Source organism: Sorex fumeus, unplaced genomic scaffold, assembly GCF_029834395.1.
Source record: "Sorex fumeus unplaced genomic scaffold, SorFum_2.1 ptg000044l, whole genome shotgun sequence".
Lineage (NCBI taxonomy): Eukaryota > Metazoa > Chordata > Mammalia > Eulipotyphla > Soricidae > Sorex > Sorex fumeus.
Window position 1 is genome coordinate 53800723 of NW_026606101.1, and position 72089 is coordinate 53872811.

Below are 72089 nucleotides of genomic sequence, written 5' to 3' on the forward strand. Positions count from 1 at the left end.
GAAGTAGAGTTGAGAGGAGGAGGAAGGTGAAGAGAGGAAGAAGAAAGGAAGGGGAAAGAGAAGATGAGAACTAAAAGTAGTGTTGAGTATAATTGAGAGGCCCAGGATATTTCTTCATTAGAAAAAAAAATTAGTCAGAAGAAATGCAAGCTCTGTCTTCTTTTCCCCTTCCACAGTTGAAGGAAACTTGGATGATGCTGCAGAAAAAAATCTGACTCTCTGGAATGTGTCTTCAGAAGCAGTTTAGAAAGGTCACCAGCATGCAGCTCTCAGCATGACCCAAGCCCTAGTCTTTGGGCAGGGAGTGACCCCTGACCCTTGGAACAACAGCATAGTGATAACTGTCCATGGCTGTCAACCTGTATGTGTAACTGAGCATCTTCTGGAAAAGATTCCCCTACTCTTTTTTTTTAATTTTTATTAGTGAAACACCATGAGGTACAAGTTGTAGATTTACAAATTTTTGTGCTTGGGTTTCAATTATACAATGATCAAACACCCATCCCTCCACCAGTGCCCATTTTCCACCACCACAGGTCCCAGTATCCCTCCCACGCCCCACCCCCATCCCACCCTGCCTCTGTGGCAGGGCATTCCCTTTTGTTCTCTCTCTTCTTTTGGGCGTTGTGGTTTGCAACAGAGGCATTGAGTGGCAATCATGTTCGGTCCACAGTCCACTTTCAGCATGGATCTCCCATCCTGGGAGGATCCTCCCAACACCCTTTATTTCGTGCTCCTTTCTCTAACTGAGCTGCCTTTTCCACTAGAATGTGTGGCTGGTCTCCAAGCCATGGAGCTCAAAAGAAACAGTGACCAAAATACAAAGACAGTCTACAGAATGGGACAGGATATTTGCTGAATACACATCTGACAAGGGGTTGATATCAAGGATATACAAAATACTGGTTGAACTCCACAAAAAGAAAACATCGACTCTTTTTTTGAGAGCAACCAGAACAGCTACAAGCTTCTCAAGATTTCATCCTTGCTGGTAGTCAAGATTTCAAACTCTATGGACTGTGCTTCCAAAACACCTCAAAGTCAGCAGTAAGGTCTGTCACTTTTTAGGGCTTTATTATAGTAAGCAAAGATTTGGTGAGAAATCCAAAATACATAAAGTAAAAAGAGGTGGGTGGAAGTGAGAGCACTTTATGCAAAGCAAAAATGATCGTGGGGTTTGATGTTTCATAGTCTAGGAAGGAAATATTTTAAATGTTGTACTATAAAGAGATATTCAAACTCAGAGGGTCGGGGATAATTTCCACCTCAATTATGACATTATTATCATAGAGCGAAGAGCCAGCTGACCAGCAAAATATAAAAATTCTTAATTATGCCAAAGTTTGGTAAATATAAAAGTCAACATGAATTGTCATATACACTCAGCAGAAATTTATATAACTTTGGGAAAAAACTCTGTAATTTTTTTTAAAACAAAATATTCAAGATATAATAGCAAAAAAAAGAGCACCTCTGTCCAAATGCAACTTTTCCTAAAACTATTGTAAATTTCATGTTTTTGCCTTAATTTTCCCCTCACAAATCTATTTCTGGCATTATATCATATATGGGCTGGACCAATAGCACAGCAGGTAGGGGCGTTTGCCTTGCACGCGGCTCACCTGGCTGACCCAGGTTCGATTCCTCTGCCCCTTTCAGAGAGTCCGGCAAGCTACAGAGAGTATCTCGCCCACACGGTAAAGCCTGGCAAGCTACCCATGATGTATTTGATATGCCAAACACAGTAACAACAAGTGTCACAATGGAGACATTGCTGGGCCCACTGGAGCAAATCGATGATCAATGGGAGGACAGTGACAGTGATATTATATACATATTTTTATTTGCTTAAAGGCATCCTTTCTCTCCCTTCTCCCATGAATTGACTGGTGCTTAGCCATGCTATTCCCCTGATACAAGCCCTAGCCTCTGATCTGTCTATATTCTAGTAAATCTAGATTTCATTAGACATATGGCATGAACTTTCACTTTATCATTCAAATCAACTCCATAGAGAAATCTCTTGGTACTGCCAACTACTAGATTCAGTAGCAAGAGAAAATGAAGAAGTACTTTATGCTGTTTATATTAGAAAAAAATAAATGGACAAAATTTGAATATCCAATATCCAATGTTTTAATGAGTTTCTATTGTCAATAAGCTTTTCAGTTTTATTTTCCCCAAGAGAGGCTCATGTGAACAAGCCAGGAATACAGTCGTGTCCATAAATGGTGCAACGGTACATTCTAATTTGTCAAATAAACACAGACACCTACAGAATACAGCACTAAATTGTTTATAATCTCTGACCCAGTTTTTAAGAAGGTATATTAGAACAGGAAAATGTGTGTGTGTGTGTGTGTGTGTGTGTGTGTGTGTGTGTGTGTGTGTGTGTATAGTGCTGGGAAATGGATCCTGGTTGGCCATGTGCCAGGCCAACTGTACTAGTGTACTATCCACAGTACTATTCTTCAGTCCCAGAAAAGGAAAATCTTATTTATGCTGGATATGGATTTAGGAGAAAGAGTTCAAAAATGATTGATACGGGTGAGTGAATCTATGATGCTAAAGCAGACTTTGTAGGAGTAAGAGCCATAGTTATTTAATCTGTACTGCTCCCCTGGAGGCAATTAAGCAAAGACCAAGAGGTTAAGGAATTCTATGAATCAGTCTGGAATGGTTTCTGTGTCCAAGCAGGTCAATGGATATAAATTGGTAAGAGCATGCTACCAAAGTCATGGGTAGCTGCAGTTTCCACTAGGGAATTCAAGTTAATCTTCCCAGAGACTTTATGATGCAAGAAATAGCAGAAGCTGCAACTCAGCTTTTTGGGCTGCAGGATCTGGGAGAGGAAAACACAGATTATTTCTCATCTTCAGAGCTAGTTAAAAGCACAATTCTAATAAACATCAATCACAATAAAAACGAATAGTAATAAAGTGCTTGCCTTGCATCATGAGTTTTCTTAATATTTGTCATATTTGTACATTTATTCAAGTACCTAAGCACTCTGTGAGACTGATATTATCAATATAATTCCTAATTTAAACTATGAGAAGACAGGCACCTAGATCACCCTTGACCCCAAATCTTAAGGAAGATAAGTACAAAGAGGAAAATAAATCAAGGGGGAAATCAAAAAGAGGAGAAAATAAAGCAATGAAGGAACACAAGTCAGGGGTCTTGGGTATCCTGGTGATGTGGAGGGTGGGTTAGCTATATATTTGCAGCACAGACTCAGCCATACAAAAACATGACATCCAAACTATAACCACCAAACTTTGAAATGTGGCTGTCAAAAGGCAGGAGGTGAGGAGAAAAGGGCAGAAGGAAACAACATGGTCACACTGGCAGAGCAAAATTGACGCTGGTGGTCAGATTGGTCTTGGAATATAGCATGCCTAAGACTCAACTATCAATAACCTTGTAAATTAAAAAAAAAAATCCACAGGGGCATAGTACAGTGGGTAAGGTGCTTGCCTTGCACACAGCAGACGCAGATTGGAACCCAACATCTCATAATTGTTCCCTGAGTATCTCTAAAAGTCATCCCTGACCACAGAGGTAGGAAAAAGACCTAAGCACAGCCAGGTGTGGCCTCAAAACAAACAACAACAACGAAAAGCCACAGTAGTGGTTCAAAAGAAAATAAAAAGGTAAAGGCCCTCCCATTGATCATCGATTTGCTCGAGCAGGCCCAGTAATGTCTCCATTGGAGACTTTGTTGTTACTGTGTCTGGCATATCGAATACGTCACGGGTAGCTTGCCAGGCTCTGCCTGGCAGGCGAGATACTCTGGGTAGCTTGCCGGGCTCTCCGAGAGGGGCGGAGGAATCGAACTTGGGTTGGCCATGTTGGCTGCTTATAAGGCAAACGCCCTACCGCTGTGCTATCGCTCCAGCCCAGACGAGGTGGCCAAGTTTCAAGTATAAAGCATTAAATCAATCATTAATATTGTGCACTCAAAACCTATGTGATATTACAAATCAATGTTACTTCAATACAAGTTTCAATTAATTAAAATTTAAAAACATAAAACAGATACTGGAACATCGTGAGTGTTCAAGTAATGTTACTCAGTATTATTGTTTTGTCATAAATATTTTCAAGTTTTTCTGCATCTAACAAATAATTTTGAAGTTATGTAGCAGTAAATTCTATTTTTACAAGAGAAATGGTGCTTCAGCCAGCAATGATGCGAACTGTTCAGTAGAAAATTTGAGCCCCTTATGAACTCTTAAGTAAGTTCAACTTTTTGACAATAGGCATCCTTTTGTAAGACCTCTTTGGGGTTATAGAAATATCAGGAGGTATAAACAGAAAAGCTCCAAATGCTAGGTCTGTGAATTCTTGGTCCACTGGATATAGGAAGCCCAGGGAATCAACCAAGATAGAGGACTTGACCCCAGCAATAGTATTCTATGACTCCAATTACTCAGTGTATGATTTCTCTTACTGAGATCTTCCAGTTTCTTAGGCTAGAAAAGTCAATGTCATGATTTCAAGAAGGGGACCTGGAGATTCATAAGGGCAGTCTTTTCCTTTTTATTCCAAAGTTGAGGTCAGGGGAAGCTTCCTAGTCAATGCCAATCACCTTAAACTCTATTAGACTGTTATGCAGTGGCAAAAGTGACCTTGAATCAAAGCCAGAACGGTTTGTCATGGATCTTCCAGTGATAAGTTTCATGCTGGAAGGGTGATGGCCCCCACCTACAGCCTACCAGATTTTTTATTTTACAGTCAGGAGAACAATGCTTTAGCGAGCACCCACTAGATGCTATACATTGATGGAGAATGTCACGTCCCCAGGGCACACACGATCTATACCTAGTCTATGTTTGATGACAGGTCTATAATATTTAGTGCACTGTGATGACCAGGCAGTCAGATGGTGCTTCAGAACCCCGCCTGGTTGCTTGTTTCTCTATATTCAGAATGTGGGATATTGGCTCAAGTCCAGCTCTGGACTCCTAAACTCTCTGATTAAACTATGCTGTGCAGGGGCTGGAGTGATAGCACAGCGGGTAGGGCATTTGCTTTGCACGTGGTCAACCCAGGTTCGATTCACAGCATCCCATATGGTCCCCTGAGCATGGCCAGGAGTAATTCCTGAATGCAGAGCCAGGAGTAACCCCTGAGCATCGCCGGGTGTGACGGAAGAAGAAGGAGTGGGGGAGAACGAGGGGGAGGAGGAGGAGGAGGAGGAGGAGGAGGAGGAGGAGGAGGAGGAGGAGGAGGAGGAGAAGAAGAAGAAGAAGAAGAAGAAGAAGAAGAAGAAGAAGAAGAAGAAGAAGAAGAAGAAGAAGAAGAAGAAGAAGAAGAAGAAGAAGAAACTGTGCTGTGCAGTGGCAAAGGCAGAAGACTGCAGTGAAAAAAGACAGGAGCAGCTCTGATCTGTTCTCTAGGTTGACTATGTACCTCAGTGGCAGGCAGAAGGTGAACCCCAGACCTATCACTGATACACCTGTGTGTTTAGACTTTCCTCCATCCCTCAGTTTCCTCAGCTGTAGAAGGGTATTTTTGGTATCAATAACACTTAATAATGTCATATCATAACCCTGCCTCCCCCTAAGGCTCTATTAGAGATTGAATTCTTTTCCCTTAGAACTGAAATGTTGGGACTGAAACTCAGTGTAACTTTCAAAGTGGTCTTTACACACCCAAGAAGCTCTCTGAACTTGAGAGTTTGAGGTCAGAGAAAGCCATCAGTCAATTCCTAATGATTTCAATGAGATGGAAAGGATTATAAGATATAGGAGGCCCACCAGAAACATACAAACACAAAGTTCCTAGCTCTTAATATCTTCGTGCAAGAAAAAACAGGAGGGGGTGGAAAGTGGTGCCTGTAATCTTCACCGCTTGGTCTAACCTGCCACCTAGTGGATACTTGCTAGATTGCACAAAGAATGAGGCTGCCTCAGAAAATAGAAATCAGAGCTAAGATTAGCTGGATCTTTCTTCAGACTCCCTCTCATTCCTCTCACTCCCTCATTCAACAAACCTATACACACGTTTCTTTCTGGGTGAGGATGTATGAACTTGAAAGAGTTTCTGACGTGGGATAGAAAGGGTAAAGGGAGAGAAAGAACACGTTAAGCAGTAGGCATTGATGTGTACCAGACACCAAAACTTGATATGTTTGGGAAATTATGCACTTTTCCATGTGAATGAAATACAGGAAGCATAATAATAGAAATGTTGGAGGATAAGTTATAGTTAATATTTTAGTAAATAATATGTATGAAACCATAAGCTAGGCTGTGCTGGCAAAAATAAAAAATGTATATAGAAAAGAAAAAAGAAAAAAATCATCCTGTTATTCGTCGATTGCCTCGAGCAGGCCCCAGTAACGTCTCTTTCATCCAAGCCCTGAGATTATATTCAAGGCTCTTTAGGAGAATGAGACTCATCATTGTTACTGGTATTTGGCATATTTGGTACGCCACGGGGAGTTTGCCAGACTCTGCCCTGTGGGCAGGCTACATTCGATAAAAATGTATATAAGCCTCTGAAATGCAGTTTAATTCAGGGGTATAGAAACTTTGCAAACCTACACAAAATGACTTGTATGTATGTCTCTGTCTCTTGAAGGATGCATACAGTTGACATTTTTTCATTGTCCAAACCAGTTTCTATGCTCATTTGAAGAGATATGTGGACCTCCATGTTCATAACACTGTTTAAATGGTCAAGATTTGGAAGCAACCAGTGACTACTGGCAGATGAGTGGGCATAGAAAGCGTATTATAATAATACCAAAGGGAAAGAGAGAGTTTGTGCGAGTGAGAGAGTAAGAAAGAGAGAAATTGTTCCTGCCATGAAGTATGGTGGAAGGAAACTGGGAACATTGGTGGTGGGAAATGTACACTGGTGAAGGGACAGGTGTTGGAACATTGACACTGTATGACTGAAACCCAACTGTGAACAACTATGTAACTGTGTATATCACTGTCATCCAATTTTTAAAAAGTAAGTGTGATATATATACACAAAGCAATACACATTATATATTTTTAAAAGACAGAGGAGTGAGGGGATAGCACGGTAATCACGGGTGCTTGCCTTACATGTGCAGACCTGAATTTGATGCCTACACTGTATGGTTCCTAAACCACTAGCAGCTGTCGCTCTGCAAATACTGCAGGCCAGAGCTTCTCTGCCTACTCCACTGCACATGAGCACTGGACCATCCAGCCCAGTCAGCTAAGCATCATTGAAAGCAACTTCCAGATCCCAAACATTACTTTGAAGCATCCCTCCCCCAAGCAAAGATAAAATCTTGCCATTTGCAACATCACATTATGGACCTTGAGGGTAATATACTGAGTTAAATAGCCATAAAAAGAAAGATAAATTATGTTATTTCATTCATACGTGGAGCATAATAATAAAAGCAATGAACAGAGAGAATATCCGGTGAAATGAATACTGGCAAGCGAAGTTCCTCCAGTAAAGTACAACCAGAAATCAATGAGCTATGACCAAAAAATCCACATTCGTTCACACAATATTCATCTCTCTCCTTCTAGAGGTGTGGGATTGTGGCATCCAACGGAGAGGTCCAGTGAATAGATTGGTGAGGAGATCAAGCTTCAGGGTGCACGCTAGCCACCACTGCTGTGCGCAAGCCTGGCCAACAGGGGGAGGGCTAATATCGTAAAAATGACAGTCCGTCGTCCAGCCAGAGGTGAGAGATTGCACAGTTGACAGAAATCAGGCTCAGAACAAGAAGCCAATATCATACAAACAAAATACCCAAAACCCTACTCCCTGAGTCCAAGCATTCTATTTTATTTATTTACTTTTGATTACTTTTGATTACTCCATGAACTACAAATTTACAAAGATATTTATGATTGAGTTTCAGGCATACATTTTCCAACACCAATCCCTTTACCAGTGCAATGTCCATTACCCTCCACCAATGTCCCAGTTTCCCTTCCACCACCCCCAGACTGCCTCTGCATAGGGCACCTTTCTTATCACCCATTGTCCTAATGTTCCCTTCCCTAATTTATAATCCCCACTCCTGACACAGTGCCATGCTTCCTACTGAAAACCGCTTCTCCGGTTCTTGGTTTCTATTGCCATTAGATATTTGATATTCCCCTCAGAGGTCTCTTTATAGACTAACACCCAAGGACAGTAGAGACAAGGGTCAGGACGATGTTCCACTGTTGGAAGCCTGTTTCATGAACTGGGGGAGAAGGCATCTGTGATAGAGAAGGGATCACTAAGTCAGTGGTGGTTGGAGGGATCACTTGGGATAGGAGATGTGTGCTGAAAGTAGATAAAGGATCAAACATGATGGTCTCTCAGTATTGTATTGCAAACCATAATGCCCAAGAGTAGAAATAGAGTAAGAAGGGAATTTTCTGCCATAGAGGCAGTGAGTGGGGCGAGCTGGGGGTGGTAGGAGGGATACTGGGGACATTGGTGGTAGAAAATGTACACTGGTGAAGGGACGGGTGTTTGATCACTCTATGACTGAAACTCAATAATGAAAGCTTTTAAACTGTATCTCATGGTGATTGAATAAAAAAGGTGGGAAGGGAAATAAAATAAAATAAAGGTTTCTTTATATCCCACATATGAGAGAAATCTTTGAGTGTGTTTCTCTCTCTTTCTCTAACTGATTTCACTCAGCATGCTACTCTGCAGATTCATTCACTTTGTTGTGAATTGCATGACTTTATCTTTCCCTAAAGCAGAGTTATTAATCTATTGTATATATGTACCATAATTTTTTTCTAGTCATCTGTCCGCAAACATTTGGGTTGTTTTCATATTTGAGCTATTGTATACAGTGCTGCAATGAACACAGGATTGCATATGTCTTTTCTGATCTGTGTTCTTGGACATATTCCCAGGAGTGGAATTGCTGGGTCCTACGGAAGCTTAATTTCTAGTTTTTTTTGAGCAATGTTCATATTTGTCTTCCCCAAAAAGCTGAGTCCAGGTATTTTAGGCTATCCACAGTTAGACCTGTTGATTCTTATCCCCTCCATCAGGGAATAGCAGAACCATGGAGGAGTAGGCCAGAACAGAGACTGAAGCAAACAAAAACAGAGTTGGGAATCTGAGCTGTCACAGATGCTGAGGTTCAGTGGGAGTTCATAGCTTGACCCTGGGCTGCTTCTTGCCCACTCTTCATTGGAAACTCTGATCACATGACTGAGGTTGTTGGGTTTTTCGTCTGTTCATCACCATGACATTGTCATTATGATCATAGAAAGAAAGGAGAATTCCTACCCTGAAACTACTGCACAGCCTGCAGACAAACACCAAGAACCAACCCAGATCCATCAGCTGAAAAATTCAGTAGGCAGAAGCTGTAAAAATAAAATGAAATTTCTTAAAGGAAGTGATTCTCTAGAGGGCAAACATAAAGACATAGAATTGGATGAGGTAACAAAGAATGGAGAAGAGCTTTCATAACAAAAGTTAAATGAATTTAGAGAACCTCTGCTAAATAAAGATCAGCAAGCACAACTCTAGTTTGTTTTAGAGAGGGGACAGTGAGATTACACAGGAGTTTAGATGGTACAAGGCACTTACATTCAAACTCTTGTTTGAATCTTTGCACCAGCTCTGGGTCCCCAAACACGTCTGGGACTCACTGCTGAGCACAGAACCAGGAATAGGTTCTGAGTACTTCTGGGTGTGGTTCAATCTCCTCCCCAGTAGACTGTTTTTTAATTAATTTTTTAAAAGGAGCTATAAAAACACAAGAACTGGCTCACAAAAGAGATTAAAAATTTACAAATGGGGGCTGGAGCAATAGCATAAGCTGTAGGGCATTTGCCTTGCATGCGGCCAACCCGGGTTTGATTCCCATCATCCCAAATGGTCCCCTGAGCACAGCCAGGAGTAATTCTTGAGTGAAGAGCCAGGAGTAATCCCTGAGCATTGCCGGGTGTGACCCAAAAATCAAAAACAAATAAATAAATTTGAAAACTTAAAAGAAAATAAAAATTTACAAGGATTCTGGCTCTGCAGATCACTAAATGAGATTCAGTCCAATATGGAAAACATACCAGGTATGTTAATAATAATAATCTCATAGAGGAACGAATATCACAAATTGATGTTTAAATAATATCAATGACTGAAATGGCTGGAGCGATAGCACAGCAGGTAGGGCGTTTGCCTTGCACGCAGCCAACATGGCTGACCCGAGTTCAATTCCTCCACCCCTCTCAGAGAGCCCGGCAAGCTACCGAGAGTATTCGATATGCCAGACACAGTAACAACAAAGTCTCCAATGGAGACGTTACTGGGCCCGCTCGAGCAAATCGATGACCAACAGGAGGGCCAATGACTGAAATGATCAAGGAGTAAAAGACATTTGGGGAAAATATCAGAATCTATTAGAAGGATAAACATCAGAAGTCTGAGTAGAACAGAAGGTGAAAAATGAAAAGAAAATAGAGTCATCCCTGAGAATTTCCAAACCTTAGGAAGGAACTTACCATAATTATCCAGGGAGCTTAGAGAACATCCAAATTGTTTAGCCCAAAAAAGACCTATATCAATAAATTGTGAAATTACCAAAAGTCAGTGATAAAGAAAAAATATTAAAGGCTGCCAGGGAAAAGCGAAAAACAAAATATAAAGATAAGTCTATCAGACTGTCAGCAAACATCCCAGCAGAAACCCTACAGACTAGAAGAGAATGGAATCACCTAAGGACCAAAACTGCCATCCAAGAATACGTAACTTTGTAGATTCTCACTGTAATGTAATAGAGAATTAAAAGTTTTATCATTTCTTTCTAGTGGGGAGGTCTCCCAAACAGTGCTCAAGGGGCCAATGGGCCATTTCCAAAATACGTATCTTAGTGTTCTGTGGTAGAATCCTGCAGTGTTGAGGGGCCACCATGCCCCACTTGTTACACATAGAGGCCCAGGCGGTGCCCAGGATCAAACCTGGGGCTTCCACATGAGAAGATAATCTTCTAGCCCTTTGAATTGTCTTCCTTGCTCCAGAAGCAAAGGCTTTTTAAATGAAACAAAGCTAATACAATTTACCATGATCACCATCACCAGACCTGCTCTGCAAGAAATGATGAAACAGGACTAGAGAGATGGCTCGAGGGTCAGGGGCGTATGCTTTGCATGTGCAAGGACCAAGAATCACAGGGTGTGGCCCCTAGGTCCCTGAGCACTGCTTGGGAGGCCCAGAAGAAACAACAACAACAACAAAAGAAAAAAAACGAAGAATGTAAAAATGAGGTCTTCTACCTCATTACTTTTTTTTTCTACCAAAAAGAAAAAAAAGCAAAAGATCACAAAATATTGAGCAATAGGATAAATAATAATAGAGCAACAGAAACAAAGACAGCAGAGATATGAGACAACAATCAAAGAGATAAAAAGGGAAGAAGAAAAGGATGGTTAATTTATGATGAATTGATACCCGTAGAAAAAAGACTTTTTAGATAGAGAAAGTATAAGACAATCCCTACAGTAACCACAAAATGAAATTCTGGAGCAAAGATACTAGGAAGGGAAAAAAAAAAGTGAAGAAACACCAGGATAGATATTCCACATGAAAGACAATAAGAAACAAATGAGTGAAAACAACAGAAACATAAAACAACCATAAAACTAATAATTCAATGATAGTGAGTAAGCCTCATATATTCATAATCACCGTCAATGTTAGTAGTCTAAACTCAGTAATCAAAAACAGAGAGTGGCTGGATGGATGAAAATCAGGATCCATTTGTCTGGTACATATGACAATAACACATAAGAGATAAAGAATCCAGGTGATAGGATGGGCAAGTTGTTACAAACCAACAATGGAGAAGGAAGCATAGGAACTAATATTCCTATACATCATAAAATAGACTTCTACCTAAAAGGCAATATGAGAAAATATTGATATTTTATATTGTACTTATCAAACAATCAATCCCCAAAAAAAGATATAAGAGAATACACTATGGGAGCACCAAAATATATGAAACAATTATTAACAGACCTCAGGATGAACACTGACAGAAATGTCACATTGTAGGGATCTCGAAATACCCCTACTGCAAAATGCAGCTTATCTAGACAAAAATAAATAAATAAATAAAATGAACAAAAAAATAATGACATTATGTGACATAATCAGAAATGGATTTAAGAGAACCTTTCCTTATTCTCTCAAATTAATCTACATGGATCATTCTCAAAGACAGATCATATATTGGGACATAAAATAAGTCATAATAAATACATAAAGGCTAAAATTATATCAGGCACTGTTTCCGATCACAGTGGTATGAAACTAGAAATCCATAACAAAAAGAAAATAGGAAAAACCCCAAACATAGGAAAACTAAACAACATACTTCTGAAGAAAAGAAGTCAAATGATTTACCTGGATAGCATCAAAAACAGAGATAGGTTATCAGATAGGTTATAAAATGCAACAAAAGTAATATTTTGAAGAAAGGCCTACGACAATGAGAAGTCTCAAACAAATAATCTAATGTTATACTGAAGGAACTCAAAAGGGAAGAACAAAGAGAACTTAAATATCTGCACAAGGAAGAAAAAACTAAAAATTATACTTCAAACAAAATAGAAATCTAAAACACAATGAGAAACATCAGTGCAGCTATGTTTTGTTTTTTGTTTTGTTTTGTTTTGTTTTAGGGCCACACCCAACTGTGCTCAGGAATTACTCTGGCTATGTTCTCAGAGATCACTCAGGCCATATGTGGAGGTTTGAACCTGCGTTCACAGGGTACAAGCCTTACTCACTGTATTTTTTTTTCTACATAAAGAGCTAGTTCTTTGAGGCAATCAATAGAACTCATAAACCCCTTCTAGGTTCACCAAGAAAAATAAGACAGAAAATCCTGATTAAAAGAAGAGGAAATGAAAAGGTTAAATTACAGCTGACACAACAAAAGTCTAAAGTCTCCTAAGAGACCACAATGGATATCTATATGCAAAATAGATAATCTAGAAAAAATAGATATAGATATATGTTTAGAATCTTGTAACCTTCCAAGACAAAACAAGGAAGAAATAGAAAGTTTGAGTAGACCAATAACAATTTCAGAAATTGCAACAATAATCAAAAGTTTTCCTAAAAACCAGAGGAGTCCTTTTGTAATTATACAAATTACTTAATAAATTATGATTTAACAAGTAAAAATGAAATGAAACTCTGATATACATCCCACTCAAATTCTTCCAAAACACTGAAGAAAGGAAAATACTCCAAGAGCACTTTCAAGTGAAATAGTTATGACTCTTATTCCTAACCAGTGAAGGACAACACATAGAAATCTCAGATTAATATAGACACAAAATCCTCAACAAAATCTTGGCAATCCTAATCCAATATTAACCAAGAGTAATTTGTCATGACTAAGAGTGATTCATCTTAAGGATTTAGAGGTGGTTTAATATTCACATATACATTAATGTAATATACCACATTAATGAAAAAATATATAAATAATATTATCATATTAGAATTTCTGAAAATACCCTGAACAAGATTCAACATCTATTCATGATTTAAAAAAAAAACACCCATGGAAGGGGGGTGGTACGGGCTCGTCCTTCACGCCCTACCGAGGTCACCAGTTGCCCCCCACGAGCGGCTCTCTGGCACAGCCATGACTCCAAACACACAGAAACCAATCTTGTAATTATCTGTATCTTTGCAGAAATCCCTCCAGACTTACCTAGTAAAATATCTGAAATCCAAAATCGTGCGGGCACGATTGCAGCCGTGCGACATCTTATGCTTCTCATAACCAGCTATAGAAAACAAATTATTTCACAATGCCTTTTCAGCAATTCTAATTGTTGGGGGGAAATTCTAAACAATAATGGTGCATCTTTTGTCGAAATAATGAATGTAATCAAAGTAGAAAGAGAGTTAAGTAGAAATCATCTCCCTCACAGGCATTGGGAAGGGTGGGAGGTGGGTATATTGGGGTTCTTGTTGGTGAGAAATATGTACTGGTGAAGGGAAAGTTGTTTGATCATTATATGACCAAGACTTAATCTTGAAAGCTTTGCAACTTTTCCCACAGTGATTCAATAAATAAATATAAGGAAAACAAACAAAAAAAAGAAAAAAGAAAAAAAACACATTCATATTGGAAGTGGAAGGAGTATAACACAACATAAAAGAGACTTATTTGACAAATTCACAGTTAACATGGTAAGTAAACCTAGAAATATATATTCAAGACCTGTACACTGGAAAAAAATAAGAAATAATAATAATAATAGAAAAACAACAAATGGACTATTAATGAATTAGAAAGAAAAGCATAATTCAAATGGCAGCCATAACTAGAGCAGCCTGCAGATCTAAAACAGCCATCAAAACTACATTGGAATGTTCTTTAAAAAGCAACAATTCTGGGGCTAGAGCAATAGCACAGCGGGTAGGGCTTTTGCCTTGCACGCGGCTGGCCTGGGTTCAATTCCCAGCATCCCATATGGTCCCACAAGCACCGCCAGGAATAATTTCTGAATGCAGAGCCAGGAGTAACCCCTGTGAATTGCCGGGTGTGACCCCCCCCCCTCCAAAAAAGCAACAGTTCTTAAATTTGTATGGGAACACAAAGGATTCCAAGTAGTCAAAATAATTCTCAGCGTGAAGAAGAAAAATCTTCATTATGTTTCATCTTGGTTCATCATAATCCCTGACTTCAAACTGTATTACAAAACTACAGTGATAAAAGCACTGGCTATTGATTTCAAAACAGACTCACCACCCAATGACTAGAGAATCCAGAAATAGTTCAAACATATGTGAACATACAATCTATGTATGATAAAGGAATCAAGTCCATGCAACTGAGCAAACAAAGTCTCTTTAACAAACAGCGCTGTGAAACTGCACTGCTGTGTGCACAGTTAAAAAAATAAAAAAACAACAAACAACAAAAAAATAACAACTAATGACCAGTTAACACTATTCACAAAAATTAATTTAAGATGGATTACGTATTCAATCTAAAAGCATAAAACACATAAAAGAAAACAAAGATGATACTCTCAAGAACCTCAGCATCAGAGATGTGTTTCCGAGTCTCAACTCCAGTGATCAGAGAAATAAAAGCAAGAAAATGGGACTCTATTAAAAGCTTTTGCCAACTGAAAGAGCTACAACTGAAAAAGCTACCACAGAAAGCAAAAGCAACCTACCAAAGGGGAGAGGTATTTTCACAATGTATACCTGACCAGCAACATATCATATGTAAAGAACTCACATATTTTTCACAACAAAGAAAAGCAAGGAAGTGAAATAAAAAATGACATGACAATTGGGAAGGGGGGCGTTCCAGTCCGTCCTTCACACCCTACCGAGGTCACCAGTTGCCCCCCACGAGCGGCTCTCCAGCACGGCCACAGCCCCAGAAGCACAAGGGCTTAATGCAGAACCCAGCAGCTTGGAGCAGAAAAGTGAAAGGACTATGCGTTAATCCAGGCAATCATTTCTGCCCAGAGGGGAAAGGGTGTTGCTCCCTTCCGCCCTCCTCCCTCTGGAAAGAAAGATGGCGGCCACATGGGAGCCTTGTGGACAGCAGGTATGAGCCGGGGGTGTGGGGGCGACTAAAACCTCATGGGAAGGGGGGCATTCCGGTCCGTCCTTCACGCCCTACCGAGGTCACCAGTCACCCCCCACGAGCGGCTCTCCAGCACAGCCACGGCCCCAGAAGCACAAGGACTTAATGCAGAACCCAGCAGCTTGGAGCAGAAAAGTGAACGGACTATGCGTTGACCCAGGCCATCAAGTCTGCCGGAGGGGAAAGGGTGTTGCCCCATTCGCCCTCTCCTCTCTGGAAAGAAAGATGGCGGCCACATGGGAGCCTTGTGGACAGCAGGTATGAGCCGGGAGTGTGGGGGCGACTAAAACCTCATGGGAAGGGGGGCGTTCCAGTCCGTCCTTCACGCCCTACCGAGGTCACCAGTTGCCCCCCACGAGCGGCTCTCCAGCACGGCCACAGCCCCAGAAGCACAAGGACTTAATGCAGAACCCAGCAGCTTGGAGCAGAAAAGTGAAAGGACTATGCGTTAATCCAGGCAATCATTTCTGCCCAGAGGGGAAAGGGTGTTGCTCCCTTCCACCCTCCTCCCTCTGGAAAGAAAGATGGCGGCCACATGGGAGCCTTGTGGACAGCAGGTATGAGCCGAGGGTGTGGGGGCGACTAAAACCTCATGGGAAGGGGGGCATTCCGGTCCGTCCTTCACGCCCTACCGAGGTCACCAGTCACCCCCCACAAGCGGCTCTCCAGCACAGCCACGGCCCCAGAAGCACAAGGACTTAATGCAGAACCCAGCAGCTTGGAGCAGAAAAGTGAACGGACTATGCGTTGACCCAGGCCATCAAGTCTGCCGGAGGGGAAAGGGTGTTGCCCCATTCGCCCTCTCCTCTCTGGAAAGAAAGATGGCGGCCACATGGGAGCCTTGTGGACAGCAGGTATGAGCCGGGAGTGTGGGGGCGACTAAAACCTCATGGGAAGGGGGGCGTTCCGGTCCGTCCTTCACGCCCTACCGAGGTCACCAGTTGCCCCCCACGAGCGGCTCTCCAGCACGGCCACAGCCCCAGAAGCACAAGGACTTAATGCAGAACCCAGCAGCTTGGAGCAGAAAAGTGAAAGGACTATGCGTTAATCCAGGCAATCATTTCTGCCCAGAGGGAAAGGGTGTTGCTCCCTTCCGCCCTCCTCCCTCTGGAAAGAAAGATGGCGGCCACATGGGAGCCTTGTGGACAGCAGGTATGAGCCGGGAGTGTGGGGGCGACTAAAACCTCATAGGAAGGGGGGCGTTCCAGTCCGTCCTTCACGCCCTACCGAGGTCACCAGTCACCCCCCACGAGCGGCTCTCCAGCACAGCCACGGCCCCAGAAGCACAAGGACTTAATGCAGAACCCAGCAGCTTGGAGCAGAAAAGTGAACGGACTATGCGTTGACCCAGGCCATCAAGTCTGCCGGAGGGGAAAGGGTGTTGCCCCATTCGCCCTCTCCTCTCTGGAAAGAAAGATGGCGGCCACATGGGAGCCTTGTGGACAGCAGGTATGAGCCGGGAGTGTGGGGGCGACTAAAACCTCATGGGAAGGGGGGCGTTCCAGTCCGTCCTTCACGCCCTACCGAGGTCACCAGTTGCCCCCCACGAGCGGTTCTCCAGCACGGCCACAGCCCCAGAAGCACAAGGGCTTAATGCAGAACCCAGCAGCTTGGAGCAGAAAAGTGAAAGGACTATGCGTTAATCCAGGCAATCATTTCTGCCCAGAGGGGAAAGGGTGTTGCTCCCTTCCGCCCTCCTCCCTCTGGAAAGAAAGATGGCGGCCACATGGGAGCCTTGTGGACAGCAGGTATGAGCCGGGGGTGTGGGGGCGACTAAAACCTCATAGGAAGGGGGGCGTTCCAGTCCGTCCTTCACGCCCTACCGAGGTCACCAGTCACCCCCCACGAGCGGCTCTCCAGCACAGCCACGGCCCCAGAAGCACAAGGACTTAATGCAGAACCCAGCAGCTTGGAGCAGAAAAGTGAACGGACTATGCGTTGACCCAGGCCATCAAGTCTGCCGGAGGGGAAAGGGTGTTGCCCCATTCGCCCTCTCCTCTCTGGAAAGAAAGATGGCGGCCACATGGGAGCCTTGTGGACAGCAGGTATGAGCCGGGAGTGTGGGGGCGACTAAAACCTCATGGGAAGGGGGGTGTTCCAGTCCGTCCTTCACGCCCTACCGAGGTCACCAGTTGCCCCCCACGAGCGGCTCTCCAGCACGGCCACAGCCCCAGAAGCACAAGGGCTTAATGCAGAACCCAGCAGCTTGGAGCAGAAAAGTGAAAGGACTATGCGTTAATCCAGGCAATCATTTCTGCCCAGAGGGGAAAGGGTGTTGCTCCCTTCCGCCCTCCTCCCTCTGGAAAGAAAGATGGCGGCCACATGGGAGCCTTGTGGACAGCAGGTATGAGCCGGGGGTGTGGGGGCGACTAAAACCTCATGGGAAGGGGGGCATTCCGGTCCGTCCTTCACGCCCTACCGAGGTCACCAGTCACCCCCCACGAGCGGCTCTCCAGCACAGCCACGGCCCCAGAAGCACAAGGACTTAATGCAGAACCCAGCAGCTTGGAGCAGAAAAGTGAACGGACTATGCATTGATCCAGGCCATCAAGTCTGCCAGAGGGGAAAGGGTGTTGCCCCATTCGCCCTCTCCTCTCTGGAAAGAAAGATGGCGGCCACATGGGAGCCTTGTGGACAGCAGGTATGAGCCGGGAGTGTGGGGGCGACTAAAACCTCATGGGAAGGGGGGCGTTTCGCTCCGCCCTTCACGCCCTACCGAGGCCACCGGTTGCCCCCCGCGAGCGACTCTCCAGCACGGCCACGACTCCAGAACACAGAAACCAATTTCTTAACTATCTGACTTTCAGTAGAAATACTCCCAGGGTCAATAGGTAAAATAGCAGAAATCCAAAACCAACATTTAATTCTTGAACCCAGCTGTAGAAAGCAAATCACTTCACAATGCTTTTTCAGCATGTCTGATGGGGGGGGGGTAAACTCTAAATAATATTGGTGAATCTTTTATTGAAACAATCTAATCAAAGCAGATAGAGTGTTAACTAGAATTCATCTGCCTCACAGGGACGGGGAGGGGTGGGGGGTGGGGGTTTATTGGGGTTCTTCATGGTAAAAAATAAGTATTGGTAAAGGGAAATGTGTTTGATATTTGCATGACTGAGACATAAACCTGAAAGCTTTGTAACCTTTCCCACAGTGATTCAATAAATAAATAAAAAATAAAAAATAAATGACATGACATTAATAAGCACTTCAGCAAAGGAGAGGTATTGCAGATGGCTCACAGACAAATGGAAAACGTTCAGCATCATACATCAGGGAAAGGGAAATCAAAGGTTCAATGAGATAGTACTTAACACCTGAGGAAATATCCTTTATTAAAGAATCCTTTATTTACGGAAGACTATATCCTTTAGTATTAAAGAAAATGTCCTTTATCCAAAGTTTAGAAACAAGAACTGGTGAGAATGTGGGGGGGTTGAGGGGAACTCTGACACGTTATTGAAAGGAATATAAATTGGTGCGGCTGCTTTGGAAAAAGTATGGGACTTCCTTTTAAAAAATAAAAATGGAAATTTCCTATTAAACAGTAATAATACTTTGAGGTTCGTATTCAAAGGATGTAAAAACACTACTTTTTAATTGTATATTTTTACTCCTTTGTTCAGAGAAGCATTATTCACAATAGCCAAAACATGATATAAACCTAAATACTCATCAACTGATGACTTGATTAAAAAGATGATTTCTAAATGAAATACTAATATACCATTTGAAAAGATGAAGTTGTGCCTTTGGGGACAAAGTGAGTATAACCTTAGATGATTCTGCTGAGGAAAATTAATAAGGAAGTGAAAGAAATCTATGGATAGTTCATTTATTTGTGAGAACTCCTAACCCAAATCATTGCTAACATGGCAAGAAACAACAAAAATAACTGCTAGTCAGTGAAAACTAGTGGTTACCAGAGGAAAGGGTGGTGAGGGGGGGGGGGGGGGGGAAGAACATAGGGGTCTTTCTGGTGGTAGGCTGACACTGGAATTTGGTGCTTAGAGTGGCAACAATTGCACAATGTTACCAACTTCTATGGTAAAGCAACATCACTTCAATAAAAAGTTTTAAAGTTTTTGAGTGGGAAATGAGTTTAGCAATACCGAGCTTGAATAGAATCTTAGTATTTTAATTAATTAATTAATTAATTTTGCTTTTTGGGTCACACCCAACAAATGCTCAGGGGTTACTCCTGGCTCTGCACTCAGGAATTACTCCTAGTGTTGCTTGGGGGACCATATGAGATGTTAGGAATCAAACCCAGGTTGGCCACGTGTGAGGCAAAAGCCTTCCCCACTGTACTATCACTCTGCACCCAATCTTAGTCTTTTAGCCCAATCTTTTCTCCTAGTGATATTGCTGCCAGCTCATCAGGCACCTTTACTTAATCCATTCTTAGACTTTTATCTAGTAATTATTTATGCTATTCAACTGAGTTTCACCTTTTTATAATTTCTACCTATTAAACCTCTCTAGGGTCACAGCAGAGAAGTACTTAAATATATGAAGACAAGAGAGAGAGAGAGAGAGAGAGAGAGAGAGAGAGAGAGAGAGAATGAAAGTGCCTGCCATAGAGCCATAGAGGCAGGCTAGGGTAGAGGGTGGCAGGAGAGAAGCTGGTGGTGGGAAATGGACCCTGGTGGAGGGATCAGGATTTGAATTATTGCATGACTGAAACCTGATTATGAACAACTTTGCAACAACTATGTGTCTCATTTTGACGCAATTAAAAATATTAAACAAAAAACAATGAAATTTTAAAAAACTTAAAACATAAAAAAGAAAAGAGAAGAATCCCCTGTAGTGTCTGTTTATTAAGGAATTGCCTTCCCCAATCCCTTATAGCTGAGCTCTAGAGTCATGTGGCCCCTAACGTAGATGCCTCAGAGACCCAGGAGCCTGTGCACAACCTTATTCCCTGGAATCACAAAACTTTTTCATTTTTCTGGTTCTAGGAAACAAGGAACTCACAGACAAATCCAAGTAATGGTAGATAGTGGAATAGCGACCGGAACTTTGTAAATTTTGTCTTTTTTTTAATTTTTATTTTTCGTTTCCTTTAAATTTAGGTGCTGTAATTTATACAACCTTTAATAAGAGAGTTTTGAACATCCACTGTTCCCTCTCCAAACCCACAACTGCCATCAACATCTCTTCAACCAAGGTTACCTTTCTCTCCCCCTGATGCCTCCTTAGCAAACTAAAAAAATTTTTTTCTTTTTGGGTCACACCCAAAGAAACTGAGGAAAAAGCAGTTTCTTTGGAAAATTCTATGGGTAAATGCAGTTTGGTGTTAAATAGTCCTCACCATGCACAGGAGTTACTCCTGGTTCATGCACTCAGGAATCACTCCTGGCAGTGCTCGGGGGACCATATGGGATCCTGGGAATCGAACCTGGGTTGTCCACATGCAAGGCAAATGCCCTACCTGCTTTGCTTTTGCTCCAGTCCCAGCAAACTAAAAATTTTAAATTAAAGTTTGGGTCATCTGTTTATAATAGCGTTGAATCTTGTGGTTTTGGTATACATAGTTACCTCATCTCTAAACCACCAAAATGTCCAAAACCCTTGACCAATGCCCTCATGTTGTCACCAGTCCTCCACATCATTCCCATTCCACCCCCTCCCCCTGGATCCTTTTTTTTGGCATTTTAACAATTCAAAAACCCAGGGCCAAGACTTTGCTAATATTAGACAAGTGCCATTTCCTAAACAGGAACCCTTTTTATAAATTGAGCGTAAGAGGAATAAAATCTTCTAGATAGCTAGGAGCTACGTGAAACCTGACGTTGGATGATGATTCTAATTCCCAGCTTTCCCCAAGGATCTCATTCCAGTGCTGCAGCATGAACACTGTCCAGTTACTCTCTAGGCTTCTCTTCCCCATTCCATTTCTCTTAGTTTCCTCAGTTATCGTGATCCTGATAGACATAAGATACTTTCTAGAAGGCACATGAGCGAACATTTTTATTTTGAATGTTAAGCATTTGTTTTGATTTGTATCTGGGAAAATAGAGATCTAAAGACAGAGCCGATTTAAGGAGAGATACGCAGTCAAGGTATGATGCTATAGCAAACATGAGGGCAGATCTGTAAGACTGAAGTTTGAGAGAACTGGATGGGCTGGTTGTCTCCCTATTTCACTCCATGTTTCCACACCCAGACACAGACTATGAGAATTCCTTTTTTAGATAGCACTTTCACACGGCAGAGTCTGGCAAACTCCCCATGGCGTACCCAATATGCCAAATACCAGTAACAATGATGGGTCTCATTCTCCTAAAGAGCCTTGAATATAATCTCAGGGCTAGGATGAAGGAGACGTTACTGGGGCCTGCTCGAGGCAACCGACGACTAACAGGATGATTTGTGATTTGTGATAGCACTTTAACCTACCGTAATAGGCCATAGACCTGCTGATTGGTTGCCCTTGGATTCAGTGTCCTTCCTTTTTTGACCCATCAGTGATTATAAATATATGTCTCATGATGTAGTCATAGGGAACCCAAGTTTTGACCCTTCAGAAGAAACTGAGGAAAAAGCAGTTTCTTTGGAAAATTCTATGGGTAAATGCAGTTTGGTGTTAAATAGTCCTCAGTTTCAATTCCATTACTCAGAGAATTGCTGCTCCCTGGAGTTCCTGAGTTGGGATTTCCATCCCTCCGTAACCTCTACCCTATTCTTCTGAGAACTGAGTATGATTGTTGGTGCAAAACTGCTTTCAAAATCATAAGGACCTCATGGGGAAAAATGTTGTCACCATTGTTTAATAAAACTCTGAGTGACATAGAGTAATGGGAATTCATGTTCCATAGGAAATGGCTCATTGTCTCTAAGAAAAGAAAAATGATTGAAGTTCTATTAACAGTTATGTGAGCACAAAGACTACTTAGTCACTTCTTAATTATGACTTTGACCAAGTCCTTGCCTCCTTGTTAAAGCGAAAGTATTTGTATCTTCTTTTCCTACTCTCAGGTTGGGTTAAGGAACCTGCATGTTACTTCCTCTCTGCCCTACTCTAATTGGCAAGAGTAGGTAACAAATGAGAAGTTTCTTCATGTTTCCTTTGTCCCTTTTGGGGGCTGATAGCCGATTTGAACGTGCTGATCCTGACCATGGCCCCCTCCTTCCATCTGAACAGATGGCGTGATTTTTTTTTTAATTGAATCACTGTGGGAAAAGTTACAACGCTTTCAGGTTTAAGTCTCGGTAATGCAATGATCAAACACCTTTCCCTTCACCAGTACTTATTTTTCACCACCAAGAACCCCAATATACCCCCCTCCCACCCCTCCCAATGCCTATCTTAACTCTATCTACGTTGATTATATTCATTATTTCGACAAAAGATGCACCATTATTGTTTAGAGTTTACACCCAACATGATGGCGTGATTTTAACCAACCCTTCAGGTCTGCTTACAACCATCAACCTGGTCCTCAGAAGCCTTTCCTCTAAAGATCTCACTACATGGAAATGAATATCATAATGTTCCATTTTATGTGTTAAGTGTTTGCGAAAACTTGCTGTCATCTCATGCTTTTGTAATAATAATTCTATATTCCCTTTGCCCTCGCCTTTATCTGTTTTGAGATGTTTGCTTTTACTTATTATTGATCTTCAATTGGCCAGTTACTCTTTGATCTTCCCCGTGGGTTTGAACTTGAATGCCACCCACACTGTCTGCCCTCAGCCCCCATCTCTCCATTAAACAGTAATGATATGTAAACAAACTCCGGAGGCCCTTGGGGAAAGAAGGGGCCCAGGAGCCAACTTCCTGGGCCTGTGAATTGTCATTGCTGTAGCCGACTGTTTTGTAAGTTCTTCTGCCAAGTTTCTATGGGAGCGGAGAGATCACTTTCTCCCTTTTCAAAGAGCAGGGTGAGCCGGGGCCTTGAGCTGGCGAAGGGCTTTTAAAATCATTTTTCAAAGGAAACCTGAGCTAAGAGACCATGTGGTTGGCAGAGGGTGGTGTCATTTTCTGAGGCGCTCACGGAGGTTTGAGGGGTCAGTTCTTATAGGCTCCCCAGCACATGTTTAAAACCTGCTGTAGAGGTTCTGCCAAGGGACAGTGCTGTCCAGCTAGTGGCCCAAGGGTTCAAACAATGACTCGGCTTCACCTCTCTGCCTCTCTGCCACCCAGGAACCCAGTGTGAACTTTCTCTTCAGGGCCTGCGGCCAGAATCACACTTGTCCTCACTGTTTTTAGTTCCTGTCAATCAACTTGATCCTTGGGGTTTCTTGAGGTGAAATAAAACTGGGTGCCAAGGCAAGTTAGGGTGAACTTATGTCTGAATCATGGAATCATAAATAATCCAGTTAATCCAATCTCCTGGACAGATTGGGAAGGGAACTCAGAGGGAAAAGACTGTCTCAAGTCACAGAAGTGGCGGCCAACTATCACCACAGCATACTTCAGACAAAGAGCACTTATGCAGGAACTGAAGGTTGCTTGGCCACTGGTCACTCACCCAGGTTCTAAGTCTACAGATGGCTGTCAATCAGATCCCAAAGAGGTTCCTAAAGCAGTAAAGCTAAGACATGAACTGTGAGCCAGAAAACTTCAAACTGCACCCTTGTTCCCTGTAAAGAGATTGTTTATGGAGCAAGGAGACTAGAGCCATCTCTCTCTCGAGAATATGCACAGGGGCATATTCTCAAGAATATTTCCCAGGGCAATTTCCCAGGGAGCAGAGGAGGGAAGGGCTCACAGACAGCTGAGTTAGAAGGACTGGAATATAGTCCTTAACATCTCAGTCTCGGGTTTAATATAAAAAGGAGGGGACCGTCCTAAAACATAGGTGAAAGGTCCACCCATAACCCCTTCCACTGGCACTCCTGATAACCAGCCTGGAGTTTCAGATCATTCCAACAGCTTCCAGTAACAAGTTCAGTCCCAGCTTTTCCACCAACCAGCAAGCCTTCTGCAAGCACTTTCCAAAAGGTTAAGAACTAGGGAAACCAGACCCACTCCAGTCCTGAATCTAAGAAAAAAAATCTCCAGTACATCAGCTTGACTTTTCAACATTTTATTGTTGTATTTGTACAGCTATATTTTACAACGCGGTAATGCAGTTTAGACACAGCCAAACCCTGTCTCCGGAGTAGTTATAACACAAGCATGACGCAGAATGTGATGAGACAAACATTCCCAAAGAGAGCTTAGTTAGTGACAACTTCAAGTCCCTGTGTCTGCCTACACTTCCAAAAGGGATGGCGCGCTTGTCCACTGTTGAAAACTTCCATGAAAAAAGGCACCGTAGGACACGTTGTACAGGTATATACAAACCGAAAACTAGAACAAAACTACACATTTTTTTCCTTCGGTAGCTTTTTTTTGTTCTTTTTTTTTTAATACACACTTTGTAAATTGTAAACCTTCACTTGCAAAAAATACAAATACACTGAGGCATTTTAGACAAAATATTTTCTTACTTATACAGATGCAATACTTAAAATATTCTCTTAAATGCTCTTTCTCAATAAAGATTCTCAGATCCGTGTCTGCCTGCAGATACAAAATCGAGCCTTTAATGCAGTTTTATATTTTTAATATATCTTTTTTAGGTTTATATATATTTATTTTATATATATATTTATATATCTACAACTCTGCCATATATTCCTTCACCTTTGGTTAAAAATATTAAAGCCCTCTCTTTGATAACATACTGAAGTCTCTTCTTTTAAAAGAATGCACATTTACATACAAAAGAAACATCTGTTCCCACAGAACATATACATTCCTCATTTTGCAGACTAAGTCAAGTCAGAACTTTTGTATACTCTCCCACTTTGATATATAAAATGAGTTTGCATTTTGCTGACATGGTTTGCCTTACACATAGGAGAAGAAGCAGTATTATTTTCTTGATGTTTTATGGCAGTGGGGAAAGAGGAGCCACTTGGCTCCGGGACCCCATGCCCTTACCCTACCCCACCCCCCGCCCCCAGTTATGATTTGAACCTAGTGGATGAAGGAGGGTACCACATCACGGGATGGACATTGTAAAGTGTTACAGTATCCTTTGGGTAGATTCTGAAAGGGGCCGAGTGGAAAGCATCAACACTCCATGCTTCAGCAGGCTTTGGGGAGCTCCGGGGGCAGGTCAGTGGCGGACACGCGGTACTGCACCTTGGTGTTGGTGATGGCACCGTGCTTCTGGCGCAAGTGCAGGCGCAGCTGGCTTTTGTGACGGAAATGCAGGTTACATTTCTCGCACTGAAGGAAAATCAGAGGGACGCCGTTAGCTGTCGTCAACCCAAGAAACCCAAAACAAAGATTCTTTTTCTTTTTTCGGTTTGTTAGGTCACACCCCGCGATGCACAAGGGTTCCTCCTGGCTTTGCACTCAGGAATTAATCCTGGCAGTGCTTGGGGGACCGTATGGGATGCTGGGAATTGAACCCGGGTGGGCCGAGTGCAAGGCAAACGCCCTACCTGCTGTACTATCGCTCCAGCCCCCCCAAAAGGATTCTTGCAGAGAGCGAAGAGTAGTTCTTCCCTCTTGAAGAACAGATTAAAGACCCCTCTGAGCCCTGACTTCTGTAAATTACTCTGTGGCAGAGTCCCTTCCCTAGTTTCCAAGTGCCACTCACACTTCACCCCCCCCCCCAAGATGAACTTTCCTGCTTTAACTCTACACAAATTCCAATCGTATCGTGAAATGCAATTCAAATGAAAAGCTCTCCCAAATTATCAAGACTTCCCTATATATCTCCAGGAAGAAAATAATCTCTCTTTCCCTTTGGATGTCTGCAAAATTCCTGGCTTTGTCACATACATACGCATTGTATGTTTTGGCATCCTTATCAGCTCGGGAATGCTTTAAGGACAATGGCCTCTTTTTGTTGAACTTTATCATCTTCCTAGTACCTAACAGAATATACCTCTTAGGTATATTGTGCAATATATTGATTATGCAATGACTGTAAACATATTTGGACAAATAGACTAGGCCAGTTGGATTTATGAAAACCAAGGAGTCTAGAATATGCTTTTTAAAAAAAATGCAGTTATAGTCCTTCACAGTGTACACACCTTAGATCAACTAAAATGGCATTAGTAATTAATGGTGTTTCTCAGTGTGACTCAATTAAAAAATTTAACTTAAAAATTTAAGTTGTAAAGTGTCTTAAAAGTCAAAGGGATAACTAACATAACATGATAAAGTCAATGAGCTCTTAGAGCACACCTGAAAAAAGATGCTTTGGGATTGAAAAGTAAGAAAATACAAATAAAGCACAGCCTTTAGTATATAACGCTAATTAAAATGTTAACAACAGGTGAAATGGTACACTCTGTATTGTTTGCAGTTTTGCTATAAATCTAAAACTAGTCCCAAATGACATATAGAATAAATGCTTCAAGAGAATATTTTTTAATGTTAAAAAATTTTTAACTAGGAAAAAATGGGTGGGACCACTAGCAAAAAGAAGCCTGGTGTGGAAATATTTTTGTGACCCTCTCTGTTTCCCAAACACTTCATTTCTCTTCCTGGGTCTTGGCTTATCCTTCCGTAAGGGACTAAAATCAACACACACTGAAGGTCACACTTAACTCTCACTACTGGGCATCTAAACTTCGAGCAAAATTTTTAATAGCAAATACCTATGTACTCATATTATGTGCCAAGTACTATCCAAAACATTTCAATGAAATCCTTACTACAACCATCTCGTGAGTTAGATTCTAGTTTCAGGTGGATATGTCGATAGATATTTCCCCATTCACGGTCCTATGAACCTGAGCAAACAGTTCTACTACCCCACTCTCTCACACTCTACCCTCCCAGGCCAGCCAGAGATCCAAAGAGACCCACATACATGGTAAGGTTTCTCTCCTGTGTGGATTCGCAGGTGACTCTTCAGAGTCTGAAGGTGCCGGAAACGGGTGCCACAGATTTCACAGGGATAGGGCTTCTCGCCAGTATGAATGAGCACATGGGCGCGGAGGTGGGCCACCTGCAAGGAATAGCATGGCATGAGAGATTCTGCCTGGGTGGGCTACAGAACCCGACCACCATGCTGTCAGAGGTAGTGGGGTCCTTGCTCCAAGTCTCGGCTCACCTGCACAAATCTGGCGCCACAAGTCTCGCATTTGTAGGGCTTCTCTCCAGAGTGAATTCGAGTATGGGTTTTCAGGTTGGCTGGCCGGTTGAACTGGGCCCCACAGATGTTACAACGATAGGGTTTCTCACCTAATATATATATATAAAAAAGGGGGGGCATGTTCAACAGAGCATTTCTTCACATTTCCTGTCCCTAGATTTCTGAGGAAACTGCCCTTCCTGGGTGGAAGGGGCATTTCCTTGGAAGATGTCCCCCAAAAGAGGCAGGGACCTGGCTTCCAGCTCTCTCACATCTATACAAGGCTTACAGAGGGTGGCTCGGATATGTGGAATGATGCCCAGAGAGGAACAAGGAGAGGACTTTGGGAAACTTAGAGGGTGGCTCTGTCATCAGGATTTTCTAACTGAAGGATCTGGACAAATCACTCTTCTTCTCTAAGCCACAGTTTCCCTCCCTAATGTGAAAGACAAATTTAAATGAACTAGGAAGACTTTTCTCACCCCTTGCTTGGGTAAGATTCATTAGGTAATCAACCCACTCAGGAGGGAAAAAGATACAGTCAAGCTCCTCTGGTTTCTGTGTTATAGAACATGCCTCTTGTTTTTTCTTCCTTGTGGTCAACTACAGCTGGATTTCATTTCCAAGAGAATGAGACCTGAATTTTAGCAGATGCTCAGGCAGAGGAAAACTGAAGGGCTGGGACTGCCTTCATGGGAAGGACTTGGGATAATGGATCCATTCAAAATGCTAACAGCCTCAACACTGGATGAAAAAAAAAATCACATTCTTAAAAGCTTCCTGGAAAAAGGACTGTGAGTTGATAAAGAAATAAACTCACGGGGTAGGGGGAGGGGCATGAAGGGAAAAATTATTTTAAAATATTTTTATAAAGGCCCAATGTGTTTTCTCTCCATCTGCCTCCACTTATTCCACTGAACTGTGGGATGAACGTTTCTGACCCCAGCAAAGAAGGAGAAGCAGGACAGAGCATCTCAGAGGAAGGCAAAGATGACAGGGCGTGACCAATCAGCAGAGACAGGACAGGGCGAGACCCTCATTTCAGGCCAGGACGGGGCCTGTTCCCTGCCTCACCCGCTCAGGTACCAGAGAGCTCCATCCTGCTTTCTCTAGGATCCCCTCCCTGTCCTGCCTCCTCAACCCCTGGAGAGCCCAGGTGGTGTGGAGCAGGGCCATACCCGTATGGACGGTCTTGTGGCTGGCGAGGTTGCCCTTGTAGCGGAAGGAGGCCTGGCAGCGGTCACACTTGTAGGGTTTGTCACTGTGGGTCTGCAGCGTGTGCCTCTTGAGGGAGGCCTCCTCAGAGAAGCGGCAGTCACACTCATTGCAGAAGAAGGCCCCGTTCTCTGTCAGAGGGTGGGAGGGGGACACCAATGTCAGCACGAGGAAGGAGGTAGGCAGGCAAAGCCTGTCTCCTCTGGAGCTACCCCTGGTGCCAAAGTGAACCCTCAGCCCACCCTCCCTCCAGCCCCATCCTCCCCATATTCCTAGAAACCCAAAGCAAAGGGACACCGGGAATTTTATTTTTCTAAGCACTTGAGTTTCAGTTATGGAGAAGAAAGGAGACAGAGTTGAATATTAAGGTTCAGAAGGAAAGCTCCAACCAACAGCTCCAACCCACACGGGCTACGTCAGCTTGAAGAAAGCTACACAGGCTTAGTTCTTACTTCTCTTGAGGGCTCTGTGAGCTCACTTTTCTTATCAGTTCATAGTTTTGCTTACACTGATGCACAGAAGTCCTTGGGCAAGACCCTTCACCTCCCTGTGTCTCTATCTCCAAAATCAGGATTAAAAAAAAATCCCTGTCTTGCCTACCTCATAGGAACATATTGTATAACACAAAGCATTATAGGAATGTAAGATAGAAATCAAATTCAAGGCTACTTTGAAGTCATTGAAGGAGGAATTAATGATGAACACGGTCACCCTGGCAACTATCTGGATTCCATGTCTCCCAAACACTTCTGAGACTGGGACACCAAAGATGATGACAGAAATAGAAACAGAAGCCCAGAGAGAAGGAACTGGAATGCAGAATAAAGGCAAATGGCCAGGGGGACAGACGGGGACAGTCCCTGTTCTCCCAATTATAGGTTGGTGACCCCTTGTGAAATCTCTCTGTGTGAGCCGCTGATGGATTTTCCTTACTTATAACAACTTGAAAAATTACATGGTATAATGGTTCTTTAACCCTACTAGACATTCTTGGGATATAGTCCTGTGTTCAGAGCTGGGGGAGAGTTGAGACATTTTATCTGGTCAAACTGGGGTTGCCAATCACAGACAACCCAGAAACTTGTTTAATGTTGTGTTTCACAGGTTGAATTCAACTGACTTTAAGTATTTACTCTATGTTGGGAACTCATGTGAAACTACAAGAAACCCAGGAATGAAGTTTTTCCCTTATAGAATCTAGGCAGCACACAGGTTAATACCAGTTACTTGGATCCAGAAGGACCAAGAAGTTTCTGGAAGTTACAGCCAGCATCACAAACTATCTTTTCCAGAAGGCAGCAGAAAGATTGTTTGGCCAATCCTTTCTACCCTAGATTAACTATAGCACCCTATCCTTTACTAGGGTCAGCCTAATTTTTGATTGGTCAAGAGTGGGGTGATTGACTGGTGGTCTTAAGCACCAATGGACTTCCCACTGGCTCCCAATCAGAAATAACAGTATCCATAAAAGTGGATGCATAAAACCTGGAGAGGCGGGAGCTTCCCTCTTCTAGGTAAGAGGAGGCAGGAAGGGACTCACCACAGCTGGAATCCGAGTACTCGGAGTGGGTCTCTCCCATCTCCTCGGGGAAGGCGGGCCCGGCGGTATGAAGACACATCTCCGTGTGCTGTGGGGACTGAGAGCCGCAGGATGTACACTTGGGGGGGTGCAGGTAGAGCGGTGAGTGGCCCTCGCTGCTGCTGCGTGGAGAGCCTGTCAGGGACCTATGTGGTAGGAAGACAGGGTCTCAGCAGCTGCAACAGGTGAATCATTCCACCAAATCCTATCCCTTTCCCTCCTCCTTCTTCTCAAGCAAAGTCAGAGGAGAGGCCAGCGCCAAGCATCTGAGGTCACCTAGTGACCTGCACACAACACTTGCTTGGGGGTTCACACTGAGCCCAAACACCCTAAATCTCAACTCAACTTCTCCCCATCAGACCAGAAAGCCATAAATTCTCTTAGTCTAAGGCAAGTATGAGCATCACCCAGCCACACCAGCATCACCGAAGCTACCTCTTGGTAGGCTGTTCTACCACAGAGGGAATCATGCATGGTATGAAAAAAGAAATATCCTCAAGTTTAGCATCCTCCCTTTTTAAGGCGAATTCTTCAACAGGCGTTTCCATCCCACCCCACATCTATAATAGGTGTAACACTAGAGTCTAGGAAAGAACTCAGCCCCCACAAGTAAATGAAGTGACTCTGGAGCCTGGTGCAGACCTCGATCAGGAACTTACCTGTTGACGATGTTGTTGAGCCGGCTAGCCTGGGGGATGGTGGAGTCCTCCCCGCTCGTGCTGAGCTTGGTTGGGGACTGAAGGTCAAGGTTCTCGGGCTCCATGGGTGGCTGGCATGCCGAGGGGGCGGCGTAGCTCCGAGGGGAAAGGCGGCCCAGCTCGGTCTGCTCGGCTCCCTCTGGTTTGGCGTTCTGGTTGAGGTTGTTGAGCACAATGAACTTGTATTTCTTCCAGTTGCAGGCTTTGGGGTCAGTGGGGCTCTTGGCTGGTGGGGAGCCAGAGGCCTGGAGGATGCAGGCATTCTTGCTGCTGCAGGACTCTGTCGGTGAGTTGGGCTGGCAGTCAGACTTCTGGGGGCTCTGGGGACTAACCAGACCCTTCCGGTTCAGTGGTGCGTTGGGGGGCTCGAAATGCAGGGCAATCTCATCCTCAGAGGAGGGCCTCTCTTCATCCTTGCCACCCTTGTCACAGGGGAAGTAGGGGACGTTCCGGACTGAGGGGGCGGCAGGCTTGGGGCCCTCTGCCACGGTGTAGTGCATGTCACTCCGTGCCTCCTCAGAAGCCACCTCCTTGGGCGAGTAGATGTTGCTGTGGCACATGCTTGGGGATATCTCCATGGCTGGCCGGCTGTACTCACCAGGGATTGGCCTGGCACTGTCGCAGGGGAGGGCCCGCTCCTTGGGGAAGGGGTTGGCCACAGGCATCCGGGCATCCCTAAGCTCCTCATCAGAGAAGAGGAAGCTGCTGACAGGGAGGTGGCTATACACGGGATATGAGGCTGGCGGTGTCGACAGGCCGCCGTACAGGCTGGGGGCAAAGGCTCTGCTTTCACACCCATTTCTTGGTGGGGGGAGGCTGTTCTCCACCATCTCCCGACTCCGATAGGCCATGATGTCTTGGGGCATCAGCATCCGGCTGTTCAGGAACTCCTCCCGAGGAGGCTTGATGGCAGGGACCATTTCTGCTTCACTGCCAGAGACAAAAGCAAGGATACATTGAGGACCAAATCAGAACTGGGAAGCAGATGGCCTTCCTAGGCTCTGCTCTCTGGAACCTCATTCATGCAGGGGTTGGAATGGGGACGCCTCTCACATCCCAGTCTGGATGCCCCAAGTCTAGAAATACAGCCCACAGTTTGAGGAACAAAGTGAGTTACTAGCGCTTCCAGAAACAGTACCTTGTATGTTGAAGTCACATGTGTGTACACAGGCATCTAATTCCTCAGATTTTATAGACTGTCAAAGCTTCGATAAAGCCTGCAGAGGCCATTTCTCATTTCACCCATGAGAAACCCCATGAGGAAGGAAAGGTGAGCAGGGTTGCCTCCATTCCCCATACACAGGATCAGAGGCTTAGCAATGGGAGACCCCTGCTTGGACTGCTGGCATCATGCTTTGTAGAAAGCCTGGAGCCTAGTCGGGACCATCCCGCATGCTGTCTGGACTCCCAGGGAAGTCTGTCTTGGAAAAGCAGCACCAACAGTGCCGGGATAAGAAAGCCCCTTGGCTCTAGAGTTGCCACACCTGGTTTCTAAGTCCAGCAGTGCTACTAAGCAGTATGACCCAAAGCAGGTCACTTAACTGCTCCGGACTCCAGGCCTGCCCCAGAGCACCTTTCAATAATGGAGTGATGATCCTACCCCATGATGATGACCTACAGGCCACAAAGAGCTCAAGCTACACATGTTTATCAGGATGGGATGTGGGCAGAAAATAGGCCAGATCAACAGTTAAGCGAGCAAGATCCAGTGAGTAAAGATAAAAGATGATCAACTTTAACTCATGATGTAGAGAAACTCTTTGACTATCCAAGGCAGATAATGTGGTGCTGAGAACAATGAACTCCTCCGGGATCCTGGATGTTCAGAGGCTAGAACTTATTTTATTTCAGAAGGAATATATGTATTCCAGAGCTGCCAAATAAGACATCTCTAAAAATTCAACCGCTAAATCTGTTCCACTCAGTAAAGTGCCTTATTTCTTTGACTTTTTGCTTCCTCACCTTAAAATGATGGCCATGGCTTAAACACTCTTGAGTAGGGGATTAGAACCAGTGATCTCAATTTAATTTAATAAATTTCCTCCAGTCTTGTAGGAGAATGGGTGACAGAAAAATAATTGAAGTGGCCTACAAACTCGATGGGAACTAAAGCACACATATATAGTCAGTCAAAACAGAAGTACAGAGAACTAGAAAATAAATGCAAATAGTGAAGATAGAAAGAAGGTCTGAAAGTCAGGAAAATTGCTTCCAACCACAGAGGAAGGGCTAACAGAGGAAAAATGATCCCCAGACACACACTGATGAAGGAGTTGGCATTTAAGTTTGTGAGAATGTGTGGAAGAAAAGGTATAGCAAGTGGAAGAAATCAAAAAGGCAACAAGGCACTGGACATGTCTGAATTGCAGTAGATCTCAAGTTTGCTGGGAGTATAAGACTGGAAAGGGCACAGGGTGCAAAACTAATTTTGCTGTTGTGGTACATCATCAAGGATAATTTTTCTGTACCCATGCATCATGCAGGCTCTCTGGTCCCTTTCATCTCCAAGTCTGACATCTAGGAGGCAGCTCACCTGGCCTTGATAAACTTCCGGCACGTGTCCACAACATGTTCCATCTGCAGGTACATAGCAGTGGCCATCACAGCCATGATATTTCCTTCCCGCAGATTGAGCCGGGATGTGTACATAAAGTCCAGGAGGATGCAAAACCCCTCGGGATTGATCTCCGGATCCAGATTGATCACACTTAGGTTGCATTTCAATTGGTCTGTGAAGATGCTGTAGAAGAGGCCACTGAGAAATAAAAAACATGACTCAGTTTTACAACCATATAGAATCTGGGGCTTTGGTGTGATCAGTATGGAAGCTCAGCCCCTCTCCTCTGGGGCTAGCTCCAGAACTTCCATGGCAATTACTAACAGCTTAGAAAATGTCAGCAAGTCATTAAGCACTTAACATGCATTATTGTGAGTTCCCCACAACCTTGAAAGGTAGATACTATCAGTTTCCTGCTTTAGGAGGGGGATCAGAGAGGTTAAGTGGTTTTCTCAAACTTACAGAAGAGTTTTCCATTTAACCTTAACTGCATGGATTACCAAAACATTAAAGTCATCACTTACTTGCAGTAACTATTTTAGTCTATATAATTTCATTCCTCTATTCTTAAAATCTGATTGCATTGTTTTAGAAGCAAGTTGGGAGTTTCTACAAATAAGTAAATGAATTGATACCGACATCGACTGTCTATTGATTCCCTAAAAGCTCATAGACTATCCAAAGATCAATATTCCAATTTCAGGCCTTGACTCCTGACTCCAGGAGTCTGGTAGAAGGAAAAATACTCAGAAGACAGAGTTCTAGGCTTGATCATCCTGGTTCCACTCTTTCTGAGCTAGGTATCCTTGTAAATTTAAAATAGGAACAACCCTGAAAGGGTTGAGGCCAGGAGAACAATATGAAAAATACAGAATAATGTGCGACACACATAGCAAACGTCCTGGTAGTATTTTCACTAGTTTTATATCTCTGCAAGGATTAATTTTGCCACTGCAAGTAAACACAGTGCCTGATGTACATGTTGAGTAAATTTTCTGTGAATTTTGTCTGCCTGTGTCTTCATTTTATCATCTGTAAAATGGAAATAATCATGCTGCCCATACAATGCATGGTTACTGTGAATATCCAAGGAGATTGTTGGATATTCATGCAAAATGCCTCTGAACAACTGAACTACTCGGCAAGTATGAAGAATTAGCTGGCTCATTCTCATGAATATTTATATACTCTGATACATTCGTGCAAATAGAATTGTAGCATATAATAAATAATTGCAAAATAAAAGGGCAAAAGTTCTCAGCGTAAACTGGATACATTTCCTTTCTTTCTTTTTCAGTTCTAGGCACTGAATCCAGTGCTTGACGTACAGTGAGACACGTGTTCAACCCCCAAGCCACGCCCCAGCCCACATAAACTATTGCACAATTCTCCCTTGAATTTCTTTTACTCATTAGTTAACTAAAGTTGCTCTCCATATTTCCCCCCAAACACATCCTCAAAAGAGGCAGTATATGATTTCTTCTCCTTCTATTCCCACAGAACAGAAACTCTTTCTCTGAGAACAGTAATGTTTATTTATTCACTTCCTGGAAACCCACTCTGCCAGGTCATGCACTGAAAAACTGAAGACACATGCAAAGTGATTCCCCAGCACAGCAAAAGCCTGTTTGGTCCTCCTTAGTCAACCCTTTCGTTCATCTACCTTTCTCTTCTAGACCCTCACCTGCAGGCCATGAGGACTGTCTTATGGGCTCTAAACTGCTCACGGCTCACCACTATGACAACATCAGTCAAGATGTCACGGCTCCGCAGGCGGTTAAGGTTGAGAAGAACGTCACTGGCATGGCGGGTGAACTGGATACAGCTGTCAGCCGGTGAGGCCATTTTGTCTTCACCTGTAAAACATAACGGGAGTGGGGGGGGGGGGGGCGCTGAATCAAACTCCTGTTAGCCCTGCACAACCTGTTTCCTGCTTGCCAGGTGGCCCAGCCTGTTAGCACAGGTAAACTGAGTTCTCCTGAATTTAGTCTTTGAACAACTCAAGGAGTCTCTGGACGTTGGAATAGTGGGGAAATGGGAAGCAAGTGAGCATCCATTGAGTACTTTTGCTACCTGCCAGATTCTGTGCCAATACTGAGAGGCAGTGAGCATCTTATGGGGGAGAATAATTATGCTTGGAGGCTAGCATGCCAGCTTTACCTTTGCAAACTGTGTGGCTTGGGGCAGGACATTTACTCTTTCTGGGCTTTGTTTCCCCAACATGGCAGTAGTAAAAGCTATGTTTGCTCCATAGTAAGGTCTCAAAAATTGCAGTCATTCCGGGTCATCTGTCTCTGTCCTTTCGAATGAATGTACCTTGAGCATGTAACTCGCTGTCAGTAGCTAAATTAACTAGCACTAAGAAATGAAAAAGGAAGGAGTGGTGACACAATATTGTTAGGCTAGTCTAATACAGAAGTGATGGGCAAGGCTTGGAAGTGATAAACAAAGGAATGACTATCTTTTATCTCATCTAATGGAAAGTGCAAGCAGAATCACATACACAGGCAAATTCCAAACAAGTGTTTGGAAAGCACCAAAAGTGATACTTACCCAAGGCCTAGATTCACAGTCCAAAATTTTGCTTAAAACCTGCAGGGAAGAGAAGAAAGGAGACAGAAATTGATTTAAGTGAATATGAGATTGTCCACTATAGTTTTATTTTAGGACACATGTATTTAGTTTTATTTTTGATAGTGGCAGGTCTGCCAGCTGGTATGGTTTTGCCACTAGCTAGCAAACATTTCTCCAGGCCCTACTTGTCTGGAAACTGGCACCCAGAACTATGCAATAATAACGCTTCTAGACTGTGTACTGGGAATATAACTGCATACATTAATTACACATAAATATATACATATTTCTTCTTTCAAAGCAAAAAACAATTCCATCCAAAGGTCACTAGAGTTTATGGAAAAGAAAAAAATAAGAAAAGTGGTTCTTTTAGTACTAATGACTATGGGTTTGGGAGACCTGAAAACACTGGATTTTTTAAAAATTAAAACTCGTTAAAATACTATCTTACAAGTCTTAGACTGATTCCAAAGGTCAACAGACTCAATGCCTTTAGCTCTACTTCTCTGGTGATCAAACTCAGACTCAGGGGTTTGCTCAGGACCAACAGCCAGGTAAGAGTTCCCGATACTCTGAAACATTGAATACAGAACCAGCACACCACCTAAGATGGCATGCCTACACTTTTCTTGAGAATCTTTGCTTTCTTTTTCAAAGCTTCTTCTCCCTTCCCTCCTGGATCTAAGACCAGGTAGAGTGAAGCAAACTTCCAAGTTTGTGCTCTCCCTGCTAGTGGTTTAACTATGTGGTTTAGCTGAGAACTGGCCGGGGAGCACTCCTGCAATATGTACCCTTTCCAAATGGCTTTCTCTGAAACAAAATCATTTAAAGCACAAGTGTAAGACTCTCATACATCATCCTACAGGGGCTGCAAAAACAAGCAATACTTAAACTCCTTTTAAATTTGTTCCTGTTTGCTGTTTGGGGCTCATACCCAGTTGTGATCTGGGGCTATTCCCAACAGTGTTTGGAGGGGACCACGCTGTGCCAAGGATTGGACCCAGGCTTCCCACAGGCGAAGCATGCGCTCTAGCCCTTTTAGCCATCTCCCTGGCCCCCAAGTCCCCCCCCTTTAAAGAAAAAAGGCATAGTCCTTGTGAGCTCTTTTCTGGGTAAAGGGCCCGGGGCCAAGGAGGTCATGTTAGGCCACATAGATGGTTCACGGCCCAGTCCTAGGTCTCCTGGCTCAAATTCCTGTCCCTTTTCCAAATCAGCCTACGTGCTGTATAACATGCAAAACAGCACCCTGATGTGGGTGAATCTCATTTTTAAGTTCCTTCCCCGACACAAACACTTTGCCCCCATTCCAGGCTGCTGAGTCTTACCAAATGAGCACTCTAAATGAGAGGTTTCCTTGAGTCTGTAACCAAACACTCTGACATTTCTCTGTGGTCCCAAGTGCCAGTCACTCAATCCCATCGGCTTCAAGGTTAGTGTGTGCATGTGAGTGAGTGGGGGTGGGGAAGAAAATGGGGGTGGGGGGTGGAAGGGAGAGGACAGAAGAAGACGAAAGAACCTATTTCCTCCTCTCCCCAGCCTAACACAAGAGGGGCCAAGAGAGACACACCACATTGTTCCAAACCAAGTTCAACGATCGTCTCCCTTTGAAGAATGCTTAAGAGACATGTGAGACTTATTTATAAACCTCTCCTCCCCGCCCCACCCCCCTCAAGGACAAGATTTCTAAGTGCTTCTGGAATACCTAAGTCTGTCCTATAACCAGCTCCAACCACCGGCTTGCTCCTGGCCTTCCATCGGCAGGCATTTAGAACCACAAGAATCCCAGATTTGCCATTTCACCTTGACAAGTAGCAGTGACTCATGCCAGATTCGAATGGAAACAAACAATCCCGGAGTCTACAGGAGACTGGGCGGACACTTTTCATCCCAAACCTCTGCCTGGTCTGGCCGAAAACAAATGCATGTAACAGGAGGCCTTCTTCCCCGTTACATCCACTTCTTCCTAAATGAAATCTGTTTCAGGAGGCTCCACGCGAGCGCGTGGGATAGAGGCAGGTGGGCGAAGGGACTCTGCTGCAATATTTTGGGGGAGGCTTTTTTCCAGACCACTCAGCTCTGGGCTGTCTATCACTGTATGGACTCCTGCGAACAGCCTCGATTTACCGGGGAGGACACTGAGGTTCCAGAGGACAGAAGCCTTGCCCAAGAGCTCTACTTCCCAGCCAAGTCCCGGACAAGCCCTGTCTGCAAACTACTGCCGTCACACCAAAGCCACACGCCAGATGCGTTCCACAAAAACCACCACCTAGAGAGAGCGCGCGCAGGGCAGTCGTCGAGGAGAAATTGACAGGAGTGCCACCCGACCTGGACACCTGCACCCCGCCCCAGCGACCGCAGGGCAACCACCACGGGAGACTTAACCGTTTTCTCCACCCCCCCACGCACTTGTCTATCTCTTGCACTTTCCCTGCGTGTTTCCAACCCAGCACCTTCAGGGAAGACACAGCCTTTGGAAAGGAGCTAGAAAAGATTAAGGGCCATCCCACCCTCCACTCCCCGCAATGCCCCCCTCTCCCCCCAAATAAAGGATCGCAGAGAGAGAACATCAAAAAGGAGAGGGACAGGGGAGGTGAGTGGAAAAGAGCGAGCTGAGGTTAAGAGCCAGAGGAAGCGACAATACCAAAGACCCTATCCTTTCCCAAGCCTCCTTCTACTGTCTCACAGCCACAGATGCGAGCCCCGGTACCCGGGCAAGTGGAGCGCACGTTCGCTGCCCTCCCACCCCTTCCCCCCACCCCAGTACCTGGCTGCCAAGGACCGCCCACCCCCGGGCCTGGCGCCGACACCGCAGCGCATCCGCCGCAAGCCCCAGGGAGAAGTGGTGGACGTCTATGCCCGAAGCGACCTTTAATTCGGTTATATTCAAATCAAACTTTTTTTTTTTTTGGTGCGCCCCGGTGGCTAACATTAACTGACGCCCGTTCTGACAGCGGGCCGTGAGGGGAACTGGCACGGCCCTCTCATTCCCGGAACGGAGTGGCTCTCGGCTCAGCGGATTTCACAGAACACGCGCGGCCCACGGCAGGCTCCAACCAGAAGTAACTTTCCAGGAAGCTGCCGGGCCCCGCCGCCCCCGACTGCCGCCAGGATCCCGCCCGAGCCGCGTGGACGGCGGAGAAAGCGCGCCGGGAGCGCAGGGGTGCAGCGGGGACACACTTTCCCCGGAGGTCCTGGGCCCCGCACTGGCCGGACCTCGCGCGGGACAACTGGTCTACCCTGTCCCCCCAGCAACTGCTCTATAGAAAGGGAAAGTCCGAATGCAAGTTCGTGGCAGCGCAGCTCTGTCATGTAAAAGTGCAAGTCCCTTCCCAGACTCATCTCTTGATTTCAAACGGCCCCAATTTCAGACGTTGCCAGGTGCGTCGGGCTCCCACTTTCTCCTGCGCACCCCACCCCGCCCCGCTCTATCCTGTCTGTTTGCCGGAACCCTCACCCCCACCTCCAGCCCCACCTCCTCTTTGGTAAAAATCGGGTAGCTAGGCAAGGGGCCAATGGTTGAGGGTCTCCATCCAGGGAGCCCTGGATCGAATAGGAGAAACATTAAAGCGAAAGTCCCTTTTGCCACCTTTGGCCAAGAAGGAACACCCAGCTCCGCTCCGGTTTCTGCCCCAAGATGATTTTTTTTCCTTTCTTTTCTTAGAACTAGGTGCCGCCAGGCCGAACCTGGCCAGCTCTCGTCATTTCTGAATTCTATTTCTCGGACAAGGTTAGGATTCGGCATCAGACAAGGTTAGAACCCCCCCAGCGCGCGCGAGAGAGCGCTCTGAGGTTGCTTTGCCTTCGCGTGGCCTTCTCCGGAACTGCAAGGGACTCAACTCCTAATTGCTCTTGGAGGGGGTGCCGGGGTGGGGCGGTTACTCAGGGAGCCGCTCTGCAGCCGGGAGCTGCGGGGTGGAGGGAAAGGCGCTACTTCTAACGCCTCCACCCGCTGTCTACACTGGGCGGGTGGAGTCCCCCCGCGCGCAGCGCATCCCTCTGCTCGAGGCGGCGTCTCTGACCAGGGCTTTTGCAGACTGGGCCCTCTTCCGCCGGCCTGGAATCGTACTCGGAGGCTTTCTCATCCCTTTTTCCTCGGGAGCATAGTGGTGAGAGCGCAGGTCGAAATGTTGTACGGGATGGGGGCGAGAGTCGAGAAAGCCAAGTGAGAATGAAGGGAGACGCACTTCGGGTCAATTCTGAGTCCCGAGGGTCCGGGAGCGCCGACCTCCTCCTGTGCTACAGCTGCCGGACACTAGAGGGCGCCCCCGGTCAAGGCTTGAAACCGGCCGGGCCCGGGTCGCCCCGCCCCTCCTTTCCAGTGACCTAGTTTAGACCGTCTCGGGATTGGGAGGACGCCCTTCGCCCTTCCCCTTCTCCCCCTCTGCTCCATCCCGGCCGGCTTGGGGATTATTGGTAATCTAATAACGCCAACAATTCGCCGAGAAAAAAAAAAAGCCAAAATAGGAATTTCAAAACAGGGGTGAGGCACGGAGACGCAGACTTTTAATAAAGGCTGGAGCTGCACCGTGAAACACGCATCCCAGGCTCCCTCCCGGGCGCTCCTTTCCTCCTCCTTAGCGGCTCAGCTGAACAAACTGCTGGGGTCGCTCGGGTGGGGTCCAACCTTGGACTCAGTTTTCTTTTTTTTTAATTTAAGCCAGTGAACACGTTTCCCGGCCGTGACGGAGGAACGGGAGTGTTGGGAGACGGGAGTCGAGGACAGCGAATTGGAGAACGCAAGGGCCTCGGCACTCGCTTTGGGGACACGATGTCCTGACTTTTCATTTCTATCACGTTCCCTGCCAACAGCACTACTGCAAGCCTGCAAACTTCTAGGAAACGCAATAAACGAGAGGGCTGTGTTTTATCATCAGGATCTGAAGGGGAGCTTGCAGAGGGGAACGCTCCCCCCATCCTATCCCCCCCCACCAACCACCCAGAGCCCAGCTCGTGACACAGCCTGCAGAAAACGCCAGGCTATCAGGTCCCCTAGCAGAGACAGCTTGGTCATCCTGGATGGGCCAGGCCCGGCCTTGCCTTCGCAAAACAAAACAAAACAAAACAAAAATAAACGCCTGGAGGAGGGAGCGGCTTGACCTCTCCAAGCCAATAATGCCTTTAAAAAAAAAAATCCAACGTGGACAGAAGTGTCCGCCAAGGTCTTGATTCGCGTCGGTGAAGACGGGAGGCACTAACTGTCCTTGGGAAGCGATGAGTCAAACTTGACCGTTCTTCTAACACGTCCCCGGATTCTTCTCCAGCGCGAACAGAGGCTCGTTTCAGCGAGCGGCGGCCTCCCCGGGCGGCGCCCCGCGAAGGGCGGGACCGAACCGAGCCGGGGGCCGAAACGCAGCAAACCCGGGAGAGCGCGGCGGCTCCCGCAGGGACCGCACCGGCCGCCGCCGCCGCTAGGGGCCGCCAGCGAGCAGCCGCGCGTTTGCCATCTTAAGGCTGGTGCTCTGGGAAAGAAAACTTTTGCCCAGGACAACTGTCGTGGCACATAGGTTCCACGGGACTGCACTCTGCGTCGCCATCCGACCTCCGTCTCCCCGCCGGCCCCCGCATGCACATGCACGTGCACACGCACGCACCGGGTTCCTTGCCAAATTTGCAGAGAAGGGGAAGAAAGAAATGGGGTATTTTCAGGATCCCAGGCCGAGCCTAAGGTCACACAGCACGGGTGCACCGCTACAAGGGTGGGGGTCGGGCTTTAAATGCCCCCCAACGTACTACACAACACATCCTTCGGATCTAAGACACACACAGTCCTAACAGCTGGTTGTTGATGTGACCGAGAATCTTAAGACCACACTTTCTAAACAGATTTCTCCAAGACAGCCAGAGAACCTGCTCCAAACTGGTGGTGACCTAAGAGGGTAAAAACGGGCTCTGACCGCCGCTCCTTTCTCTCAGATGCCTCCTCAAGGAGCCGCGATCAAGTTGCCTCGGACTGGGTCTGGAATTCAGAAGCTCGCATTCTGGACCCGGTTAGGTCACTGAGCTTATTGGGTTAGTTTCCTCAGCTGTCAAGAGTCGTCTGTCCTAAGGGCCCGTGGCAAGCTTCCATTACCAACTTCTTTCTCCCCAGGTGAGGTCACAGGGACAGACAGGGCAGCTTGCTGTGTGCAAGGCTATTTTTTTGGTTCTTTTAGGGGAGGCAGGAGTTGTCTGTTACTGAGCGATCCAGGAAAGGGACCGGTCATTCGAGGGCGGGTAGGGTTTACTAAGTCACCAAACTTTTGGTGATGACACTTACTGGCGGGGGGGGGGGGGGGAGGCTCAACTCTGCGCTAGCACAGCCCTGATACTTAGGCACCAAGGGTGACACGGTCAGCCCCGACCCAAGGGGCGAGGAGCGCAGCTACGACCCACCACTAGGGGGCAGGCTCGGCCCGTCCGAAAATCACTGCGCAGCCACAGCCTTCCACACCCAAAGACCCTCAATCTTTGAAGGGGGTGATGGTGGGGGGCGAGGGGGGGAGGGGGCTTGTTAAAGGATGAGGCGGCTGCCTCCAGAGTCAAAAATGGAAAACATTAAATGTACTAGTTGTGATCTTGATCTCTCTGAGGCTCTAGCAGCCACACAGCGGTATCTGGAGCTGTGTTCCTGTGCTCTGCGTGAATTTTTTTTTTTTTTTTAGCCCGAAAGGCTGAATGTAAGTAGGAGAGAAAGGACGCACTTGTCTCCAAAAGAAAAAAGAAAAAGAAAAAGCGAAATGGCACTCGAATGGAATGAGCAGAGATTCCTGCCAAAACATCAGTCAACGTGCAAATTAAAAAACATTAAAAAAAGAAATAAATCAGCAACGACAACAGGAATAAACTGATGGCCCCGGAGGAGAAAGGCAGGGACTCCCGAGACCCAGGACAGGGTCCAAGCCGGGCTGGAGAATGCTAGGCAAAGCTGGGGGCGAGCGAGCGGGCGCGGGGAGGGCGTCTCGGTCGCGGCTGCGGGCCTAGGTGGACTAGGTGGCCGGGACGAGCCCTGCCTGCCTCCTAGTGAGGTGCGGAGCCACCGGCCAGTCTGACCACAACAGGGCGGCCTCGCTGGGATCCCTGCGGCAGCGTTTCCACTTGTTGCGCAGTGCACCCGGCACGCGCCCGCCCCACGCTCCCGGAAGGCTCCGAACGCGGCCGGGAGCAGCGGGCACCGCTCCACGCCTCCCCGCAACGCCCGCCGCGGCTCGCTCCAGACACACCGGCCTCGCCGCCAGGAAAACTACAGGATTCCCGGGCACGGCGTTTCTCGGACACCACCACATTCCTCCTTATCTCAAAGTCAAGCCCAGAGCACAGCAGTCAAGTCCAAGGGATGGGAAGGGGAGCCACCGCAGGCCGACCTCGCTTCTTAGAACCATCAAGGTCACTAGTCACTGCCCACCTCCCTCGGAGGCAAGTGGACACACACACACACACACACACACACACACACACACACACACACACACACACTTTTGCCTGTTATGACACCAGCCCTGCTGAAAAAAAAAAGAATTGCATTTTCCCTCCTTCCCATCTGGGACATCAGCTGCAAGATGCTTCTTTTAAAAGAAAAAAAAAGTTTTATCTTTCCTTTTTAAAGGGGGAAAAAAATCTCATGAGATCATTTCACAATATTTTTTCAAATATTTGACTTTTGCAAACAAGAGTTTCACCTTCCAAGGGGTGGCGCTACTGCACTGTGTCCTCTGACTCAAGTTTTTCACAACAAAGTGGGCTGTGAGTGCGGCTACTCAGCAGGGGAGAGGGGGAAGGAAGGATTTTGACATCTAGTCTTGGCTACCATTTACTCAACCAATAACTGGAACTCTTCAAGGCTCAGCAAATGACAGCTTGAAAACGCAGAATTCCATCTCTGTCCACTAAACCCAGAATAAATTGGACCACGTTTACAAGAAAGCATGGGGCAAAACCCTTCAAAACTGATCAGAGAGAAAAGCCAGCTGACTTGCCTAGTCCAGGTTGCCCATTATTATTATCATTATTATTATTATTATTTTAAAGTCAACAGCTTCCAACCAGATTGCCATGATCAGCCAAAGCTTGGGCCTGCAGTCAAGTCTTCCAAAAAGGATACGGGAAGCATACATATAAGTGGGGAGGGGGCATCTGGTTTCTATTTTGGTCCCAAAACTCCACCAGAGTCATTTTAGCAAGGGAATGACCATCTCCTGGTACTCTCTTTCCACTCCCTCCGCCCCCAGGGGCAATCTCTTTTCTCCTTAATGAGGAAAGGTATATATTTTAAAGCAGGAATATTATTTCACCTCGTTCCTTTGAGCTCATGTTTGCTACCTCCAGGAATAGCGTGTGGACTAGGGCCAGATGAACTTCAACTTGGGCTGCAGATTTACGAGGTTCTGTTCCAGTGCCAAACACTCTTGGTAGTAAATAGTGAGCAAAATAGATACCTGTCTCCTGACGAATCTTACCGGGCCCCCTTTTATTATGATTTTTTAAAGTTATTTATTAAAACCACACACACACCTTGCAAAGAAAAGGGAAACTGGCCGTCTCTGTAGAGGAAGCCAGTGGCATCGCTCAGAGCCACAAACTGTATTTCTAAACAGCCCTTTCCCTGCTTCCTGCCCACGCCCCCCACCCAAACTCTGGGCAGTGAAAAATACATCTGCGGAGACTTAATTTTTTTTAAAGGCTGAGAGTTACGATATGCCCCCCCCCCCCAAGAAACTATAAACTGAAAAGAGAAATTCAGAAAAGATTAAATCAAGTTTCCTGGGGGGGGGGGGGGGGTATGGTCAGGCTTTCTGGGGCCATCAGGGAGCCAGTAACAGTTCTGGCCTTTTAGCACCTTAGCGGGGCTCCGTTCTTCACCTCCCCTGATCTATCAGGACCCCTGCCACTATTGAGGGGAGGGGACCACTAGAGAAAGCGACTCTCTCTCTCTCTCTCTCTCTCTCTCTCTCTCTCTCACTCATTCTCTCTCTCCTTTTTTTAAACTGTTGGACTGTTTGTATTCCATGGGGGAGCTTTTCATACTAATTATTGCAACACTCATTTTTTTTTTCCCTCTAGAGTTCCAATAACAGGGCATCATACAGGCAACGCAATCCGCAGTTTTCAAGACATTTACCACGGTCACTACCAGCCGCGGCGGACGGACGGAGTGGTCCCCTCGCTCCCGCTGCCCACCGCGCTGCGGCTGTCGGAGGCTCCGAGTCCCAGCGCGCTCAGCCCCGGCCGCCGCCGCCGCCGCCGCCGCCGCCGCCTTCCCCCTTCCCTGCTCCCTCGAGGAGAGCCACAGGTTGCAAATCCAACAAACCTCGCGTCTCGTTTTTGAGGGGGATTTTGTATGTGTGTGTGCAAAATCACTCACAAAGATCCCCCTTTTAGCACCCCGCGCCCCTTCCTCCCGCGCCGGGTCCCCCTAACCAAGGGCTACCAAGTGCCTCTCGCCCGGGTCTTGCACGTAGGAACGCGGGCTCGGACGGGTTTTCTTTTCTTTCCTTTTTTTTTTTCCCCCTGGCCCGGTGCAACGACCTCCGGAATCCAGAGCCTGACGTCGGCTACTCTCGGGCTCTCGGATGTCTCGGCACGCAGCTTGCACCGCGGGGCAAATAAAATTTCGGGCAGGGGAAAACAGCCACTGGGAGCGAACCAGGAGTCACGCAGCTCCCCCAAATACAAACACCGCGACCGCCAGAAACCCCCGCCACCTTCCCGCGGGTCTGAGCGCTCCTGGCCAAGACTCCCGGAGTCCTAGCGGGGGCTCCAACGGCACCGCAGGTGCACACGAGCACCCCCTCTCCCGAGCCCACCCCCCACCCCACCCCGGCCCGCTTCCCGCACGCCCGTCCCGCCACCCGCCGAGCTCCGGGGGGGATGCGGAGCGGACGCGCGCTAGGGCTCCGGACTCCCTCGACTGCAACCAAGAAAGAATAATTTTCAAAGTCTTCAACATCCCCGCCCCCAACAGGCTAAACCTTTCTCTCTCCCCCCCCACGCCCCCCAAATAAATAAAACACAGGGGGGAAAGGGAAACATCAAAACACTCGGCTCCGGTTCGGAAGATCACGACTCGGAACCGGGAGGACCGGGAGGGTGGGGGGGTGCAGCCGGCGAGTTCGGTGGCATTTTTTTCCGCCCCAATCTCGGCGGGGAGGCAGGGAGCCTGGGAGGACCGAAGCCCGGTGGAAGGGAGCCAGCGGGGCGAGCGGGCGGGCAGCCTCCCTCCGCGCCTCCCGGAGTTACCAAGAAGGACGGGAAGAGGGGAAGGAAGGAAGGAAGGAAGGAAGAAGCCGGGGAGCGGAGGAGGGCGGGAGGGCAGGGGAGGATGAAGCGAGGAAGCCCAGACGGCAGTTTGCAAGCGAGGGAAGAGGGCAAAAACACAGCCGCACGAATCCAGCGAGACCACAAGCCGTACGCAAGCAGCAGCAGGCAGACAGAGCGAGAGCGCGAGCGCGCGTCCTCTCCGCCGTCCGGGGTCAGACAAGCCCCCAGACTTGGCCGAATCGCCCCCCCCCGCCCCCCGAACGACTGTCTCGTCCTCTCTGCTCCGGCCGCCCCTCGCTCCCCTCCTTCCTCGCCTCCACCTCCTTCTCCAAAAACCAAAACAACACCGGGGAGGGTGGCCAAAGCCTCCCCCCAGACCGGCCGAGTCACTCAAAAGACAACAAGAATCAAATAATACATCTAGAAAAATCTACATCCTAGAGTGGGAGAGACATGGGACTTAATCTTCGGCATTTATTTTAAACACCTGACAGCTAACATAAATAAATATATACATTCATATCAATAGATACACATAGGAAACTTGGAGCCAAAGCATTTGGCAAGAGCGGAAAAAAAAAGAATTAAAAGGTAAAATAATGATCATGAGCAGCGGCGGCGGCAGCGGCACCAGCGGCAACAGCGGCGGCGGCAGCAGCAGCAGCAGCGGCGGCAGCAACAGCAATAATCACCTGGTGTCCGGCCTTTCCTAGAAACTTCTTGCATCACCACTTCTAAGAACCCCAGTTCTAAGAATCAACAGAGCTCAATTCTCGGAATTTGAGCTGCGGACTTTACCATTGCGACAAGGCAGGGGAGGACCCGGTGTCAGTTCCGCGCAGCTTTTGCCCCCGATGCCCCACGAAAGGCCCCCCAAATCGCCCTCTTCCCCCACCACTCGGCCTATTTTGCGGTCCCCACACGCCGGGGGTCCCCGATGGGGGGGTTTCTCTTCGGGGGCCGGGGGGCCAGAGGAGGTCCCTCCCTCCCCGGGCCCCGCCCGATGGTACAGCCTGCTCCGCCACCGTCACGTGGGCGCCCCCTCTGTGACGTCGGCGTCTTCGCTGTAGCATAGCTCGGCCTCTGGAATTCTGAGAACTAATTTGCTATTCGGTGACATAAGAGGGGGAGTGCGCTTTGCTTTCCCGGGGTCTGGGGCTCATTCCTCCTCTCTTCCCCAGAAACTCAGCTCCCGGAGCTAACTAAACACACAATAAAAGGGGACCGAGAGAGGTTCGTGCCGTTGGGAAAAGTCTGTTATATATAGTAGGTTTCGAGACGAGTAAGAGAGAGAGAGGGGGGGGAAACAACAACAACAACAACAACAAAAAACAGTAAACACCACCTCTTTCCAGCTAGAATATTAGGCACCACGAGAAAAATATTTGCCAAGCAGTTTTCGGTGGGTTTCTTATTTTTATTTGGGACAGGTTTGGGGTGGGGGGACGGGTGGGAGGGAGTTGGGTTTCTTCGTCTTCTTAACCCCCCCCCCCCTTTTTCCTTTTTGGTGTGGTGACTTGGGATTTTGAGTTGTGTTTTGATTTTCGGGGTTTTTTTTTCCCTTCTGATTTTTGCCTTTTGCAAGTTTGTGGTGTTACGTAAATCGTTAGGATCCCGCATCGGTTGGATTTTGTTTTGTATGTGGCTTTTGTTTTTTGTTCTTTTCTTCCTAGCTAATCTTTCAAGCCCTTCAAGGAAGACGGGTTGTTTAAATACTGCTCCTATTGAAAGAAGCTTAAATTTTTGATCATACATAACAATCCCAACCCCCACTTTTTTTTTTTTTTGCGTGCAATTTTCTTCTCCCTCTCGGACCTTCCAGTGAGACGAGGCTCTTCCTGCACTTGGGACATGGTCAGAGGGTTTGTTTTGCTTTGGTTTGTTTCTTTCCAGGACAGCAAGTGGTGGGTTTATTCTTTCTGTTATTATTGACTCAGGACATTTCTGACTGCAAGCGAACGTGTGTGTTGGACTGTGTGTAAGCGTGCGTTCTACCAAGATTCTGTAAGCCAAATACATGTTTGTGTTTTGCTTCTTTCTTATAAGGTCTGGACCCCCCCCCCCCCCACCTCCCACCTCACCCCACCCCACCCCACCCCACCCAGCCACCACCAGCTCCTTTCAAGGTCGTTGTAAAAAATCTCTTCTGTCTGTGTGTTTAAGAGATCAGCCGGAGGGAATTCTAAAGGCCTGGCGTGCCGGTATCACAGATACTGCGTGTATTTAGAACAGCCTGTTACAACTCCAGGGCGCTGCACGCAGCACAGTTCTCTCAGCTTTGGAGCCGAGTTAGGGAGGAGGAGAAGTGGGGGAAATCTTTCTTTCTTCCTTTCTTTCTTCCTTTCTTTTTAAAGGCAAATGCACTGCAGAATCTTTTTTGCTGTGGGCCTCGGTTTGTTTATTCAGAACTGCCAGTTTCCCTATTTAAATGTTGGTTGGGGTTTTTACCCCTCCTACTCATCCCTGAATGAGGGAGACTCTTGTGTGTGTGTGTGTGTGTGTGTGTGTGTGTGTGTGTGTGTGTGTGTGTGTGTGTAATGTCTCTCTCTTAAAAGAAGGGTGTGAGGGGAAAATAATATTTCAGATTCCTCAAGAATTAACCCAAACTGTTTGGACCAGAAGCAGCTTTCAAAGGTCAGGCTGTTCTGAGCCTTGGCTATGGGAGTCGTTCAGGCAACTCATTAAATTACGGATGAGTTCTTAAAGGTTCCACTGAATTTCTTTGCGCTTCCTTTCCCATAAGGGTATCTTCCCCAAACCAAATGTGCCTCTCCACACCTCAAGTATGAGTTTACAGGAGAGAAGAGAGCAGAGCTATGAAAGATTGCTGCTGGAGGTATTTGAGATCTCGTATTAGAAGTCCCTTAGAAGTTCAGATCTGTCGCTGCCAGAGCTGCTGTTACCCACGCAGCGCTCACCCCACTTTTAAAAGACTCTTGGGGGTCTCAGAACCAAAGTGGCCCAAAGGGATTGATTATTTTCCACAAGGACTGGGGTTTAAGTAAGATGCGTGTCTGCCCTTGCAAAATCTGAGTATTTTAATACTTATTGACAGATGTATTACTGCAGCCTCTGCAGAAAAGACTGTCATGTGAAGGATTTTTGAAAAATATACATAGGCCTCATCCTGTCACTGTTGTTGAAATGAACGTTTTACCCCCAAAGACGCATGATACTGTCAAATGCAGATTCATTCTGCCAGAAGGCAGACTATCTGCTTTTTAATTTTTCTCCTTCCCCTCACTTTCAGAGTTTTAAATGAATGCCACTAGATTAAAAAAACTCCCCAATTTTGCTGAATTTTCTTTGTATTTATATGTATGGGTACCCCCCCCCCCCCATCATTTTATGGGCCGTATGTGCTTTAGGGTTTCTCCGATGTAGTATTATACGATTTGGAATGTGAATTGAAAGGCTCTGGATTATTACTGACTGTATACTGGGATTAGTTTTTTGCTTTTTTATCCTTTTTCTTTTTGTCAAAATTGTCACCCTGTCCCATTATCCCCTTCATTGTGCAGCTTCACAGCCCTTAGCCCTTACACTCACAGCCTCTTGTGTTTTCTTTGCCACTCCAATATTAGCCCCATGGGGGCGCTGCAGAGCAAAGGGAAACCATCTCCCTCTGACAGTAGAACTTACCAGAGTGGGGGCTGGGAAGCCGTTCACCCTTGTACTTCAGCCCTGTTTAAGTCTCTGCAGGGAGGCTTAAAGGAAGAACCCACCAGGTTTGGTTTATATTAAACCCATCCCCAGAGACCTCAAACTTCAGCACATTATTTCTGGGACCAAGTGCCAGAGTCCTACATTTATATTACTCGCTTTTTGGTGGTGGTGGTGGTGGTGGTGGTGGTGGTTGTTTTGTATTGGCAAATCAAAGCATTTATACTGAGATTAATTCCAACAGAAGGAAATGGCTTAAAGAAAATATGTATTGAAGATAGTTTAACAAGCCCTTTTCTCTCTGCCGAATGAGTGGAGGAAAATTGTGCATCCACCTTAATCTTTGTTGCAGTTCCTAGGAAAATAACTTTATCAGATTTTACTGATTTCTTTCGGCATGTCCTTTTTTCTCCCATTCTGATCTTTCCTCATCAGTACCCAGTTGGTATCACTATGTGGGCCTGTCTTACTCTAGCAGGGCTGTCTTACAGAAGTAAAGGATGGCCTTAAATTTGATTTTTTAAAAATTAGAGCTGTAAAGAGAAATTTTATCTCGGGGGAGGGGGGCCTTAGAGTTATTCCTGTAGACTTGGAGGGACTAAGTGTAACCAGTGCTATGGTTTGCAGTGCTTACTGGCTATTAATACTCAGAATAGAAGACCAGGCCAGCCCCTCTACCTGGTTGCTCGGGGCGAAGTAATAGCTTCCTAATCTTAGCTTTGTTGCCAAATGAAATCGTCTTTTCATATTTCACATCTATTAAAGGTAAGAAACTAATTTCTCATTGAGTTTCCTCACAAAAGTTCCACCATTCTGTCGTAACTGAAAAGGAACATATCCTTAGAATAGACAGGCCTGTAATTTTTCTTGAGGGGCTTCAAACAAAATTGTTTTCACTCTCAGCTCTCTGGGACTTCTGGTAATTTTGCAATCCCAGCACAGATTACAGAGTTTAGAACTAGAGAAAATTTGTAGATCTTGGACTCTGTTCCCCTAAGTTTCTTTCTTCCTTTCAGGAGAATAGGCTGGCCAGACCAGAGGGGTGTGTGTGTGTGTGTGTGTGTGTGTGTGTGTGTATGTGTGTGTATCCTGAAATCACAGTGGAAAGTGGGTCTGTGCCATTGAACATGTCTGTGTCATTTCAGAGAACTCAGGTGTCGGGGTACATGTGAGCAGGGAGTCGGGCTGATCTGCCCGTCTGGGTTCTGGGTTTGGGGGTGGATATTTTGTTTTCTGGCAGAACTCCAAGGCTGCTCTTTGGTTCTAAGAACAAACTCCATGTCAGGCTGTGGACCGAATCCCTGCTCCCCCAGGTTTGCTGATACTTTCCTCACATGTTCAGGACCAGGCCCTGCTTCGAAGGGGGATGGGCAACGTTATCTACCTGTCAGTTCAAACTTGGTCATTTTCTTTCCGATTCCTCATTTCAACTATTGTTTAAAAGGAAAAGAATTTCCTGGGCTTATTTTAGAGAAATTAAGCAGAAAGTTTTGAGACGTTACAAAAAAATAATAATAAGATTTCCAACTACTACCTGCCGAAAGAAAAGTGTCAACTTTTAATTTTGATCCATATGCTGCTGGCTTTCAGCCTGTATTATCGTGACATTATTTTCCTTTAGAAACCTTTTCAGCCTAACTCCGTGCCGTTCCCCGCCCCCTCCACACACACATACCCCAGCCTCCAATACTGATTTTTCCACACTCTTCTCACTTATTTGAAATGGAAATAAATATCTTGAGCTTAAAATAGAGAAGTGGGGGGGGGGGCATGTAATCATTTGTTTATTGCATTCGATCACTGTTTTGAATAGCAGGGTTTTCACTTCCTATGAAACCTTAGCATGAGGGGAAGCTGCAGCTGGAGTCTGGGAGATGATGGGAGGAGAGCACTTGAGTGTTTGTAAACTCAGGGTGGCTGGCCCACCCTCCCTCCAGCCTGTTGTACTTAGCTGTCTTTACTACCTCAGGCTAGAAGTGGAAAAACTTGATTTGCGTGTTGTGCCTGCATTTTTTTTTCCCTTTCTCTTCCACACCGCCCTCTGTACACCTGACCGTGCATAAGCCTATCTGAAGCCGGCTGGATGGCAGGGAGAGCTGGAGAGCTGAAGAATGTGAGGAGGGAGGGAGTGCTCGGTACTTTTCCATTCACATCTCCACAGTGGCTTTTCTTGTTTATTTCAACCTCCACCCGCAGAAACCTTTCAGCTGCCTGAAATCCAAGTCATTAAACTGTTCCCTGAGGTCAGACTACAGATGCTTAGTGCATGCTCCCTACATGTCAGCGTGTCTGTAACATATGTACACACACACACACACACACACACACACACATACACACACAAATGCAAAACTCCACAGGGGCTCAGTGTGAAGAAGGGGAAAAAATGCATTTGTTGGCCAAAAAAAATAAAAATCTCAGTTTTCAATTATAGTTCTTACTGGAACTCTATAAAGAACATAGAACAAAATCACTGATCAGGACTCAGTTTCCTCAAATTTGTCAAGGAAAAACCCAGATGATTTACATGGTGTCTGCATGTGCTAAAATTTGCATTTTATGTCTAAATACATATTTTTATAACTTAGACGGGGGAGATACAGGCAAGAAAATAGATGTGTGTATGTGTACTTGGGATGGAGGAAAGGGTTAAAATTTAAACTTCTAAGTAAAGAAGGCAGGCCCACAATCCTCACCTCTATCAATTTTTAACCAATTGTGGACCAAAGTCTGAGATTACACTGAGAGGGTCCAAAAGCCAGTTGAAGATTTTAAATGTTGAGAATTAAATGTAGGAGGCAGTTTCTAAAACCTTTGATCTTCAGCATACATAATCAGATGTGACATGACTCAAGTGTCTTTGTAGTGTATTTTTTTTATTTGATTTTGGAAACTGTCCTGGTTAGTGATAGACTTGTAAACTGGTCAGTCTGTAAGCCACAGGGCTCCTTGTGGGTGTGAAAGATATGTCATAATATTCACACACACACACACAAACACACGCACACACAGATGGGGAAAGAGAGCATAGAGAGATTCCTGGTAAGAAACCAAGGTAGAGTCACTGCATTGAAAGAAATTGTTTGAAACCAGAGGAAATAATAGATGAGTTTATTCTCTCCTCAACCCTCCAGCAAAACAAAGGGGGCCTTAATCTATCAGCACAATCCTGAAGACAGTGAAAGAGATATTTTCTTATATATATATATATATATATATATATATATATATTTGCTTTTTGGGGTCACACCCGGCAATGCACAGGGGTTATTCCTGGCTCTGCACTCAGGAATTACTCCTGGCGGTGCTGGGGGGACCATATTGGAAGCTGGGAATCGAATCCGGGTCGGCCTCGTGCAAGGCAAACGCCCTACCCGCTGTGCTATCACTCCAGCTCCTCTATCAATATTTCTATACTTTCTAAATTCCCCTTCTTTGAAAAGAAAGGTCTAGAGTTTTTCATGGTTGTTTTCCTAGACAAAAGGCCTTTTACAAACTTTGGCAGCCTCAGGAAATAATAATCTCCTGTTCGCTGTAGTGGTGTCTGCCAACTCACACCTCCATTGTTTAGACTTTTTTGGAATATTGATGTCCATGAATAAGAAATGGAGCCAGTAACGTTCAGAATTAAATTTCTGAGAGCTAGAATATGCTAGTCCTGGGAAGGGTCTACAGCAATGATCAGATTCAACATACTGGTTTTATGTAATTGGAAATTTAAGCTCAGAGAGAATGCCACCATTATTTGCCACATACGCAAAATCACTGACACAGCTGAATCCAGAACTTTGATTGGCTGGTTCTAAATTCACTATGTTGTTGCTTATGTGGCTTATCATGGAAAGAAGAGAGAGGGGTAAGACCTGCAGAGAGTCATTTGCTATTTGCTGTGGCTACACAGGCAGAGAACTACTCAAATTTGGATTTTGACATGATCTCCACTGAGGTTCTGCATTAGTTTGATTAGTACATTGATAGCATGAAGAATAGAAGATAGTTCTGTATGAGTTTTACATGGAATTCCCAGAGTAGGAACCCCAGGATCTGTGGTAAATGCCCCAGTACTGTGATTTAATATTGTTAATTAATTTATAACTCTCAAAATGTACTTTTGTGAGGCCGGAGAGCTACTACAGCAGGTAAGGCACTTGCCTCATAGTCAGCTGACCCAAGTTCAATACCTGGCCACGTATGGTTTCCTGAGGCAGGAATTATCCTGAACACAGAGTAAGAGTAAGCTATGAGTACAGCCAGATGTGGCCCCCAGACAAAAAGCAATTTTATTATATTAGTATCAAAAATGTAAAATTAAAGATGCTTTCTTAGAAGCAATGATTTCATCTTGGCAGTGAGCACTTAAATATTGTTGTTGTTGTTTTGTTTACTTTTTATGTTCCAACACCCATCCCTTGACCAGTGTACATTTCCCACCACCAATGTCCGCAGTTTCTCTCCCACTCCCACCCCTACCTGCTTCTATGGCAGGCACTTTCATTTCTCTCTCTCTCTCTCTCTCTCTCTCTCTCTCTCTGTCTGTCTCCCTCTATCTCCCTCCCTCCCTCCCCTCCCCCCTTTTAGGTCATTCTAGTTTGCAATACAGATACTGAAAGGTTATCATGTATATCCCTTTACCTACTTTCAATACTCAGTTCTTATCCAGAGTAATCATTTCTATTATTATCATACTGGTCCCTTCTCTAGTCTAACTACCCTTTGTCCCCCACACACTTGTGGCAAGCTTCCAACCTTCTGGCCCCTGTTTTTTCTGGTTTTGGACATCAGTCTCATGCTATTTTTTTTCAATATTCCACAAATGAGTGCAGTCATTCTATATCTGTCCCTTTCCTTCTGACTCATTTCAGTCAGCATGATATATTACTATCAATTACCATTCCCCAGTAATGGAAAGGAAGCCTTCTTGGCAAAATGTTTGATTCTTGGATTGGGGCAGGAAATGTACAATATTAGGATGGAGCATCTGGTAATCAAACAAACAGAAAGTATTACATTGACTGGGGGTTCTTTTAAAGAGGCGCTGTAGTTGCCGGTCAAATTCCCAGTGGCCAAAACTGGAAAATTTGAGCAACAGAACAAATGAAGTAATAATGAATTACAAACCAAACAACAAAATATGAGTTCACACTGATATGAATAAATGATGGAATAAATAAATGGAAGTGGGTAGACAAATACTCATTGCAGAATTCCAAATAAAGGATGTAGATACTGTGCCCTCAAGGGAGTAGCCAGCTCCTTTATGTGTGAGGTGCTCATAAATCATTTTCTTCCAAATATACGTGAAACAGCTGGAGTGGGGAAAGGTGCGTGGGGAAGGGTACTGCAGAGAGTACTGAGTAGTTTGATAAAGAGAAAATAATTGGCATAAACTCAGCTAATTTATTAAAATGATAAAAATGACACTTTACCTCTGTTGTCTTTCTTCAGTACCCAATGTATGAATGTAAAAAGCATCAGAACAATTCCAATAAGGGCTGGAGCAATAGCACAGCTGGTAGGGCATTTGCCTTGCACACAGCCGACCTAGGTTCGATTCCCAGTATCCCATATGGTCCCCCCAGCACCGCCAGGAGTAATTCCTGAGTGCATGAACCAGGAGTAACTCCTGTGCATCGCCGGGTGTGACCCAAAAAAGCAAAAAAAAAAAAAAAAAAAAAAAAGAACAATTCCAATAAAGGAACATATTACAACAAACAAATAGGGGTACAAAAACAAATTTAAAAAAACAAACAAGAAAAAGAGTACACAAAACAATCAAGATCAGAAAAGAAAAGGAAAGAAAAGGATAACAAACTGCAGGGGACCCTCAGGAGATGTGAAAACTTAATGCAATATAGTATCCTGATTGGAATTATGAAAAAATCCTAAAATAAAGCTAAACAAATCTGATTAAGTAATGGATAAAGTTTATATTTTATTGATATTGTTTTATCATATTGTTTTAATATGTTATGCTAGAGTGAAATGTTACAAAGGGGAAAGGGGGGAAAAGTTTCTCTCTACTCATATGTATTTAATAAAAATATATAGTGGCATATCTTCTTAATATTTGAAGTATCAGAAACTTACAAGAAAAGTGAGCCACTCCTTTCTTGAAATCTGAGAGGTTCTTATTTCTACTCAACCATGCTCCAAAATGAAGTCATGGAAATTAAAGAAACTTTATTTATTCATTTATTTTCAGTTTAGTTAAGTACAAGAAATCTGATTTCTGTGTGTCACTCTCTAGCTAAGGACCTATCAAGAGAACACCAGATGCTCAAGTCACCTGATCACTCCTTTCTTGTGTAGTTTCCACAGCAGTCTCCCTTGGGAACCTTAGCTGGAAACAAGGTCCTGAAAGACTGTGGAATCAGATCATATAAAACATACAAATCTTGAGGATCATCAGTGAGGCTAGGAGTTTCCTAGAAGGTCTACATTTCACAGGACAACTCATGAGACTATGGATCTTGTCAGAGTTGTGACTCAGTGTCTAGAGAAGAGCTGACTGGATCCCATAACTCTTAGTTTTTCTTAATTATGACCCCATAATCTACACCCTCTTCATCTTTCAATTTACCAGTTCTACAGTTGAGAAAGATCCAAAGAGGAAAATGGTTTGCGAAGACCATCTATCAAATTAGTGGTAGGGATGATTTCCAACAGCCTGTGAACCCTGAATCATTAATTTTGCTGTAGCATCCACTTTGGTAAACTGAGAACTGCATTGCATTGATGTACATTATTTCAAAAAATGCTTCATTAATTTCTAATCAATTGTTAGTTATGAATGGTGTTTAGTTCCAATGCCGCACTTGAGTTTTAAGTGTCTCCTTCTTTCCCTTCACCTTTTCCGATTCTGCCTTCCCTGCCAAGTTATTGTAAGGTCTTTGAAGCAACACATTCACTATGGAGGCCTGCTTTTATATAATTCTTGGTAAAATGCAGTGAGACTAAGGCCTATCACTGAGTTATACCATTAGCGTAATTTTCAGTGTGATCTACTAAACTAATCACATTTCAAGAATTTAAATGTCATGCCCTTTGACCCAGGAATTCTACTTCTAGGACTTTTAAAGAAACAATTCAACATTCAGGGGAGAAATGGGTAAATGTACATATGCATCCAAGAATGTCATCCAACAACAAAAATGTTGAGTGGCTTACCAATTTACATGTCCCATAATTAGGTTGGAATGTGCTGGAAAATGTGCTAGATAAAAAAAATCACTTAGGGGCTGGAGTTAAAAACAGCATGTAAGGTCGTTGCCTTGCATGTAGTCAACCTGGGTTCGGATCTCAGCATCCCACAAGGTCCCCTGAGTACCTCTACCGAGTGATTCTTGAGTGTAGAGCCAGGAGTAATCTGAGAGTGTAGCCAGATGTTCCCAACCTCCCTCCCAAATTTGGGGGTTGGGCTAGAGTGGTAGTACAGTGGGTAGGGCATTTGCCTTGCATGTGGCCAACCTAAGTTCAATCCCCAGCATCCCATAAGGTCCCCTGAACAGCACCAGGAATAATTCCTGAGTGTAGATTCAGGAGTAAGCCCTGAGGACCACCAGGTGTGGCCCCCAACAAAAACACATTAGAAAATGTTTTTAAAAATTATAATATGGGGATAGATTGTGCAGCTTGTAGGGCATTGGTCAGGAACGGAGCTCCCCCAGGTTTGCTCCTGAATACCATATATGGTTTCTTGAACCCCACCAGGAGAGATCCTTGAGCACAGAGCCAGGAGCAAACCCTGAGAATTTCTGGGTGTGACTCCAAAACCAAATAATAAGAATTATAATATTGGCCTGGAGAGATAGTACAGCCAGTAGGGCACTGCCTCACATGCTACTGACCTGGGTTCGATCCTCATTACCACATATGATCCCCCAAGTCCCACCAGCAATGATCCTAGAGCACAAAGCCAGGAGAATACTGAGAGCACTGCCTGCTGTGCCCCCAAAATATTAATTTTTTTAATTTTTAATTTTAATATTTTTAAAAATAAGAATGAAAAATATGCATCATAACATAAAGTGAAAAAGTAGGATATAGAACCTAAGGTATATTCATAACATGTTTCTATTTATATTAATGTTGTAGGCACCACACATTCAAAACACTGAAAAACTCTTAAGTGAAGTCTCTTAAAGTCAAATAGTCCCCCAGTTCCCTACTTTGCATGTTTGATCTAAAAATGAAGCCATCTGCAACTTTAAGGCCTACAACCCAAGTGAAAAATGTCCACTCTTGGAGAAACTTTTCACTCTGCAGGGAGACACTTCACACCAAACAGAACATCAGCCTCTCTGAGCACATTGACTGTAATGAGATTAGGTAGATCCTGTAAATCTTTGATCTGTCTCTGCCCCACCCACTGGGTCTTGGTTGTTCTTATCTTGTTTGTTGGTGTTTCACAGCATTTGCAAATGTCAAAGAGTTTCCTGGTTACTTTGCTATTTTTGTGAGGCTTCCCAGGAGCTCTCTTGGTAGATCTTCTTTGGGATCCACTTGGGGCTTACAGTAGACTTGTTTTTAATGCTTATAACATGTTTGGCTAGTGAGTGCAAAGGGGAAAAAATTAAATAAATAATACGGAGCCCCCTTTTGTCCCTGAAAGTTTCAAAGCTTAAAACTTTGTAAGGGTAGGTATGCTATTGTTTAAAACACTGAGTCTTAGAAAATGCATGGGGAGAGGGAGTATTGGGGGTTATATCAGAATCTAGTGGATTAGGACAAAATTAAGTCCTTCTTCCCTTAGGTCACCGTTATAATTCCTCATGATCAGTTCATTCTATTTCTTAATTCTGAAAGATACAGTACATTGTCAGTCTTTTGTGGGGGTACACACTGGGAATGTCTAGATACTTGTGTCTGCTAGATGCTGGGGAAGTAAATATAATTATAACAGGAGACCCTGCCCTCAGGGGTCACATAGTATGCTGAAGTAAAAAGGACCATACATGTGTAAAACTTACTTTATGTTATGTAAAATAATCCTGGAGCCTGGACTGGGCCCCAAATCCGGATTCTGAGTCCAGTTTTAACACACACACACACACACACACACACACACACACACACACACACTCTCTAACACACACAAACACACACACCCCGAAAAAACCTCAATGGTTTCTCTGATGCTTTAATAACATCAGTTCGTTAATAACATCAGTTCGTTCTCTTCCCCGAATGGGTTCAGCTTTTTAACTTTTCATCCAGTATTGATTAGAACAGAAAATAACCCTGCCACTGAAACATACTATATGGTAATACCCAATACCAAATGTGGAAAAATCCACAAGAACCCAAAGCACAGACAAATCCTCTATTATCTCCATCACCACCATCACCTGGTTGCTTCAGGCTGTAGACAAGAGCTTTGTTGCTAAGAAAATGCTCATTGCTCTCATGAGAAAAGACCCCTATCTTGAATTCCAGGTTTTACTCTTTTCAGTGTTAAAGAAAGAGTTAATCGGAGATGCTAGACCTTAAGTTCTGTTTATCCTTGACAGGTTCTACTAGAGAGATCTAACAGCACAATGTCTTTCCAAAGCACACAGCCTCAAATCATATCTACAGTCTGGACAGGAAGTCAATAGAAACGTCTCTAAACAGGAACTGGACACCTACTAGATCCTGATGCCTATTCAACCCAACCCAAATTCACCTTAATCCTCTGGGCATCTCACACCTTGGGGTAATAAACTGACAGGCAGTATCTCCAGGTGCCAGCCCTGTGTCCCTATAGTATCCACAACACACAAGTCACCTTGGCCCTGCCTACGTCAGGGCTTTTTAATTAATTCTGTCCATATTTGCCAGCAGTTATAATCATTTCCTTCTTGTGGCCAGGCAAGGCAAGGATGGATTGGATTCAACAGCACAGGCATAGTACCATTAAACTCGACTTTAGCAATTTTTCAATTAGGTGGAATCCTGTTTTCAGTGTCTAAACACCTGGTTGCTGAGAACCACCTCACCCTTTAGAGGCACTTACACTAAAATGCCAGCAAGAGAATGGCAAGAGAAAATGGAAAACCCCCCAAAATTAGTAATGAAATTAATAAAGGCTATTATTTTGGAGTTTTATTAAGAAGGCTTGATGATAATAGTGGTAAATCAATAAGGCACGAGGACTTCAAACCTTCTTTTCAAACTCATATCCTATAGCAATTTTCTATACCAGCACCTCTAAGGCTTCATGCACTTACCTCTGTTCGTTCCACATTCATGTCCAATCTCTGCTTTTCTTTTCTTAAATTGGTGAAGCTCCACAAAAATAAGAATACTTCATTTTTATTTCTTTAAACTTATATCCAGCACAGGATGCTCAGAAAATGTTGATTGCAGTAGGTAGAACTGAAAGAATTCTGTGTGAAATCTGATGGTCTGGGTTCCAGTTAAAGTTCCACAACTGACTAACTAGTGTAGGTCTCAGTTTCTTGTTCTCTAAATGATCATTTCTGATAAGGGACTACACTACTGGATTCTCATGAGAATCAAGTACACTGAGGGGGGAAAGTACTTTGAAAATTAAAACGCACACTTCAAAGAAGTTGAATGCTGAATGACTGAATGGACAAACTAACAAGTGAACTATCACAGTTAAATAAAGTAATCAGGTTATTTTGTAACAGATTCTGTGACTCAGATTCTACCTGGGAAATGGTGTATGTGAAGTGCCCCATCTTGACTTTGTAAGCATCCTTAAGTGGTTATTTCACTTCCCAAAATATTTTAACTCTTTAAGTGTATAAAGACATAAATTACTGCTCACGATTCATACTGATCCAAAGAAAATAAAAAAGATCATCAGAAAGTCTTTTTGTTCTTGAAATACAGAATTGGAAACGAACCATTTCCCAGTAGTGGGAACTGAAATCCAGTACTAGATCCTCCTTTTTGGTACCTTCTTCCTCTTTCTTCCTCCTCTTTCTACCTTAGACTCTCCCCACCCCAACCCACACCGAAAAGGAAAAACCATTTATTTTGAGCAACCTTGACTCTTCAGAGAAGGTATAATCAAAGTCCAAATTTAGCCAGGCTGTTCAACAAGGTGGATGTCTGAAGATACTTAAAAGCAATTAATTTGATGAAAAGCAAAGATTTAGGTTAATTTTCTACCCAAGGAAGGCCTGTATTGACAAAACAAGCACTGTCCCACACTTTCTTTTATTTGCTTTGCTTTCTTTTGGGAGGGTGGGAGAGCACACTCAGTGATGCTCAGGGGTTAATTTTGGCTCTGTACCCAGTAGTCACTTCTGGCGGGCTCAGGGGACCATATGGGATACCAGGATCAAATCCTGGTCAGCTATGTGCAAGGCAAATGCCCTACTGGCTGTGCTATCTCTTTAGTCCCTGCCCCACTCTTTCAACCCTTCCATTTCTGCAACAAATGCAGAGTGGAGACCGTGAATGTTGAAGAGAAAATAAAAAGGGATTCAGAGTGAATGGGTCTTAACAGGGGGCGAAAAAGAAAATAGAAGCATGGGCGCTGAAGAAAAATCGAAGTCACTCTCATAATGGAGTATCAAGGCTCATCAGGTGAAGCAACAACTTTATTAGAGTTTAACATTTCTCAAAAGTCCCATGCCTGTTAGGGCTGGAGAGATAACACAGAAGGTAAGGCATTTGTCTTGCATAAGGCCTACCCGAGTTCAATTCCCAGCATCCCATATGGTCCCCTGAGCACTGCCAGAAGTGATTCCTGAGTGCAAAGCCGGAGTAACTCCTGAGCATCACTGGGTGTGACCCAAAAAGCAAAAAAAAAAACCAAAAAACAAAAAACAAAAAACACTCAAAGTGGGTGAGCTGGGATAATATCCAAATTGCATAAGTATTACCCTCCCCTACTGCTGGCACCCCCCACATTAATATAGTTTCTTTCACTTTTCTTTTTCTATTTGTATTTTATTTACACCCTTTCTTTTTCCAGTATATTTCATCTCATAACTTGGGAGCCCACATTCCTACACAAAGTTAAATCTTTCTTGAAGGATCAAAATGAAGAAACAACATACCAAGATGCTTATCAAATCTGAAAACAGCAAAGGTTCAGTAAGAAAATAAAGACTCTAGGTGTTAAGAAGTGAACATTTTGGAGAAATGGAACATATTCACCTGTATTTGGTTATTTTTTCACCCACGTGATTGCCTTTCATTATATGTTGATATTTTTCAGGTCTTACCAATAAGTAGTCAGACAAGTTATGAATTGAGCACCTACTGTGTGTTTGCATTTAAAGGTCAACAGCCACTTTTCCTTATCTTTATCTAACTCTCTCATTTGAGATTAATAAAAACCTATATAAAATATTTCTTTGAGTAAGAGAAACCAAAAATAAAAAAACACTTTCACAAACTTTATGCACAATTGTCTTTGTACATGCATTTTCTGAATACTTGTTACAGGTCAGGATCTAAAGGCAGAATTTCATTAGTCTTTAAAATATCTTGTAGAGGGGTTTTATCAACTATACAGTATAGTTATACAGTATATTTAAATTTATTCATGTGTATATATTTGCATACCTTCTCCCCAATTCAATAGTATTTAATGTGTATTGACCTCTGTTCAGAGGTAAAAGAGGAAATTTATGTCACTGAAGTCTCTAAGGCCATGCAGGAAATAGATATCAACAAACATAAGCAAACTGAACTACGAGCAATGTACTTAGGTTGGATTTGGGAATATGATTGCTTTAAAGTAAGAAATAGGGGCATTACTCGGAAGGATGAAGTTTACACTGTATAAAATAATCTAAAATAAATGTATTTAAAAAAATCATCTGAACATAAGCATAGTCTTGAAGTAATAAGACCTAACATTTGTATGGTACTTGGGATGTACCCTTCTGAACATTTTACACTTATTAACTTAATTAATCCTTATGGCAATCTGGTAAAATGGACAATGTTCCTTTCCTCATTTTATACACAGGAAACCAAGGCACAGAATGGTTAGGCAATTACCATAAGACCGAAAATAACAAATAGCAGCATTGAGAATGGAATTGTAGCAGCTTAAGTCAATGCTTTTAGCCATTTTGCTAACTGCCTAATGAATGAAGAGTAGAACTTGAACAAGAAGATCAAAGAGATGGAGTGGGAAGGGGAGGAGGGCATATTAGACAGACAGTAGAGCTAAAACAATGACACAGAGATTAGGCATATACTTAATAAAGCTTTGTTTTCTCTAGAAAGCTGTCAAGTTTGCAAAGAACTTTCTCAGCCATTCTTTAATGTGCTTCTCTCATCATGACCCTGTGAAGGATGCTGTGATTTTTTATTCTAATTAGAAAGATGAGGAAATTGCTACTCAGAATAGGGAAGACACCAGCTGAACTAGTTCACTAAAGCTTGAGGTTCAAACTCCTCTGTGGTTCTTTAATTTTAGAGGTGTACATTTTTCCTGTACTGTATTAGCAACTTAAGCACATTTATGGCTCACTATTCTGAAGGTCCTGTTTTACCTTTTCATGTATGTTCTAATTTCATCCCCACAATAGCCGTGAGAGGTAGATATTGTTGTATTTCAATAGAGGAAACCATTTAATTCTTCGGTTACCTGATTAATTTTTTTAAGACTAACAGTGATTCCCTCTGAGGCATGTTCATTTTTAATTTCATGCTTTACCCACTGTTTAGTTGCCGGGAGCCCCTGAGGATGGAGCATTAGCACATGCAGCTTCTCTGAAGATGGAAAATCCCAATTAATACCATTGCCAAAATCTTCTAGTCACTTCTGCATTTGGCCAACCTTTCTTGTGTGGTGAAAGTCAATATATAAATATGAAACCTGGCTTCAGTTCCCTAAGATTTAATTGCATTATTAGGGAGTAATAGAAATTGGACTTTGTGAATTGATGGGGAAAGACTGTTAATAAGGAGGACCAATGCTGAAGACCGGTCAGCAATTTGGTGCAGTTGCTGAAACCTTTGATGTAACAGGAGGTACGCTAGTGGGCAGTAATCTCTAGCAATGTGAACACTTCCTAGTAGGGCATAGGTATATGTCCCCTGGACGGCAATAGGAATCGTTTTGCTAGGGAAGAGACTGGACTTTAATGGATCCAAGCAAGTATGTCAAATGCTGCAGAAAGACAATCAAGAGCCCTTATCAGTCCTCAGTCAGCCTCATAACCTTACTGCCTACAGTAAGGGTTGGATCCTCAAGCATCAGTGTTTGTGCATATTCATTATGGGTGCCATGTACCAAAGACTGTGAGTTCAGTCCTATTACCTTCTGGATTTGATAAAATCTCTTAGGAAAGTCATGACTTTAACCTGGAAAGACAATGTTTCGTGACAACGGGGGCAGAGAAATGGTTCAGGGGGTAAGGCATTTGCCTTGGATTTGATACAGGGTATCACATCCTGGGTCCCCTGAGCATTGCCAGAAATGAATCTTGAGCACAGAGCCAGGAGTAAGCTCTGAACACAGTCAGATGGGACCCCAAAACAACAACAACAACAAAATAAATGGACTAAAATAGAGAAACCACAATAAGAGAAAACAAGAAAAAAAGACAAGATGTCTCAAGCCTTGTGTGCAGGGGGAGGGAGAATGGGTGGAGGTTGGAGTAAATATTGGAAAGTTTCCATTTATCTTTAAGGCCAGGGTTATAATGAGGTGTCTCATTTTTCAATGCTGTCAAGTCTTTTGAAAGAGCATTCTCGAATTCTGGATGCCAAATTGGAGATCTGGATGATCTTTCTCTATGCCTCTTACCTTGGTTTGCACACTTGTTACAAAAGGGGTAGGTAGGTGGAGGTAACAATTGCTATTTCACATTTGAGGATTAAATGTAGCAAAGCACAATAAGTGGTTCATTAATGTATGTAGAAAGTAAGCTGCCTGATTTAGTGTCCAGCCATCCCAGTCACCTGATGAAAAATAGGACTTGGTTACTAGTTAGACTCCTTTAATGAGATATTAGGTCATCTGGTATAATACCTTAAGATGGTAGATGAGAAGGAAGAAGACAGTGTTTTGCCCAAGGGTGTTTAGAAGGGATTAGAATCCCAGGGGGTATATGTGAGTATGGAAGTTTGTGAGTCTTCTGAAAGAGTGAGATGCAAGAGCTTTTTGAGTCAGCTAAGCAGTCGAGTAGCTTCAGACATATTCTCATTTTATTCTGACAGTAGACATAGACAAGTGTTTCCTTCATCGTTTTTTTACATTTCTGCAATCTATGAATGCAGTATCTGTCTATTTATACATTTATCAGTCCAAATGAGCTTAATAACCAAAACCATGTATATTATCACATCTAGTACCACACCTGTTATGCATATGCATAATGATGCCATAGAGATTCTGTGAATGTTGATTAAGCTCCTGTATGTCTCAGAAAACAAGCCAGTTTCTGGGGAAGTGTGACCAGTTTAAAATTTAGATTGGAATAGCCCATGATCCAAAAAAGTCTTGTCATTTCCTACAACCATGTTTAAAAAAATAAACTTATGTTTAGAAAGCCCATTGGGCTTTGATTCTAACTACATTCTTTTATGCTTTTACTGAAAATTGAGTTGAAAAATTCTGATTTCTTCTAAATTGTTGCTGTTTGCTCTTTAGAGAAACCAAACATAGCAGGAGCTTAGAGAAGGGTTTAGACTTATAGATAACAAACCATTTTTTCTTCATTTTTAGAATTACTTTTAATGACTCAAGGTGATATCTGTCAAGGACCCTGATTACTCATGTAATTTTGTATTCAATTTTCCAAATTCAGCTAGCAGAGGCAGGACTGTTGTTTCAAATTATTTGCCTCAAGTTCTCTAAGAAGTCAATCTGTAGAAAAAGCATATTCTCCTGAAACAGAACCACTTTCTTCTGAAATATCTAAAATCTATGTAACCATAGGCAAGTTACTTAACTTCTCTGAATCCTGGATCTTATCACTACAGAAAGGCAGAATAATAAGTCAGAAATGTAGGTTTGGAGGAAAGGAAAAGTAACCCCTATAAACTCTGCCATTGTAGAGAATAAATAGCTAACTCATTTGGATAATCGCCTCAGGAAGTACTCCTTCCAAACCCTCCCATATTTGAAACCCAGAAAAAATATTTCTGAATTAGTCATAGATATGGAACCCCCTTTTCTCCTTTCTTTGCCACTGAAGTAGATGATCTACACATGAGTCTGAGTTATTACTTCAGCAACACACTCATGCATTCACTAATCCCCACTCTAAAAGTCTGGCTTTCAAAGTGTGTAACACTTTGCCATTCATTACCTAATTTGATTTTAATGGCAGCCCAAGAGTACAAAGCCAGAGTTTTTATCTTCTTTGACAGATGAACAAGCAGAGGGTTAGAGAGGTTAAGTGGCTAGTGCAGGGTCACCCATATAGATTCAGGTCTGTGACTCAGAACTGCATTTGTGAGTTTCTCATGGCTTGCACTTATGGGGTTTTCACCATACACAAAAGGCTTACCAAAGATTTTCTGGTATAAATGAAACCATGCAGGTAAGGGCTGATGGAGAATGGACAAGTTGGTCTGACTTCCCTTCCCATGGCTCCACTTGGCCTTTTCCCACTGTTCTACTCGCCAAGCCTTCATTTCTCATCCTCTATTCCACTGGATTCTCCACATGGTTCACAGCATCACTCAGGTCCAGTTTCCTCCAAATACCTTTTGGCCAACCATCTTTCTCATTTCTTCTAATAATATTTACTAAATCCCCATACTGTATTCTACTGCTCTTTATAGTGTATATGAAAGGGGATGATAAGATGTGAGACAAGGGATTAGGGAGGCAGTCCCAAGCTGATTATATTAAAGATTGAGGAGAGGAGGAAGAGGAGGAAAGGACTTTCTGGAAATGGTGCAGGGTGGAATAACAGGGGAAGAGATCCAGATAGAGGAGTCTGCATGTACCATAGAACTGAGCCAAGAGTGTGGGCCAGTACTTCGGAGGAACAGGGAGGAAGCTGATGTAGTCAGAGCAGAATAAAAGAAGACAGGCAATAGGAGAGGAAGGCAGGGAACAGAGAACTTTGTATCATATATACTTCATAGAACATTAGAACTTTATATTACTCTCATGGGAGTGAAGACCATTGAGGGGTTTGAACAATGTCAGCATTTTATTTTCACAGCACCTCTCTAGCTGTTCTGTTGGTATGGGCAAGGTAGGAACATGGAAATCATTCCTAATAGCTTTAGGAAGCTACTATAATAATGCTGGAGACAAACAATGCTGGTGAGACAGACAACTATGCTTACCACTATACTGCCAATGCTGATGCAAATATAAATGAATATAAAAATATAGTGAGAAGTTTGATTTTCCATACTTTGAAGCAGAGCACTTTGTAGCTTTACTTGTAACTTCAGTGTGGTTGTGGATAAAAGGAGTCTAATACAGTTCTAAGCTCTTTAGCCTGAATAACTATAACACATGGACCATAACTAATGACAAAAAAAGAAAGAGAAAGAGAACAAATGGAAGAAGTTGGTGTAGCATATAATATATATCAATTTATATATGTTTAGATACAGGATTCAGATACACAGTCAATTACAGATGGTTATACAGGCAGCTGGATTTCTGAATCTGGAGTTCCAGAGATAAGTTTAAACTGGAGAGAGAGAAAGTAAGAGTTGTCTGTGTTTCAATTTTATTAAAACTTGGAACTAAAAAGATCCCCAGGGAAGTCAGGGATAGCACAGGATATCCATGTGTTAAACCTTGGAATACTCTCCAGTTCAAGGTATAGGAGCAAAGGACTCACCAGTCAAAGTGCATGAAGAATGTTTAGGGAGAAAGCCCCAATTATCCTTTATGCAAAATCTTCATCTAACTTGTCTTCCTTCTCAACACCCTTTTGCGATTTCCTTGACAGAGGCTGACTAGGCATTTTTAGAGCAAGAGTTATGCCACTTCTCGGCTCCCCACAGAGTTTAGCATCTAGGAATCCTTCTATTAAATTCAAACTGATTGTTTTACAGCTGAGTCAGAAAACAATCACATATCAGGACCCAACAAATCACCTGGTTTTGTGATTCTCCAACTTTATTCTTTGGAGCATACAAAGGAGTTATTTCCTTTCATCATTGGGAACTCTATAAAACCGTTCTCTCTCCTTTCCTAGAAAGGCTTTATTAAAGCAACAGCATCCTGGCAGGCAAATGCCTGATTCCTTCCTTCTAGGAAATATTTCTGATTTTCATCAGACCTCAGACATTTCAGAAGGCTCCAAGTGCTTGGATCTAGTCAAGCACATCCACGGAGCAGAGGGGCCAAGGAAAGAACATGCTGTACTCAGAACCTTGGCCTCGTTTCAGCCTGACTTGAGAAGGAAAGACACCATCTGCACATTCTTTCCTCTCAAGAACCAACCAAAGGCCCCAAATCCTAGACAAGATCCTAAACATTATAGCATTCAAACACCTTTTAGTTGAGAAACTTGGGCACAGAAAAGTCCCAGTATCATGGTCAGAATTATAAACAAGTATAAATATCTTTGATCCAAGACTGAAAACCAGGTCTCTCTCAGCCTGAAAGGTTTTGCTCAATCTCAGATTTAACTAAATTATATTCACATTTATTGCTTTCCTGAAAATTTGCCAGGTGTTTTTGCATTTTATCATTCTTAATCCTCACCACAACTTCTAAGACTGATATATTAATACTACAGATGAGAAGATAAATGTTTGGACTGACAGAAAGTGCAGTGTCAAGGGCCATGTGATTGGTTTGTGGAAGGGCAGAATGAGAGCCCTTATCTATCCGGTGCTTATTCCAGCATACCTGCTGCTTTCCTCAGCTTATATATTCCCATTGTACAAGAAACTGCCCTTGTAACAATAGGTTGGCTTCTCAATCTTGATGTGATAGTGAGTGACTTACGTTTGAGAGCAAAATATGAAATTGCACTGTCTGGGTTTGAATCATGATTCCACCTCCTTGGGAGCTGCGCAATGTTGGGCTCTGTTATTTCCCTAAAACTCAGTTTTCATATCATAACATGGGATCAATGATATAGTTACACCCAGGGAGTGAATAAGCAATAGGCTTAAGTAGTTTACCATAAGGGCTGATGTATACAGTGAATGTTAAATAAATGTTAAATATAATAGCAATGACTGGTTCTATAAAAAATCTAAGGTGCTTTGGAACATGTTGTCTGCTTCTTCAAAATTCTTTTCTGGAGCATATCCAGGTGGTGAAATCAATACCAAAATACAGATCTTATACTTCTAAGAAGTTACAACATTCTCTGTGTCAATCAAGATTCAAATAGAAAAGAGAAATCACCACAGGTGATATATGCAATAAAGGATTTATTATAAGAATCATATCTTGCACAACTATTGTAATACCAAAGGTACAAAGTGATGAGTAAGTCTTAAAATGTCCTTTGAAATACCAACAAAAAGGATTGATGTTATATACACACATATGTGGATGAAAACACAATAAGGAAATTCACTAAAATATTCACAGTGGATATTTTTGAGTATTATGATACCAAGAAATTTAATTTTACTTTCCATGTACTTGATTTCTAATGTTGTAGCCAAAACAGTAATTCAAACAAAACTATTTGTTGATATTTATTATTTCTTACTTATCTTTACTTTGATTTTAACTTTTTTTCTTAAAAAATTCAAAACAGGGACCAGAGTGATAGTACAATGAGTAGGGAGTTTTGACTTACATATAGCTATCCTGGATTCAATCCTGGCACCCCATCTGGTCCCTAAGACTTTCAAGAGTGATATCTAAACGCAGGGACAAGAGTAATCCCCGAGCATTTATTTTTGAGTACATCCTCCAAATAAGAAAAATTTAATATATTATAAGCACTTATAATTGTAAAACAAATTATGGGGAAGAGATCTGGTTGAAGGATTGTAATTGAATGGGTATAGACTAGGAATGCAAAGTAGATAATCCCTTGATATAAATTAATTAATTTTATTCTTGGGATGGGCTGGAGCGATAACACAGAGGGTAGGGCATTTGCCTTGCACGCGGCCGACCCAGGTTTTATTTTTCCACCCCTCTTGAGAGCCTGGCAAGCTACCGAGAGTATCTCGCCGTCACGGCAAAGCCTGGCAAATTACCCGTGACATATTCAATATGCCAAACACAGTAACAACAAGTCTCACAATGGAGACGTTACTGGGCCCACTCAAGCAAATTGGGAGGACAGTGACAGTGATATTCTTGGGATTCTGAGAGTCATGCAAAAAAGATAATACCTTATAATCTTAATCTATATTAATGTGTTTATCGTTAGTACGTAGTAATTCAGATGTATATTAATATCTTATGCTACTCAGTTAAAGACACTTTGGCACTGTCTTCCCATTGTTCATCGATTTGCTGGAATGGGCTCCAGTAACGTCTTCATTGTGAGACTTGTTACTGTTTTTGGCATATTGAATACGCCATGGGTAGCTTGCCAGTCTTTGCCCTGCAGGAGGAATACTCTTGGTACCTTGCTGGACTCTCCCAGAGGGACGGAGGAATCAAAACCAGGTCAGCCACATGCAAGATAAATGCCCTACCCACTGTGTTATCGCTCTGCCACTCAATTAATAATTGACAAAAAGAACATTTGGATTGATGGTGCTATGAAACAGACACAATATGGGTGTATCTAGGAAGATGCCTTGGCCCATCTCAAGAGTTACCTGGGATTCACATTCCTGTATAAAATGTTCCTCTACAAAATGAAAAGCTTCCAAGTCAGGGTTTCTTGCCCTTATCTGTGTGCCAGATTCTAAGGTCATTACCAAAGGGAAGAACGGGGGTGTGGTGGGATGGGTGGAGCAGGTGCTGGGTGTTAAAGTGAAAATTATGCTCCTGGAGGTGTATTGGAGTATTCTTGGTGAAGCATTCATTTTTTTAATATATATCTTCCTGCATACAGCAAATTTTCAATAAATGCGTGCTTATTAAAAAAAAAGATAATTATGACCCTAAGGATAAACTCTTAAAGCAGATTTTTCTCCTCTCTACCATCATCCGGATCACCCTGGAGGAGAAATGCACATAGAAGACAAGAAGATAGAAACCTTTTTTGTATATCTGGTAAAGTATTATCAGGACAGAATCTAAAGTTCTAGAGAGAATTTAAGGTCTGGAAGTATCAAAAGATACATATATTTCAAGTTTCCCACTTGATCAATATGTACACCCAGACCCAGAAAGCCAAATCGCTTGTCTAGAGAAGCAGGAACAAGGGATCCTGGATTGAAAGAGGGTCCACCATACCTTAATATCTTTAAGATACTTCCCTCCACGGGCTGGAGCAATAGCACAGCGGGTAGGGCATTTGCCTTGCATGCGGCCGACCCGAGTCCGATTCCTTCGCCCCTCTCGGAGAGCCCGGCAAGCTACCAAGAGTATCTCGCCCACACAGCAAAGCCTGCCAAGCTACCCGTGACGTATATTCGATATGCCAAACACAGTAACAAGAAGTCTCACAATGCAGACACTGGGCCTGCTCGAACAAATCGATGAACAATGGGAGGACAATGCTACAAGTTCTACTGAGCAGTGCTACTTCCCTCCATGGTCAATTTTGTAAAGATCAAGAAAGGCTAGAAAGAGGACTAGGACCATGAGTCTTAGTCTTATTAGGTAGAAATTAAAACATTTATCATGCAGGCAAATAGACTACATTGGTTCATTTTCTTCAACACTCTAGACTCCCCACAAGAATAGACTTAATTTTTGATCAACAATCGTTGTCCAGTATTACAGAGATGATCCGTATAATGACCAGTCTATATTTAGTTAGACAAATCTTCCTAACTATGCAAACAGACCGACTTACTGTGTACTCACATTTTCTTTCCTCTCACTGACAGCAAAAATATATCTGCCTAAGATTCTCCATAAAGCACAACT

At 44.0% G+C, this 72089-nt stretch overlaps 1 protein-coding gene across 2 annotated transcripts; it reads right to left on the reverse strand.

Moving 5' to 3' along the window:
* Positions 1–24623: 24623 nt before the first annotated feature.
* On the reverse strand, positions 24624–47321 carry BCL6 (BCL6 transcription repressor). Of its 2 annotated transcripts, none has more exons than XM_056121328.1 (10): positions 47248–47321; positions 36302–36340; positions 35433–35604; positions 33725–33946; positions 31153–32121; positions 30455–30639; positions 28878–29045; positions 27679–27809; positions 27436–27573; positions 24624–25832 (listed from the first exon to the last, which is right to left on the reverse strand). In XM_056121328.1, exons 3-10 carry the CDS (start codon positions 35591–35593, stop codon positions 25689–25691), a joined length of 2118 nt encoding a protein of 705 aa, XP_055977303.1. In that variant the 5' UTR covers positions 35594–35604; positions 36302–36340; positions 47248–47321; the 3' UTR covers positions 24624–25688. The 2 variants fall into 2 exon arrangements, with proteins under 2 accessions (XP_055977303.1, XP_055977304.1); XM_056121329.1 differs by lacking the exon at positions 47248–47321 and adding an exon at positions 37648–38258.
* Positions 47322–72089: the final 24768 nt, after the last annotated feature.

What these genes read in the sequence shown, in the direction of transcription:
- BCL6 (XM_056121328.1), bottom strand. Translation starts at nt 35,593, where the DNA reads ATGGCCTCACCGGCTGACAGCTGTATCCAGTTCACCCGCCATGCCAGT. An exon ending in ACAGTCCTCATGGCCTGCAG is followed by an intron (nt 33,947 to 35,432) that starts GTGAGGGTCTAG and finishes TTTATTTCTCAG; the next exon opens with TGGCCTCTTCTACAGCATCT. An exon ending in CCACAAGACCGTCCATACGG is followed by an intron (nt 27,810 to 28,877) that starts GTATGGCCCTGC and finishes TATATATATTAG; the next exon opens with GTGAGAAACCCTATCGTTGT.